General features: G+C 36.4%; 1 protein-coding gene across 4 annotated transcripts; it reads left to right on the forward strand.

Moving 5' to 3' along the window:
• Positions 1–3,791: 3,791 nt before the first annotated feature.
• Positions 3,792–55,897, forward strand: ZFYVE16 (zinc finger FYVE-type containing 16). Of its 4 annotated transcripts, none has more exons than XM_045496926.1 (19): positions 3,792–3,941; positions 8,018–8,146; positions 15,912–16,019; positions 17,297–19,542; positions 21,171–21,267; positions 24,096–24,257; positions 27,107–27,249; positions 29,325–29,700; positions 30,930–31,052; positions 31,749–31,904; positions 32,488–32,712; positions 35,967–36,049; positions 36,818–36,922; positions 37,738–37,885; positions 40,680–40,760; positions 47,745–47,907; positions 48,747–48,852; positions 49,747–49,914; positions 53,095–55,897. In XM_045496926.1, exons 3-19 carry the CDS (start codon positions 15,950–15,952, stop codon positions 53,254–53,256), a joined length of 4,614 nt encoding a protein of 1,537 aa, XP_045352882.1. In that variant the 5' UTR covers positions 3,792–3,941; positions 8,018–8,146; positions 15,912–15,949; the 3' UTR covers positions 53,257–55,897. The 4 variants fall into 4 exon arrangements, with proteins under 4 accessions (XP_045352882.1, XP_045352862.1, XP_045352853.1 ...); XM_045496916.1 differs by lacking the exon at positions 3,792–3,941 and adding an exon at positions 4,194–4,342; XM_045496906.1 differs by lacking the exon at positions 8,018–8,146.
• Positions 55,898–66,727: the final 10,830 nt, after the last annotated feature.

The raw sequence follows: 66,727 nt of genomic DNA on the forward strand, positions 1-66,727 counted from the left end.
TTTTCGCAAAGAGCAATTTTTTTGTAGAAATACATATTGAAATATTTATGGATGAAATGATATGACATATTATATATGCTTCAAAATAATATGCATGGGTAAAGGTATACATGAAACAAGTTTGTCCACATTGAAGTTAGATGGTGGTATTGGATATGAGGGAATTCATTGCATTATTATTTCTACTTTGTAAAGTACTCATCTTTTAAATACACAGGCAGAAAAATTTAGAGATGAAAAAATATGATAAATGAGTTTGCCTCCAAATTATCCAGCTGTGGGGGGAAGGGTAGGGTGGGTGAATGTACATCTTACGAAATAAGATGTGACCATGAGTTGTTGATACTGAAGCTGAGAGGGTTATTGTACTATTCTACTTTTACATGTGATTGACATTTTCCATAATAAAAAAAATTAAAAGCAAAAAAAATTTCACTGTTACTCTGAGAAGAAATAGAGGTAAGTATTCATTTACAATGAAATGTATTTACCTGGCGTATCATAATAATTACGAGTACTGAGTAATTCAGGTGTGAAGGAAAAACACTTTAGGAAGCAATGCTGCCACAGATAGGCTCACTGAGGCACGCAGTATATCATTCAGAATAGCCACCTCCAAATGTGAGGCTTAAGCAAAGTTTATTTACCATGTCAGGCTAAGCTATGCTGCAGTAACAAATCACCCCCAAAATCTCAGTGGTGTATAACTACAAAGTCTATTTCTTATTCTAGAAGTGTTCTGTTCACTGGAATCTCTCAAGCACTCAGACTGATAGAGTAGCCACAGTATCAAGTCTTGCCTGTTGCTGTGCCCGAGGGACAGCAGGCTCTGGAATATCTTACATTGGTGAGTAAAAAAAAATCCAGTGTGCAAAGACACGGGTTACTTCTCATAGTTCACTTGTCTGAACCAGTCACACGGCCCTATTCAACCACAAGGGGGCCCGGAAGTACATTGCCATCGTATGGCCAGAAGAGAGAATTGGAATTATTTGGCAAAGAATTCTGACTTCCTTGCTAAGAGCACCTGCTCGTTGTGTTGAAGCTGTATCATATGAGCCCTCCAAATAACTGTACCTTGTTGCCACCCCTAAGACAGTCTCCAGACAGAAGTGCTTATCCATCCTTTTGGGTTATTTCACTGTTAATGACCATAGTCATGGAATATACTGTATGCAGTATGCAATGTATTGATTGCATAAGGACTGTAAAGTAACTGGTTGACTCAATTATGAATTTAGCAATACTTCTTAAAAGTGTTCTATTTTCCTTTTGGATTATTAAAGCAATACATTCTCATTGTAAAACACTTAGAAAACATAAAAAACTAGAAAGAGGGAAATCACCCATAATTTCACCTTCCAAAGATAATCACAGTTAATATTTTAGTGGATTTCCTTCCAAACTTTTTCTGTGCATTTTAAAAATTAGTTCTCATGGTCACCAAAACTATAGCCATTTCTTCATTAGTGGCATTGCTTCAGGTAGCTGATCTAAGTGGCCCTAAAGTAGATACTTCAAAACAAAATTAGCTCTTTTCCTTGTAACATGGGTGTTCTAACATGGTTAAATAGCATTAAATACTAATGATTAACAGTTCCATGTCACTTTCTGTGTTTGGGAGCAATGAAATCCTAGTTCTAAAATTGCTTGTTAGTATAACACCAGCCCTGAAACAAATGAATAATTGTAATTGTTATCTTCATTTGCTTCTGGTATTTTCTCCACCCAGACTACTAATGAAAAGGGAACAGCTTTGCAAGTTCATGTTACTGTGGAATTTAAGCCTCTTAAGATAATCAAGATTCTGACAACCTTCAAAATAATGAAAACTGTTTATGGTCCAAGTAAGAACTAGTTGAAGTCTAAAGAATAAGTTGGCCACATATGTTACAATTGGGACGATTTCCTCAAGTCATAACTATTTAGTAATAAATTGGGATCTTTAGAGGTTAAATAATACATGGGAGTTTTTCAATAATTATTACTCAAACTTTGCAAAGTCTCTTTTTCATTAATATTTTATTTGACCTTGCATTCAATGTGCAGATTTCTTCTTCATTTCTATCAGCAAAGGAAATCATAGGAAATTTAATTGACAGGCTCCACGAACATCTTGTTATTTTATGATATTGCAGCAACCTCTCAACTATTAATGTTTGTAAGTAAAAGAATGACATAGTGGATTGTGAACTTCTTAGGGCAAATTTCATGAATTCCCCATCGTTGTAATCCTTACAACTCCAAACCAAGTATAACGAACCACACAGAGGAAATGCCCATAAACAAATAAATGTGATACAAAGTACAATTGCATTTGTATGAGAAAGGAATTCCGGTTTGGGGAGCTTTTTCACTTTCCTTATTGTTATTTCATATAAATGTTTGTATTCTGGAGTATCTCCTTATAATTTCCAGAAAGAAGATTATTAATTTAGGTCATGCGAAAATTTCTTGTTATGATTTGACAAATAACTTTCCAAAATCTTTGTCCTAATTTAGATCCCCAACAGGATGAGTATTCATTTCACACTACCCTCACCAATGGAGTTAATTCGCATTTTAAACAAATTGGCTAATTAGATCCACTGGAAATAATATCTCATTTGTCTTCATTTCATTATTAATGAGTTTGAATATTAGTAAAACATGTACTAGGCACTTATGAATTTATTTTGTGAATTGACCATTCATGTATACAGTTTTCCTATTTATCTGTAAGGTCTTAGTGTTTCTATTTCTATTTTTTGTCCTCACACTATATAGATATAGATATAGATATAGATATAGATATAGATATAGATATATAGATATAGATATATAGATATGTTATACTATATGAATATTTCTATATAAATATTTCTATCCCAAACACTTGTATCCACGAGTCTCTGCTATTAGATGGTGGTTCCATAGGGCAATGACCCTTTTATCTGTAAACAACATTTAACGCATAGTAGAGAAATATGCATACAGTACTTTGTAGAACTATTTAGGATTAAGTGAGATAATGTAAGCAAAGCATTTAATGCAACGTTTGTCACATGGTTGATGCTCAATAAATTATCAAAATTATCAAGTATCAAAAAAAGTTTTACTGTTGGACTAAAACAACACAATTTCATTTCAGGTTTAGTAAAATCAGACAAAGAAAATAGAGATTTAGTACTTTTGAAAGAGCACAACCTATTGTTTGTTGCAAACTGCAGATTTAGAATTTGAACCGATTCTCAAATCTTTCACCATAAATCACATCTGATTGAAATACCCCTAACGTACTACATACAACTCTTGAAATTTTTGAAAGACCAGTATGAATTACCGGTAAAACTTTTTGGCAACAGATGGGATTCTTCTCCCCATACCCATGATCGCCTTTTCCCTTACTTAAATTTATAGGAAACTTGTGGTAAAAATAGTAAAGCTCAACAAGCACAAACATACATCACATGAGGAGCATTTATTTCTCCAGTTGGTTAGCTTTTGTTCTTAGACGCGGGGAGGCAGCTGTTCTCGTGGTCACTGTTAGAAAAGCAGAACTAAAGCAATGAGAGGGAAGGCCAGCAGCCTTGGGAGCAGGCAGTCAGCTGGAGGGCTTGAAGCTGGGGGATAGGTGGGAGCTTTTCTGTTGCCGCCGAGAGAAAAACGGGAGTGAGTAAAAAGGCTTTCTGGGAGGACAGCGGAGCGGGGAGCAGGACTGGTTCGCTGCCTGGCAGGCGGGCGTGTCCAGTACAGGCCGGTGCGCCGCGTCGGCTCCGCGGAGGCTGTAAGGTGGGGGCGGGGGAAGCTGAGTATAGGTCAACCAAGGACAAAGGAAGCCGGACACTGACGCAGGTGGCCTCCCGATTCCGGTTCCTAGGCGTCTAGGGGGAAACTCAGTCCCCGTCTAATGCGGGTCTTCAAGCTGCCTCATCACCGCACAACCTTCTCAGGCACTTCCGGTAAGAATCCCGGCACCCTCAGCTCAGACCCCGCAGAGCCTCGCGCAGGCGCCTCGGGACTTGGCGGAGGCCGCCGACTCGGAGGGAGGGAGGGAGGGAGGGAGTGTGTGTGTGTGTGTGTGTGCGCGGACTCGGAGGAAGGGAGGGTGTGCGTGCGTGTGTGCGTGCGTGCGTGCGTGTGTGTGTGTGTGTGTGTGCGCGTGCGGACGGAAAACCTGTTCTGCGCCTGCGCTGTCTGCTCCTCCCCGCCCACCCCCCCTCCCCCTCCCAAACAGGTCCAGGGGAAAACAAACCCTGAGCCGACGTAGCTCACCCCCGGGACTCCCGGCCGGGGTCGCTCTTCACTCCTCTGCGCCTCGTCGCATCGAGTCCTCAGAGAGCTCCTCAGGGTTGTGGGGGAGGTAAGAGCCCCCCAGTAACTGGCCTCTTGGCCCTCCCCTCACCCCTGCTGCACTCGCGGAGGGGGCGGGGTGGCCGCTGGATCGGCCGACCTGAGTGCCGGGTCTGGCCCTCCTTTTCCTCCAAGGGCCGAGTCTAGGCCCCCGACTTGTTCTCTTTCCGAGCTCCTTGAGTTGGCCAGGGAATCACGACCCTCAAACCTCGTGTCCCTTCGGTAGAGCCTGGCCGGCTGGACCAGGCAGGGAGGGCAATCTCGGCGGCTTTTTGCCGGGTCCCACCCACCGGGGCCGTCCGGAGTACTCGGGGCTGCGGTGGGAGCGGCCTGGGGGGCCGCGGCGGGGGCTGGGAGAAGTGCCCCTGGGGCTGCCTGGCCCACCTTCGGAGGGGCTGTGCCTGCTAGAGGGGACTGTCGTTCCCGCGGAGAGGTGTCCTGTGCGCTGGGAGGACTCCAGCAGAAGAATCTGTCATCGCCGCCTGTGCTCTTTCGCAAACCCCATTCTCGCACCGATGCATTTTCTCATCATTTTAGATCTGAAGGATGCGGTAGTGTTCCTTTCCTCTACCTTTTCTTTGGTACCTTTGAAAAATCCTAAAAGATGGCCTAACTTTGAAACTATTAACTTACTTGTTCTACCGTGATTACAAATTATTCCAGACTGAGTGTTCTTACTAGCTTGACTCGTGTGGAAACCATCCCATATATTTGATAAATTCATCTTTTCCATTTAACAAAATAAGGCAATTTGTTGGTTGAATTAGGTTCCATAATTTATTAGAACTTGTTCCTTCTGAATTGGCAAGAGTGCAATGGTTTGATCCAGTAAAACTGTAATTTTTCACCCACTTTCTCCCCTTTTTTTCTCCCATGGATGTTAAACTGCACACTTAGTGTCACAAAAAATCTTAAATATAATAAAGATTAAGAAAAAATAAGCCATAATTCAGCCATTTAAAGTGAATCAACCGCAGTTAATATTTTGACTTTTAATCTCCCAGGGTTTTTTCTCATGGCATTTTCTTAATTAAGATGATGAGATGTTATATACAGTTGGATTGCCTGCTTTTTTTTTGCTTAAAAATTTTTAAGTATTTCCTCCAGTTTTTAAAAAGCTTCATGAGTATCTTTATGATGTTTGATTACACAAGTAATACATGAGTGAACTATCTTTTGGAATATGGCAGTTAAAGCTCAGTTCCCATTTAATTATCACCCAAATTGTAATGTTAGGTAATATGATGGTATCACAGTTTTTTTTAACCCAGTGGGTTTCAGGATCCCTTTACAAACTTAAAGGTGACTGAGGACTAAAAGATTTTTTGTTCTTTAATGCAGTATTTTGCTATTTTAGAAACTAAAATTCAGAAAATATTTAAAAATTGTGCATTAAAAACCCTTTATATATTGAATTAAAGAGTATTTTTGAAAAATATATTTTTCTTAAAAAATGTAGTGGGAAGGGTGGCATTGTTTTGTATTTTTGTAGATCACTAATGTCTGGCTTTATAGAAGACAGCTGGATTCTCAGATTTGCTTGTCTCTTCACTCTTATGTGCTATCTTGTACACTAAAGCATATTAAGAAAGTCCAGACTTGCATAGATAGGTGTTTGGAAAAGGAAGGACCTCACAGATCCCCTGAAAAATTCTAGAGTCTTCCAGGGGTCCTTAGACCAGTTTGAGAAAGGTGATTTGACTGTTCTTATGTTGATGAGCTGTTAGGTTCTTTGAAATTTTGCACTATTACAAACATTGCAGCATTCAAATTTCTTTGTGATGTGTTCCTGCACACAAGTGCTAATGTTTTTCTAGAAGTAGAATTACTTTTGATGCCTGCATAATTTTCTAATGTTGGTGTTTAGATGGTTTCAATTAATGATTTGGTAGAATATCTTTGCATATTTTCAGTTGCTTTGGATTATTTTAAATTTTTAAAAAGAATTGTTACATCAAATGTTAGGAAACTTTTTGAGGCTATTGATACATATTATCACATTGTTTTTCTGAGAGGGTATTCTGGTTTACTTCTTGTCATCCATATTGGAGATGCTTGTTTTGTCACACCCTTACCAACACTTTTATCATTATTATTATTTTAATAAGTTTTTTAAGTTTATTTTTTTTAGAGAGAGAGAGAGGGTGTGAGCAAGCATGGTGGAAGGGCAGAGAGAGAGAGAGAGAGAGAGAAAGGGAGAGGAAGAATCCCAAGCAAGCTCTGCACCATTAGCACAGAGCCTGACACAGGGCTGAGACTCACGAACTGCAAGAGCATGACCTAAGCTGAAATCAAGAGTGAGATGCTTAACCAACGGAACCACCCAGGCACCCCTGATCCCTTATATTATTAAAAGAAATTATGAGACTCTGGATCTTGGGGTCATGAGTTGGAGCCTCATGTTGGGTGTAGAGATCACTAAGAAAAACTTGTGTTCTGATTTAGTAGGCAACAAATGATATATGTTATAATTCAGATTATTTTGATAGTACAGATTGTGCTTTGAATATTTTTTCATAATCTTACTAGTTCATACTATTTGCCCATTTATAATCCAGTGTCAATGTGTTGTTTTCTAAAGGGTTTTTTAAAAAGTTTGTTTATTTATTTTGAGAGAGAGAGCTGGGGAGGAGCAGAAAGAGAGGGAGAGAGAATCCCAAGCAGGCTCTGCACTGTCAGTGTGAGCCTGACCAGGGACTTGAACCCATGAACCTTGATATCATGATCTGAGCCAAAATCAAGAGTTGATACTCAACTGATAGAGCCACCACATGCCCCCAAAAAGATTTTTAGAAATATATTTATTTATTTTTTCAGAGAGCACAAGTGGGGGAGGGGCAGAGAGCAAGGGACAGAGGATCTGAAGCAGGCTCTGCTCTGACAGGCTGATAGCAACAAGCCCTATGTGGGGCTCCCAACTCACAAACGGTGTGTGAGATAATGACCTGAGCTGAAGTTGGACCCTCAACTGACTGAACCACCCAGGTGCCCCGCGCCCTACCAGATTTTTATTATCTTTTTCTTTTTTAATTTTTAAAAATGTTTATTTAGTTTTGAGAGAGAGAGCATGAACAGGGAAGGGGCAGAGAGAGAGGAAGACACAGAAACCGAAGCAGGCTCCAGGGCACAGAGCCGGATGCAGGGCTTGACCTCATGAACTGCAAGATCATGACCTGAGCTAAAGTTGGATACTTAACTAACTGAACTACCCAGGCACCCCTTTATTATCTATTTTGTATTGTAAGGATATGCACTATAAGTTTCTAGGAAAGGAAGAAAATTATCTTTTTTGTTATTTACAAAAGTAGTACATTTTTGTAAACAAAAAGTAAAATACAGATATGTATTATGCATTATCTATGGAATTACATAATGTAGATGTGAAAGGCATGCATTATCACAGATACCATTATTACCAGTTTGGTATTTGCCTCTCTGTTTTTTTCCTGTGCCTTTGCTAATACTTTTTTTTTTTTTAACAACTTACTTGTAAAATTGGGTTTGTACTGTACATGACATTTTGCTATTTGATTTTTAGTCATTTAGTACTCTATACTGGATATTTTCCTATCAAAGTGCATATAACGCTGGGCAAAGTTTTATCCAGAGTGGCTTTAGAAACACTAATTGTGATCTGTAGTTATCTGATGTCAGGCTCCTGTCCTCTTCTATATTCTCTTCCTAGGTGATCTCATCCATTAACAGTTATGTGCTGCCAGTTCCCAAATCTTTTATCTATCTCAGACTTCTCTCCTGCATTCCAGATCCTTATATTCAACTGCCTATTGGACATCTCCCCCAGGATGTTCTCAAGGTACTTCAAACAACAGTCCAAACGTGAACTTATTTTTTCACTTAGTCCTGCTCTTCTTTGTATTGCCTGTCATAGTCAGTGATACCACTGTCTGCTCAGTCACCCATGATGGAAACCTGGCAGTAATCCTAGCTTTCTCCCTTGTTTCACTCTCCAGAATTTCCCATTCTTTAGTCACTTTTCTATTGATCCCTTTTCCATCTGCTCCGCATTATGTCAGTTCAGGCCCTCACCATGTCTCATCTTAACCATTTAGGAGTCTCCTTACTATTGGTTTTGTTGGTTTTCTGGTTAATTTTCCATGTTGTTGCCAATTTTTTTTAAATCATGAAGAGATTTTTAAAAACCATTTTTGTAAAGGAAATATTGTAAATATTTTATTGTAAATCTGGGAGTATATAAATGGTCAGGTAAGTAAAGATATTACCTAAAACAGGGGCGCCTGGGTGGCTCAGTCGGTTAAGCGTCCGACTTCGGCTCAGGTCATGATCTCACGGTCCGTGAGTTTGAGCCCCGCGTCGGGCTCTATGCTGACAGCTCAGAGCCTGGAGCCTGCTTCTGATTCTGTGTTTCCCTCTGTCTCTGACCCTCCCCCATTCATGCTCTGTCTCTATCTGTCTCAAAAATAAATAAACATTAAAAAAAATAAAAAAAAAAAAGATATTACCTAAAACAGGTTGCTATATGTACACACAAATAAACTTCTTTAGAATAGGGAGTATATCTTATATTCCATTTGTGTCCTTTTACTGTACATCATAGATTTTTGGCACAGTAAGTACATCTTAGTTGATTGAAATGGGAATTATGTGCAGCTTCAAATGTCATGTTAAAAGGTTTCATTTACGTGGGGCGCCTGGGTGGCTCAGTCAGTTAAGCGGATGACTTCGGCTCAGGTCATGATCTCGCGGTCTGTGAGCTCGAGCCCTGCGTCGGGCTCTGTGCTGACAGCTCAGAGTCTGGAGCCTGTTTCGGATTCTGTGTCTCCCTCTCTCTGACCCTCCCCCATTCATGTTCTGTCTCTCTCTGTCTCAAAAATAAATAAACGTTAAAAAAAAAAGGTTTCATGTACAGTATTTGCATTATATCTTTTATAAATTATTGGATTCTATTATTATTTAATTATCTTTCCTTTTTTGCACCTTTGTAGGCACCTCAAATGACATAATGCTTAGTAGTACACTGGTATACATAGAGATACTCTGTAAACATTTAATGAATTCCATAATTTTTTAGAAAAATGCTGGTTTTTTTCCTAATGAGAGACTATTTCTAGGCCTTCTAGTTCCTGTGCTTTAGTTTTTTAATATTTCTATATTCAGAATTCCTTCACTACTTAAAAAAATTTTTTTTAATGTTTATTTACTTTTGAGAGAGAGAGAGAGAGAGAGAGAGACTGAGGTGTGAGTGGGGGAGGGGCAGAGAGAGGGAGACCCAGAATCTGAAGCAGGCTTCAGGCCCTGAACTGTCAGCACAGAGCCCAGTGAGGGGTTTGAACTCATGGACTGAGATCATGACCTGAGCTGAAGTCGGATGCTCAACTGACTGAGCCAACCAGGCACCGCGCCCTCCCCCCCCCCCCGCCAAATTTTTTTTTAATGTTTATTTTTGAGGGGGAGAGAGAGACAAAGCGTGAGTGGGAGGCAGGGGCAGAGAGAGAGACAGAGAATCTGAAACAGACTCCAGGCTATGATCTCTCAGCACAGAGCCTGATGTGGGGCTCGAACTCACAAACGGTGAGATCATGACCTGAGCTGAAGTCCGATGCTTAACCAACTGAGCCACCCAAGCGCTCCTTAAATTTTTTTTTTTAATGTTTGTTTATTTTTGAGAGAGAGAGAGACAGTGCATGAGTGGGGAGGGGCAGAGAGAGGGAGACACAGAATCTGAAGCAGACTCCAGGCTCCGAGCTGTCAGCCCAGAGCCCAACATGGGGCTCGAACCCACGCACCATGAGATCATGACCTGAGCTGAAGTTAGACACTTAACTGACTGAGCCACCAAGGCACCTGATCACCTGACCTTCTAAATAATTTTTTAAAAATTTTGAAATACTGAGGTTTATTCTTTGTGTCATAAAGTTCTGTAGTACGTTCCTGTGTAAGGTGTAAGGTCCATATCTAGGTTTGTATTTCTGGCATGGGATGTCCCATTTTTGGGATGTCCAGTTTTCTCAGCACCACTTGTTGAAAAGACTAGCCTTTCTCCTTTGAACTGCCTTTGCGCCTTTGTCAAAGATAATTTGACTGTATTTATTTGTGTGGGTCTATTTCCAGGATCTCTATTCTTTTTATTTTTTATTTTTTTATTGTTGTTTTTAATGTTTATTTATTTTTGAGACAGATGGAAACAAAGCGTGAGCAGGGGAGGGGCAGAGAGAGAGGGAGACACAGAATCTGAAACAGGCTCCAGGCTCTGGGCTGTCAGCACAGAACCCCATGTGGGGCTCAAGCCCATGAACCATGAGATCATGACCTAAGCTGAAGTCAGATGCTCAACCGACTGAGCCACTCAGGAGCCCCACAGGCTCTCTATTCTTTTGCACTGGTTTATGTGTCTTTTTTTTTTTTTTTTTTTTTGCCAGTACTACATTGCTTTAATTATTATAGCTTTATGAGTCTTAAAATTACAATGAGTTGTCCAAATTTGTTCTTCTTTTTCAGCGTTATGTTGGCTATTCTAGGTCTTCTTCCTTTCTGTATACACTTTAGAATTCTGAGTTTCCTAAGCCCTACAAAAAGGCTTGCTGGGATCTTGATTGGGATTGCATTGAATCCAGAGATCAAGTTGAGAGGAACTGACATCTTAACAATATGGAGTGTACCTATCCTTGAACGTGGAATATATCTTCATTTAATTAGGTCTTCTTTGATTTTTTTCATTCGTATTTTGTAGTTTTCCACATATGGGTCCAGTATGTATTTTGTTAAATTTATACCTAAGTATTTACTCTTTTGATGTGCTATTGTAAATGGTATTTTTTAAAATTCCAAATTCCAGTTGTTCCTTGCTCATGTATAAGAATGCATTTGATTTTTGTATATTAACCCTGTATCCAACATCCTTGCTATATTCACTACTCTATTTTGGGGGGGCCAGTTTTTGGGGATTTTCTACATTGAAAATCATGTCATTGCAAATAAAGACAGTTGTAGTTCTTCCTTTCCAAATGGTGTATCTTTTATTTCCTTTCTTACTGCAGTTTCAGTACTGTGTTGAATAGGAGTTGTGAAAGAAGATATCCTTTCCTTGATCCCAATCTTTGATTGGAAAGCATCCAGTTTCTCATCATAATGTATATAATATTAGCTGTAGGCATTTTGTAGCTATTCTTCATCAAATTGAAGAAGTTTCTCTCTGCTCATAACTTGCTGAGGGTTTTTATCATAAGTAAGTGTTGAGTTTTGCAAATGCTTTTTTTTTGCATCCATCGATATGATTATATGATAATTCTTTAATCTGTTACTGTGATATTTTCAGAGGTTGAACCAGCCTTGCATACCTGGGTAAATTTCACTTGGTTGTTGTGTTAATTTTTTTTATACATTGTTGGATTCTACTTGCTAATATTTTGTTGAGGATTTTTATGTCTGTGTTCATGCGCAATATTGGTGTGTAGTTTTCTTCTTGTAATGTCTGTATTTGGTTTTGGTATTAGATTAATACTGGTCTAATCAGATGAATTAGGAAGGATTCCCTCTGCTTCCTTTTTTCTGAAAGAGATTGTGGAGAATTGGTATTATTTCTTCCTTAAATATTTGGTAAAATTCACCAATGAAGCCATCTGGATCTGGTGACTTGTGGAAGGTTACTAATTATTGATTCAGTTTCATTAATAGATACAGGGCTGTTTGGATTATCTGTTTCTCTTTGTGTGAGGTTTGGTAGCTTGTGTCTTCCAAGGAAATGGTTTATTTCATCTAAATTATCAAGTTTGGAGGCATAGAGTTATTCATATTTCCTCATTTTCCTTTAAGTTCATATTATCAGTAATTTTGTTCCCTCTTTCATTTCTGATATGGTAATTTGTGTTTTTCTTTTTTTTTCTTTTTTCTTTTTTTAATTTGAGACAGAGAGAGCATGTGTGAGCAGGGGAGAGGGGCAGAGGGAGAGAGAGAGAATTTTAAGCTGGCTCCATGCTCATCATGAAGCCTGATGTAGGGCTCTATCCCATGACCCTGCGACCATGACCTGAGCCAAAATCAAGAGTCGGATGCTCAAGCTACTGAGGCACCCAGGTGCTTCACTCTTTTCTTGATTAGCCTAATTTATCAGTTTTACTGATTTTTTTTTCAAAGAAAGGAGTTTTTGGTTTCACTGATTTTTTTTTTTTTCCTATTTCTCTGTTGCTTTCCTGCTTTTAATCTCATTGTTTTCTGTTTTAATCTTTGTTATCTTTGTTTCTACTTGTTTTGCTCTTCTTACTCTCCTTTTTCTAGTTTCCCAAGGTAGAAGCTTAGATGATTGATTTTTAGTTTTTTTTTTAAACATATGCACTTAAGTTATAAATGCCTCTCTATGCACTGCTTTAATTGCATCCAACAAGCTTCACTTGAATCTTTAAGATTTTTGCCATCAATTTTCATGATCGCTCCCTGCCCCCCCCACATATGTTCCTTATTTATGGCTTCCTGTTCCTGTGTCATATATGCATTGCTGTTTTTCTGAGAATATTAGTTTCTTTGAAGTTTTCTTCTGTTCCCTGCGTTTTTCTCTTATTCCAAGTTCCTTTTGTTTGTTTTGGTGTGTATGTTTTTGTGTCCTATTGTATATGTATGAGATAGCCACAATTTAAAAATGGAAAACGGGTTGACTGGGTGGCCCAGTTGGTTAAGCATCCGACTTCGGCCCAGGTGATGATCTCGTGGCTCATGCATTTGAGCCCCGTGTCAGGCTCTCTGCTGACAACTCGGAGCCTGGGGTGTGTTTTGGATTCTGCTCCTCCCTTGCTCCCTCCCTCTCTCTCTCTTTCTCTGAAAAATAAAATAAAATATTAAAAAAATTTAAAAATGGAAATAAAAGAAGTAATGTGCTGTGTTAAATTAGGATGACATGCCATTATTATTGAAAATTGTTCTGAAGTTTACCTGTTTCCAGAATAATTATTGTTCTTTTTAAAAATTTTTTTTAATGTTTTTATTTATTTTTGAGACAGAGACAGAGCATGAGCAGGGGAGGGGCAGAGAGAGAGGGAGACACAGAATCCGAAGCAGGCTCCAGGCTCTGAGCTGTCAGCACAGAGCCTGACGCAGGGCTCAAACCCATGGACTATGAGATCATGACCTGAGCTGAAGTCGGATGCTTAACCGACTGATCCACCCAGGCGCCCCTAATTATTGTTCTTTTTTTTTTTTTAACGTTTATTTATTTTTGAGACAGAGAGAGACAGAGCATGAACAGGGGAGGGGCAGAGAGAGAGGGAGACACAGAATCTGAAACAGGCTCCAGGCTCTGAGCTGTCAGCACAGAGCCCGATGCGGGGCTCGAACTCACGGACTGTGAGATCATGACCTGAGCCGAAGTTGGACGCTTAACTGACCAAGCCACCCAGGCGCCCCTAATTATTGTTCTTTTAAGGTGACCTTTTCTGAAGGGTCCTCTACCTTTGGAGTATAAAAGTTTAACTATAGAGTGGCCACCTGTGCATTTCTCTTTATTGAAATTGCTTGGTATAGGGGTTACCTGCATCTGTTGAGTTGTGTTTTTCATCAATTCTAGAAAAATTCCTACCATTATCTTTTTAAGCATCCTTGTTTCATGCTGTCTATCTTCCTTAGAGGTCTCCATTCTTATGATAGATGACTTCTGCCATCCATGTCTCTTACCCTGTCATATGTCCCTCTTGTCTTTCTGGGCTGTCTTTTAGGTTGTTTTTTCAGGTAGGTTTTCTAGTTCATTTTTCTCTTAAGCTGTGTCTAAGCTTTTTAACTCATTTTTAAAGTGTCCTTATTTTTTTCTGGACCTCAAGTGTTCATTTCATGGCACTATCATAAATGGTTCTTGTAAAAAACTGTCTCATTTTTGTCTTTTATCCCTCATTTCCCACTCTTATTCTTCACCCCAGGGAACTGTTCAGATGTGCTTCATAATGTATATCTTTTTGTTATGTATTATTGCAAAATTTATATTGTTGATTATGTTTTACAAAAGTAGCAGTATGGAACAGATTGGAAATTTTTTTTAGAAAAGGTCATTTACCAAAGACAGTGTGAGGAACGTTGCGGTAGAGTGTTCCACCTTCTGGATTAAGTTGATTGCTTTGTTTTGATATCATCTAACTTGTCTCTCTATGCTTGGATTTCCTGTAAATACGTAGTTAGTTCTAAAAGCTTGATTAGGTTGAGGTTCAGTTTTTTTGGGTAAGAATACATTATATGGGATACTGTATCTTCCACATGAGGCACATAATGTTTGGTTCTTCCACATTTATTTATTTTTTTAATGTTTATTTATTTTTGAGAAACAGAGAGTGCGAGCAGGGGAGGGGCAGAGAGAGGGAGACACAGAATCTGAAACAGGCTCCAGGCTCTGAGCTGTCAGCATAGAGTCCAACGCGGGGCTCGAATTCACGAACTGTGAGATCATGACCTGAGCTGAAGTCAGACGCTTAACCGACTGAGCCACCCAGGCACTCCCTTCCATATTTATTGATAGTGAAATTGATCACTGGAAGTCAGATGTGTTTGCCTGTTCCCACCATTATAAAGTTCTCCTCCAATCTTTCGTCTAACACTTAAATTAACATCCATTGATAGCCATTGCCTAGTCTATTATTTGCATTAAGGATTGCCAAGAGATGATTTAAAAAATTTTGATATACATCTGCATTTATTACCTGAGATTGTTACCTAAAGAACTTTCCCTCAGCAACTACTTAAAGTACATTTTGTTAATAAAGGGAAGGATAAGTTATTGGCTCTTTTCCCTTAATGTATCACCTTTCAGAGCAATGGGTTTATGCCCTGGCAACCCTCTAATGAGTGGTGGTATTTGTTTTTGTTTTTAGTATCATTAAGATCTCTTTGTTTTTTATCTATTTGACTTGTGTTCAGTCCTTTGCAGGCTTAGTTAATTTGATGTTTGGTTGTCCTATTTAAGACAGTAGGAACCCCTTCAACTAGGCTCCTGTGTCGTTTTGATTTTATCCCATTAGTCACTGATAGATTTCTTTAAGGTGTCTCCAGACTTATATGGAGAAGTTTTTGACATAGATCAGAGGTTTATCTGCTTTATTCATAAAGCTAACTTTTAGTTTTTTTTATATTTCTCTTAATATGTTCATTTTCTATTTCTTTAACTCCTGTTCTTAGCTTATTAATCTTCAGTCTTTCTCCTATTCTAACATAAGGATCTAAAGCTGTATTTGAAGTACTGCTTTTGCTGAATCCCATAAGTTTTTATATGCAGTATTTTTATTTGTAAGTGGTATATTTTATATTACCATATCATATATATTTATTTGATATAAAGTTCTTATAACTATTTTTAGCATTCACTTATGAATTCTTTGATTATGTACCTTAAGTAACTCATGTCACTTAGATAAGTGTTTTAAAATTTACAATAGTGTATGTATGTTATGTTGTTAGAGTTGGTTTTCTTGTCATTTTGTATATAGAGAGGCAATTGCTTCAACTAAATTGTAGATTCCTCAAAGGAATTTATTTGTGTCTATTTCTCGACTATGTTTCTTGGTATGCAGTAGATGGCATAATATTTATATGTTAGAGAATTAAATGAACTCTCATGACTTTTTATTTTCTAGGCATAGAGAATTAAATTCTGAATAAGTCTTTAAGTAGGATGGACAGTTATTTTAAAGCAGCAGTCAGTGACTTGGACAGACTCCTAGATGATTTTGAACAGAATCCAGGTGTGTTGGTTTTTAATTTTTGTTACTAATGGAATTTTTAAATGTCTGTGCATCAGTTATCTAAGATATAGAGTACTGTTAGCAAATTTGGTTTTAGTTCTGGTCACAAGGTTATATGCTGTAAGGAGTTCATGTTTTATTATAACATGTTAGTTTATTCTTATACAGAATAGAACCAATAGCCAGAAATAGAAGTAAGGAAGCTAGTTTTCTCTATAGATACAAATTTAACTAAAAGACCTTTAAAATCAACATATGAGCCAGCTGAAAGCAACTTGAAAACTTTACATGAATTGGTATTTCATTACTATGAGAGATAGTGTTTTAGTCACTTTATTATTTTTTTATAATGATATTTTATAAAGACCAACCCCATTTTTTTGAGTTTATTTGTTTGAGAGAGAGAGCACAAGTAGGGGAGGGACAGAGAGAGAGAGAGAGAAGGAACCCAGAGCAGGCTTTGCACTGTCAGTGTGGAGGCCGATGCAGGGCTTGAACACAAGAACCTTGAGATCATGACCTGAGCTGAGGTCAGACACTTAACTCACTGGGCCACTCAGGCACCCCTGTTTTACTCATTTTAGAATGAAGACTAGGAAACTGGAGAGAGAACCAAGAAGTTAAATTGTTTTTCAGCTCTTCTTCAGTCTGGTTTTTATAGTGCAGCTGAGTTATTTTGGTTTGTGTGTGTGTGTGTGTGTGTGTGTGTGTGTGTGTGTGTGTGTTTAAAGTTTACTTATTTCTTTTGAGAGAGAGCGCGCAAGTGTAGAGGGATGAGTCGGGGAGGGGCAGAGAGAAAGGAAGACACAGAATTCGAAGCAGGCTCCAGGTTCCGAGCCGTCAGCACAGAGCCTGATGTAGGGCTTGAACTCATGAACTGTGAGATCATGACCTAAACTGAAGTCCAATGCTTAACTGACTGAGCCACTCAGTCGCCCCTATTTCAAATGCAACTTTTATCACATTGTGACATTTGCATTGAATAGTAAAAACTCCCAAGTAGTTTAAATAAAAATAATGGGGGGTGGAACGCCTGGCTGGCTCAATCAGAGCGTGTGACTCTTAATCTCAGGGTTTGAGCCCCACATTGGGTACAGAGACTACTCAAAAATAAAAAAATCTTAAAAAAATTTTTTGGAGGTTGTTACCCCTTGTAAGAAAGTAGTCTACCTCTGGTCTAAATAAAAGTTCAGTTTAGAAGTCTTAGAAAATGTAACATCTTTGTGATAATTTTAATTTGGCTCTCCTGAATAACATTGTATCTCTCTTTTAATTAGATGAACAAGATTATCTCCGAGATGTGCAAAATGTATATGATTCTAACCACTGTTCAGTTTCTTCAGAGTTGGCTTCCTCGCTACTACCAAAGGATCAACAATGCATTAATTGTTGTGCCTCATCAGAAACATGCTATGAAACAAATCAGATTTCTCTGAACAAAACACTTGAGGGACTAACTTCTATACAAAATGAAAAAAATGTAACAGGACTTGATCTGCTTTCTTCTGTGGACGGTGGCACTTCAGATGAAATCCAGCCTCTGTATATGGGACGATGTAGTAAACCTGTCTGTGATCTGATAAGTGACATGGGTAACTTAGTTCATGTAACAAATAGTGAAGAAGATATTAAACAATTATTGCCAGATGATTTTAAGTCTAGTGCAGATTCTTTGATTGGATTGGATTTATCTTCAGTGTCAGAATCTCTTCATGCCTCTTCAACAGACCGTGATAATAATACTGTCAGAGAAGAACAGAATGATGTCCACTCTGAATTACAAAATAGAGAAATTAGTGGAGCTGAAGAATTGGGTATGAAAGTAGATACAACACCTTCAGATTCATGTAATTACAGCGGAAAAGAGAATTTAAAGGATAAAAAGATCTCTAATCAGTTAGAACCAGTTGTTGATGGTTTTAACATGCCATCTGCTTTGACTCAACAAAGTTCTAAAATGTTTGATACCAAAGACAACCTACAACACAAGAACCAGCCATGTGAATTACTAAAAGCTGATAGCTGTTTGGTGGAAGATGAAGTAGATGTGGCAGTCATAGCTGCCACAGAATGTTTAAAAGAAGGAGACTGCACAAGTGCTGTGCCCTGCAGTGTTCCAAAAAACGAAGATTTATACTTACATGACTCAAATTCAAAAGATGAAATTTTCAAATTACCTGACTTTTCCTTTCAGGAAGATAGGACTGCTGTATTTGTAAAACAATCTGCAAAAGAAGACTCAAGAAATATAGATCTTAAAGATAATCAAGATACAATCCAAGATTCCTCTCCAGCTTTACAGGTTTCAGATGAAGAGATCTATTCCTCATTGACCTGTCTTCCAGTACCTGGGTCTTTGTGTGGATCATTAATTGAAAGTAAAGCAGATGGTGATTGTTTATCACAGAATGAACATAAAGATAACATACAAGACACAGTGACAGTCCATGAAGAAATACAGAAGAGTGTTATTCTGGGTGGGGAACCGTTGAAGGAGACTGATCATTTGAAACAGGAAAAATGTGAAAACGTAATTGAAAAGGTGGGAGATAGAAAGGAAGAGTCCAACCAGATGGTAATCAGAGTTGAATCTTTGGATTACCCTGGTAACACAAATTCTTCTACAGCCACAGAATCTCAATTGGAGCTTTCTGGTGCTGATGCCCCAGAGTTTCCTGATGGTTGTGAAGGTCTCCCTTTTTTAAGCACTGATATCAATGGGCAAGACTTAGATTACTTTAATATTGATGAAGGTATGAAAAGTGGAACACTAATTAGTGATGCTGAACTTGATGCCTTTCTAACTGAACAGTATCTTCAGACTAGTAACATAAAAGCCTTTGAAGAAAATGTGAATGACTCAAAATCTGAAATGAATCAGATAGATGTGAAAGGCCTAGATGATGGAAATGTCAGTAATACATATTTCAATGCTGAAACAGGAGCTACTGGGGAAAGTCTTGGTATTAATATGATTTGTGAAACAGTTGATAAACAAAATACAACAGAAAATGGTGGCCTTTCTTTAGGGGAAAAAAGTACAATTGCAAATGAACAAGGGTTATCTAACAATAAATCTGAGATTATGAATGAATTATCAGTCTCTGATATTAATAGTCAGTCTGTTCATGTTGGAGGGGCTAGACCTAAGCAATTGTTTAGCATTCCACCAAGACCAGGGAGTTCAAAGGAACCAGGTAAACCAGATGTTCCAAATATCCCTGAAAGTGAACCCAGCACAACAAATACGATTGTTCCAACCACTTGTACTACTGATTCTACAGCTGATCCTCAGGTTAGCTTCAACTCTAATTATATTGATATAGAAAGTAATTTTGAAGGTGGATCCACTATTATAAATGTGAGTGAAGAATCTCTACCTGTAAACACTTGCAAAGAAGGCCTGGTTTTGGGCCTAAAACAACCTACTTGGGTTCCTGATTCAGAAGCTCCAAACTGTATGAACTGCCAGGTCAAATTTACTTTTACGAAAAGGCGACACCACTGCCGAGCATGTGGGAAAGTAAGTTATAAAAATCTTTGTTTTTTATTCTTTTGAAACATTTATTTTTTTTTAACATTTATTTATCTTGAGACAGTGTGTGTGCATGTGTATGAGCGAGCGGGTGGAGGGGCAGAGAGAGAGAGAAAATCCCAACCAGGTTCTGTGCTGACAGCACAGAGCCCGACTTGGGGCTCAATCCCACAAACTGGGAGATCATGACCTGAGCTAAAACCAAGAATCGGACACATAATGGACTGAGGTGCTCCTATTCTTTTGAGACATTTAAAATGAAATTTAATGTTACAAAACGGATTGATAGATGATTTAAAGTTTTAGTTTAAAATCATTATTTTTCACCTATGTGGAAATAAATAAAACACTTTCATTTTATAGATTGCTTGAGAATGAATAAATGTCACATTGTCACGAGTATTACATACTGGGAAATAAGGAATACTAATTACTAGTTTTTATGAAATCTAAAGAATATGTGTCTTTATCTCTCTAACATTTACACTTGAGATGTCCCAAATTCACTATATCCCCCTGGGTCCTTGAAGTCTTAATTTCAAGACCATTTTGCAGTTAGTGTTAGAGAGTCTATCTAGGGAAACACTGGGAGAAAGAAAAACAAATTGGTTGCCACAAGGTTCAGAATGCTGAAGCTGGCGTTGTTTGCATTCTGACTGCATTGACTATAAACTCTAAGGGTTTCCTATAGAAATAACATTTAATTCTTTCAAATTTTTTATTTGTATTCATTTATTTTCATTTTATTTATTTTAAAGAGAAAGAGAGTGAGTAGGGGAGAGGGGCAGAGGGAGAGAGAGAGAGAGAGAGAGAGAGAGAGAACCCCAAACAGCTCCATGCTCAGCACAGACCCCAGTGTGACCTGAGCTGAAATCAAAAGTTGGATGCTCAACCGACTAAGCCACCCAGGCACCCCAACATTGCATTTTTTATTCAGCATTGATTTTCAGTATTGGGTTGGTCTCAGATCACCCCTCTTTTCTTTTAGAAAAATAATGACATTCTACCTTTAAAAGTTGTAAATAAAGGACCACAGAAAACTTTTTAAATTGTAAAGTTACTCATTAAAGAAAATTTTTGTTCCTTTCCAATGAACAGAATTGACTTAAAGGAATTCCCCTTGTGAGAGATACAATTTTATTTTTATTTTTTTATTATTTAAAAAAAATTTTTTTAAGTTTTATTTATTTTTGAGAGAGAGTGAGAGAACATGAGCCGGGGAGGAGCAGAGAGAGAGAGAGAGAGAGAGAGAGAGAGAGAGAGAGAGAGAGAATCCAAAGCAGACTCTAGGCTCTGAGCTGTCAGCCCAGAGCCTGATGTGGGGCTCAAACTCATGAACCACAAGATCATGACATGAGCTGAATTCGATGCTTAACCAACTGAGCCACCTAGCCACTCCAGAGATATGATTTTAAGTTGCAGAAACCTCATTGAAGTAAAACAAATAAAAAATAATTATTTTAATAACTATCTATGATTATGGTGATTAGAAAAATTATTTATATCATCAAAAAATGGTGTTTGGTTAAGTAGATTTTGGGCCTCCTCTCTCCCTGCCTCCTGTAGGTATAAACATGCTTGACACAAAACCAAATTCGATATTTTATTCTTTATAGGTCTTTTGTGGTGTCTGTTGTAATAGGAAGTGTAAACTGCAATATCTAGAAAAGGAAGCAAGAGTATGTGTAGTCTGCTTTGAGTCTATAAGTAAAGGTGAGTATTAACTTGACATATTTTCTTCCAGTAATTGAATATATCTTAAAAACAATTGGATTGTGACAAAGAAAAACTTCTTTATTTTCTTAAGGCGAGGACCTAGTGTTGACTTATCTGGCTTAGGTGGGCCATCCCACGGCTTGGTTTCTCTTCTTTTTGTTCTACTCTCACAATTAATACTACCAATCCGGAAAGGAAGCAGTTTCTGGAGTGGCAGTTCATTAACTTTTAACAGGTACCAAGTCCCTAAATGCTGCATTTCATCTGCCTATTTGTTTTGTCAACATCATTGTCATCCTTATCATCTTAATCTAAACTTTTATAGAATAGTTACTGTTGAATAGTATTTAGTGTTACCCACTAATAGCATAAGGCAAGATAATTGTTCCCACCCTTTAGAAAATTATAATCTAAGATGGGAATAAAAAATAAGGTAGTAATATTTATGATTTTATATATAAATTCATAGAACTGTCACAGTATTAGCACATTTTTGTCTCATATTTTTTTCCCTTCTCAATTTTAGAATTTTGTTTGTATGAATTTCCCATTGTTTCTGGCTCCCTAGCTTAGCTACCATTATCAGCAATAGTCTTGGTAGTCTTATTTGTGTTCTCACAGTGTGTGTGTGTGTGTGTGTGTGTGTGTGTGTTGTATTGTGTTTTTTCCCTCAAACACACATTTGCTCTTTTGAGTACTTCTTGGCATTTTGAAAGATTTGTTGACAGTTTAATTCCCAGCAAATATGACTTGGGACTTTTCAATACCAGGCCTGTGCTTTTAGCTCAGGTACTGCTTCCCCTGTTAGCCAGGAGAATAAATACCTGATAATAATTTGTTTTTCTCTTTTGAATGAAGATAAAATTTTTCATCAGTTTTCCAAAAAGCTCTGATGGGAGTCTATTAGCCTGAGGTAAGCTACTTTACTCCCTGTTGTTGCCCCTTGCTCTGGAAGATAACAGAGTGTGAACTTTTTATATTTCCATATTACCAACATTGTTTATGAAGAGGTTAGTTTAAGACTTTATAGTTGTTTGGTTTTTTCCCCATGCTGTTTCAGGAGCCCCAGAAGACTGCTGGTGCTGGTGGCCAGACAGCCTGCTAGAATTCAGGAATAGAATTCAGGCTCCCACATAATTTTCTCTCCCTACTTGAAAAAAAATAAAATAGCCACTAATATTTGAAACATTATTTGAGTTGACATGTCAGAGTTTTAGGTGAACATTCAAACATTTTGACTGTAAGTTACCAGGAGAAAAGATGCAGTCATTAAAGAGACTCAGTAGGATTTTGGGATCATGCTTTGGTTTCTCAAAGAAAATATCTTGGAATGAATTTGGTTACTTAGTTATCTGTTTTATTTATTCTGTATGGTACCTTCTAGAATATATTCTCACAGTTCTATTTAACATTATACACCACAAGAAAACAAACACAAGTTATTTTAATATCAACTTTAGGGTTGAAGATGGTAGAAATGACCATTTAAAATAATGTTATTAAATAAGATGAGAAAGATGGCTCAAAAGGGTTGTTAGATTCCATAAAGGATTAAGAAGAAAAGATAGTTTAAATAGAGATTATGGATAATGAGGAAGCTGTGCTGAGACTGTATAAGTTTCAAGGAAAGCTCTCATGTGAGTGCCATTAGGTAGATTTGGGGCAAGTTGGACATTACTCAAAACTCAGAGTAAGATGTTTGGATTTTATTTGGTGAGGGGAAGCTGATTCATGACAGTACTGTCATTCAGTGGCCTTTGAGGAAGATGACTGTAGCAGTGGCAACATATCTAGCAGATTGGTTTGGAGAAATGCTGAAGGGAGAGCTCTCAGTGCCTGTTCTATGTTATTTGGATAAAAAATCATTCACCAACATTCAAGCAATATTTTGCATTTTGGAGCTCTAGCTGTGAAAGAATATATTTCCTGTTCTCATGGAACTTATGACCTCATGGAGCTTAGGAATGTGGGGAGAGATGGATAGTTAGGAAAGAGAATATCAGATGGCGATAATATCCTAAATGAAAATAAAAGATCATAAGAGGGATGGATAGTACTGGATTGGTAACAATGAAAATAAAAGATTATAAGAGGGATGGATAGTACCGGATTGGTAACAAGAAGTAGTGTTTTTTAATGTTGGGCAGAATAAGGCTTTATGATATGACATGAGAGCAGAGACTTAAAGTGAGAGAATAAAGCTGAGAATAAAGTGAGTATTTGTGGAAGAACATTCCAGGCAGAGAGAATAAGAGCCAAGACTCTAAGCTAGGAGAGTGCTTATTTGACTTGTTGAAGAACAAGGAGGCCTGGTGGCTGGATCCTAATGAGCAAGTGGGATCATAGTGAGAGATGAGGTCAGAGAGCTAAGTGGGAAGACAGAGGAGGTAGGGATGTAGACTGTGTAGGGTCTTGTGAGCCACTTTAACAACTGGGATTTTCACTCCAGTTGGGAACCAATTAAAGTATTTTAAACAGGAATGATGTGATAGGATTTATGTCTTAAAAGAATCACACTGAACTGTGTCAAAAACAGACTGTAGGGGTACAAGGACAAAAACCAAGACAGTCATATTAAATAGCAGTTATTTCCTTTAGTAGATATCAAACATATGCTAAATAGAATATTGAGACAATTGGTAACTTATAGTGAAGTAGGGTGCTGCCAGCTGGAGTAAGGTCATTGTCTTTGCCAAGTGCCACTTCTTTTTCTTGCTTAGCCATTGAGTTCTTTCTCCTCACAACTTGAAAAAATAGATAATTTATCATAATTTACTTTGAAGTTCAAAAATATTTTAATATTTTAATATTTTTCCCCTTTATAGCTCAGGCATTCGAAAGGATGATGAGTCCAACTGGTTCTAATCTTAAATCTAATCATTCTGATGAATGTGCCAACATCCAGCCTCTTCAGGAGAGTCAAACATCCAGTATACCTTCACCTACAACTTTACCGATCTCAGCACTTAAACAACCAAGTGTTGAAGGTAATTAGAAGAAAATGCTGTGTCTTAGACTAAAGATAATTTTTAATGGAATTTTTCTAGTTTGATAGAGTCTAGCGAGGACTAGACTAGATATCAGAAGAAATTTAGTACAGGGAACTGGTAGGTATATGTGTTAGAAGGCTGGAAGAGCAAAAATGGCATGCTCAAGTGACTCAGAGATTGCTAACTGCAGGAAACAGCCACTACCCATAGGGTTGGGGTAATGAACGGTGAAAGGCAGTATTCTAGAACTCAGTGCAGGAGTACCAGGAGGTGTTTGGTTCTCAGAACTGGGATTCAGGGCTTGGGGTACTATGTGGCTGGTATTGTGATTTCTGGGGGAGCACCAAGTGGCAAATCCTGGAACCATCAAGGGCTCTCATACAGTTGGTGTTCAGTTGAGCAAAGGAGTGATCCAGGCTTGATATTAGGAGTACTGAAAATTGCATGCATCCACGTGTATCTGGTGGTACTGCTGCTGTAAGGATCCTGGAAGGAATTGGAAACAGAATTCCTTCTCTTCCCACCTTCCAGTCTCCCACCAACACTATTGGCAGAACATGGTCAGAGCCAACCAGCAAGGGGGTCTGGGAGTTGCACTTTCCAGACTTTAGCCTGGCATCAAAGAGCACCTTATATAGAAGGGTGGGCTTGGGTTTGAGAGACAAGTAAGTAACTGGCACATCTCCCTTTCTTCAAAAATCTGTTTTTAAATGTATATTTTACTACAATAAAAATGTTTTTAAAACCTATTTAAAAATCTTTGGGTTCTCTGGTCTTTTTTTTTACAGCTGTTGTAGTTTAGGGTCTTCAGTAAAGCCTGTGTACATTTTTTAAAAATGTTTATGAGAGAGAGAGAGAGAGAGAGAGAGAGAGAATGAGTGGGGTAGGGGCAGAGAGAGAGGGAGACACAGAATCCGAAGCACCTCCAGGCTCTGAGCTGTCAGCACAGAGCCCAAAGCAGGGCTCAGACTCATGAACTGTGAGATCATGACCTGAGCCGAAGTTGGACGCTCAACGACTGAGCCACCCAGGTGACCCAGTCTGTGTACATTTTTAAACATAAACTATTAGCCTCTAACTTGCTAGAAGATAAGTGTAAATGTCAGTTAAAGGCAGATTCAGATACTTCTGATAATTATTTTGGATTTCAGTTTATCTTTTTAATATTAAGTATACTTTTTTTAAAAAAATCTTTAAATGTCTATTTATTTTGGAGAGAGAGAGAGAGACAGACAGACAGACAGAGCGTGAGGAGGGGAGGGACAGAGAGAGAGAGGGAGATACAGAATCTGAAGCAGGCGCCAGGCTCTGAGCTGTCAGCACAGAGCCCAATGCAGGGCTTGAACTCACTATGACATCATGACCTGAGCCGTTGGATGCTTAGTTGGAGGTTTGGATGCTTAACCGACTGAGCCATCCAGGCGCCCCTCAGTTTATCTCTTAATACAGCTGTTTTCCATTTGTCATTATAATTTAAATAAGATTCAGAATATATGGTTGTATGTTATAGCTCTAAAATGAATAAATATACTTTAAAAATATTTACATATTCTAGGGGCGCCTGGGTGGCTCAGTCGGTTAAGTGTCTGACTTTGGCTCAGGTCATGATCCCATGGTTCATGAGTTCGAGCCCCGCATCGGGGAGCCTGGAGCCTGCTTCAGATTCTGTGTCTCCCTCTCTCTCTGCCCCTCCGCCGCTCACACTCTTGTCTCTCTCTCTCTCTCTCTCTGTCTCTCTCACAAATAAATAAACATTAAAAAAATTTTTTTTTAAATATTTACATATTGTCTTATCTTGACATCCTAAATTATTAAATTATAAAAGTATTGCAGATACATGAAAGATACCGTATTTAAATTTTTTTTAACATTTATTTATTTCTGAGACAGAGACAGAGTGCAAGTGGGGAAAGGGCAAAGAGAGAGAGAGACAGAATCTGAAGCAGGCTTCAGGTTTTGAGCTGTCAGCACAGAGCCTGGTGTGAGGCTCAAACTCACAAATCCTGAGATCATGACCTGAGCCGAAGTCAGATGCTTAACTGACTGAGCCCCCAGGCGCCCCGAAAGATACCTTATTTAGAATGTCTATCCATAATGCAAAAGTTATATGTGATGCCAGTTTTCTCAGTGTTATCTGTATTATGTTCTAGAAGGTAGATGTCAATCTTTTGATTTTTATATTCTAAAACCATCTGGCAGCTTTTTTCATAACCTCCATCTGTGGATGCTTTGTAATAAAAGAGAACATATATTTATGCTGATAGCTAATTATTTTCTCCAAATTTGGGAGGGGAATATTAATAAAATCCAATATCCACATTATAAGAACAAAAATTATTATGCTTCTTTTGTTAAGTAAATTAAAAATAAGAAATGACCTCTGATGCACAAGTGATCTTGTTGCCTTTTTTAGACTTTTTATACTTCTTTCTGTTTTTCCATGTTTTTCTTTGCTTATCTACCATCCTCCAGTCTACTCCATTTTTCCACCTTGTGCTGTGGTCTTTAAATTTTATTCAGTTTTCGCTCACTCCTCAGAAACGTATGCTTAGTAATACAGGCTTTAAATCTGCCCCCAGTGTCCTAAAGATATAACCTCTCCTGTCCACTTATTCTGAGTATGTAATTCCCAGTGTTACTCCTTCCTTTTTTATGAATTAGGAAAAGACTTCCATTCTGGGTAGATGAATCATAAAAGGTCCTTTCTCTAGGCCTTTGCAATCCTGAGAAGGCAGGTCTTGCCAATGGGTAGCAAGAAGCTTTTGAAATCACTTCCCAACCGATTTAGTATTAAATCATTGTAATATTACCAAATTCAAGTACTTTACTTTATAAACTGATCCTAGGATTATGCTCCAAAGAACAGAAGAGAGTATGGTTCGCAGATGGTATACTGCCCAATGGTGAAGTTGCAGATACAACAAAATTATCATCTGGAAGTAAAAGATGTCCTGAAGATGTTAGTCCTCTCTTGCCTGATATGCCCTTGGTAAGGAATCTAAAGAATGACTTGTTGATTTAATAAGATTTTATTTTAAGTATATTCTGTAGCATGATTATTATAGTACTTATTTTTTTAATACTGTGAGCTTCCTAAAGTGAGAAATATATGATGTAGTGAATATATTTTAGATTTTACCTTTTTTAAAAACATTTATTTTGAGAGAGAGAAAGAGAACATGCATGTGAGAGGGAAGGGCAGAGAGATAGGGAGAGAGAGAACCCTCAGCAAGTTCCACCCTGTCAGGGCAGAGCCCAACATGGGGCTCAGTCTCACAAGCTGTGAGATCATGACCTGAGCAGAAATCAAGAGCCAGATGCTTAACTGACTGAGCCACCCAGGCACCCCAGATTTTACCTTTTTTAATGTCAGTTTAAGGTAATGATTCTCAGACTTTTTGCTCTCAGGATGCCTTTATGCTCTTAAAACTTACTTAGACCTTCAAAGAGCTACTATAGGTTATGTGGGTTATACCTAGTGATAATTCCTGTATTAAAATTGTGAAAAATATAAAAGTTAATTTAAAAATAAATTTGTCATATTAATAGAAGTAGTATTTTTATAGACATTTCAAAATAAAAGTTGAGTGAGAGTAATGACACTTTCATATTTTTGCAAAATTCTTTGATGTCTGTCTTAATACAAGATTCTCACATCTGCTTCCATATTCACTCTGTTGTGTTATGTTGCTTTTGGTTAAATTATATGAAGAAAATCCTAGGACCTCACTGACTCCCTGAAAGGATCTTGAGGATCTCAGAGATCTCTGACTCACATTTTAAAAAAAGTTTTTCCTAATCTTTATTTATTTTTGAGAGCTAGAGAGACAGAGTGCAAGCAGGGGAGGAACAGAGAGAGGGTGGGGGACACAGAATCCAAAGCAGGCTCCAGGCTCTGAGTTGTCAGCAAAGAGCCTGACGTGGGGCTCGAACCCACAAACCATGAGATCATGACCTGAGCTGATGTCGGACGCTTAACTGACTGAGCCACCCAGGCGCCCCCCTGACTTACGTTTTAAGAACCACTGGTGTAACAAAATAGAACTGAGATTTAGTAATTTAATTTAGACTAATATGTGTTTAGTGATTTTCATACATTCAATAAAGTACCTGATAGTGGTATTTATGTTTGCATTTAAACAAATATGCTAGGTGTTAAATAAAAGATAAGTAAGACGGAATCCCAGCCCACTAAGAACTCTTATTGTAAAGTAGCAAAATATTAATAGAAGTGAGTATTAATACATGAAATTGGAATGCTTTTTCTCAGTAAACAAATTTATTGAGCATCTACTCTGTGCCAGTTACCTGATTTATCCTGGGTATAGACAAGATTGTTATGTATCCTACTCTGTTTAAATTCACATAGCATATAAACCTATGCTTTTTTGTCGGGGTTCATGAGCTAGAATTTACAAATAGCCATAATTACCCAAAGTATGTTTCTTAGCTAACACCTACCCTCAATTGATATTTTAACAAAATAAAAGTTCTAAACAGGCTAGTAAGTTTTACTTGAGTTCAAACTGGTTCTCATTTAATAATGACTCAGCTTTGGCCAGTTCAAAAAGAAAGGGGCTTTACTGAAGCCAGCTTGAAATGTTGTTTATTGGTGGTTACTATTGAGGAATATACCTACCACTCTGCTTCCTAACCACTCCCCTCCCTGCTTTACCTGCTGATCTCTCCCTTGGTCCCCTCCCCACACCCAAGGCTTTTTGGCTATTGTCAGGAGAGTTTAGTTGAACTAAATTTGCTTAGTGTGTGATATGGTACAGGATCCTGAAGTTCTTCTTGCCTCCTTTTTCTAGTCTATAAAATTAAAGTCATTAACACCTACTGAGTATATGATATAGTAAAGTTAAGTCTTACTCTTCAGAATTTAAAGAAGCAAAATGGTACTGTTTCTTGGCAAATTTGGCTTCTGAAGAATTTCCGAGCCCATTTTGGTTTTATTTATTCTTGTTAAAAAGGTGTCTTTGGTTATAGCGATTAACATTTCACAGTTGAACAGAGAATATGAACTGATGTGTTTTGGTTTTTTTTTAATTCCATATTTTACAGACAGTAAACACAGTGGATCATGCCCATTCTACTGCAGTGGAGAAAGCAAACAATGAGATAGGAGAGATTACAAGTGACATAATTCGGAGTCCTATTTCTCAGGTTCCATCTGTGGAAAAACTGCCTATAAACACAGGAACTGAGGGGTTACCTACTTCTTGTTCTTTTACACTAAATGATGATGTTTTTGCAGAAATTGAGGGACCACCTACTCCTACTGATGTCTTAGTTCACAGCAATTTACCTGTTGCTAGTACTTCGGATTATAGGTTACTGTGTGATATTGACAAGAATGTTTGCAATAAGATTAGTCTTCTACCTAATGATGAGGACAGTTTGCCCCCTCTTATGGTTGCATCTGGAGAAAAGGGATCAGGTAGGATAGCAGTTATTTAAATTTTAAAAGAGGGTTTTTTTGAAAGAATGTACTGGTGAATTTTGTGATGTATGAAATGTACTTTTTAGGCTTAGACAGTTTGGTTGAAATATGTACTGAAATATGGCTTGGTATCTTAAGTTTACAAAAAGTCTTGTTATGTGAAAACAAATTCTAAAAAGATCTGAACTTTTGAGTTGAATGGATATGATTCATTTATGACATCTTGAGTCCCTAATTTAGAATAAGGCAAAAGTTTAGTTCAACAGGGAAACTCATTGATTTTTAGTCCTGAAAATATTTCCATTGTGTTAGGATTTTGTTAATTTTTCCCCTGCCCCCCTCCCCCCATATCATTTTTCTTTAAAGGAGCATAGCACCCAAAGAAGAGAGTATTGGATTGGACAACAAACTAGAAACTTTAGTTCCTCATTTGCTACTTAATACATCTATGACTTGAAGCATGTTATTTAATCTCTATGGGCTTCAGTTTCCTGTGTAAAAGAAGAGAACCTGTACGATCTCTAAGGTCTTTTTCAAGCTGGAGTTTCTGTGGCTAGCTCCCAACTCAGAGTAGTTCCCTAGGATACATCCTTGTCACCCCAGGCATTATGCTGCATCCTGCAACATGAAATGATTATGTTCTGTGCATCATAATATAGGGGAATAAAGCTTAGGATCTCTGTTCTGTCAGTAGGAGCTATTTCATGAACCTGCCTGTAGTGGCAGAAATACCTTAAGTCCTATACTTTGCTTGTTTTCCTGTTGATGATATCAAGATGTTTTTTGACACTTGGTCACTGACATAGGGCATATGGCAGCAAGCAGTATGTACAATTTGAGAGTTATAAAGTTGTACTTTCAAGAGTTGTAAATTTCAGAATTTATAAATAGAGTGGCTGGCAGTCTGGAATCCACTTTACAAAAATGTGTGTTTTAAAATTGCATAAATATGCTGTGTAATCAATGTATTTGCATATATACTACATATATAATATACTGTGTCAGGGCTTATATGTATTATAGCATTAATATCTTTATGTAAATAGAAAAGAATGAGTACATAATAGTTGTCCAGGGCATTGACTGATTTTTATGAAATGGGTTTGCTTTTGTTACTAAGTTTGATCAAGCTATTGAAGGATTTCTAAATGTGTTTTTTTGTTTTTATTGCAAGCATATTTAACAGGAAGTTATATTCTAACGAATATGTTACTTTCATGATTTAGTGCCTGTAATAGAAGAACACCCATCTCATGAGCAAATCATTTTGCTTCTTGAAAGCAAAAGTTTTCGTCCTGTTACATTTGTCTTAAATGCTAATCTACTCGTGAATGTCAAGTTAATATTTTGTAAGTAATGATTAATCTTTCTTTGCCTAATTGGTATGCAGAATTTCTGATGTTAATTAATTGAATTTTGACTGGCAACTATAAAAAGTAAGCATTGGGTATTGAATTTTTAGCCACAAAGGAATATAGATTTTTTAGATTTATATTCAGTGGAACTTGAAATGAAAGCTTAAAGATTTCTACTATTGTCTTTCAGTCAGTCCTAGGTTAAGCTTATGGGCTCCTAGCTGAGCTATATTTTGATATTAATGATATAATTGACTGTGTTTCATATAGCTTTTAGATGAATTGAAATTTGGTAATTAAATAAGAATCTTGATTTAGTAGCAATAAAGACAGTTTTAAAGTAAGTGACATGTGACCTAATTAAAAGTAAGGAAGTAAATAATCCTCAGTACTTAACAATGCATCTCTCAGCTTTTCATTCTCTGAAACAAACTTGCTTGATTCTTACCCACTATATTTCAGCATATTAGTGCATCTTTTATTTTAGTGTTATTTATTAATTGACTCTATAAGATAATCTTTCATCCTTTCTTTTACATTAATCTTATATAATTTAAAGTGTTTTTTTGTGAGGAGAACTTTGGGAAAATAAGGAATTTGAAAAGTTGTGCTTCATGCAAAGGACAACTACATTAGTTTCTGTGGTTAAAAGAAGTTGACATTTATAGTTGTATGCTTTTATCACTTAAGATTCCTCAGACAAATATTGGTACTTCTCAACCAATGGATTGCATGGCTTGGGACAGGCAGAAATCATTATTCTATTATTATGTTTGCCAAATGAAGATGCTATTCCGACCGACATCTTCAAACTATTTATCACCATCTATAAGGATGCTCTAAAAGGTATAGCATTTTATTTTGAACTGTTCAGACCAGGGGATGGATAAATTAATTAAAGGCATTTATGCTTTTGGCTATGCTAACTGTGCTAAAGATTTATTTTGTGAAGAGATTGCTTATGTCTTAAAAGATTTTCAGTCATTTTCAGTCATTTTCAATTTTCATCATTTTCAGTCACCTTAAATCTAGCATTTTATGTAATTAGTGTCTTTAAACAGTTTTTTTTAATTTTAAAAATGGAAATATATTTGCTTTCTTCATTTTTTTATATATGTCTATATTGTTTTCTTACTATCTGTGTAGGATCGGGGGAGATAAGAATTTTCACTTGGTCATGCAGTGCAGAGAAAAATTTTAAACCACCTGTGGTTAGAAACATTTTCAAAATTTTGTTCACAATTTTCAGTCTCCAGGAATAACTGAGCTTTGTACACATAAGTTACTCAATTGATGATGCTTCAAGAGTGGAAATAAGAAAAAAAAATCTACATTGCTTTTATTTAAGAAAGTTTATACTGCAACATTCAAACTTAGAATGCCTCTCAGAATAATTTAAAAATCTTCTTATTAATGATTTTATTTCTAGGAAAATACATAGAAAACTTGGACAGTATTACTTTTACTGAGAGTTTTCTCAGTAGCAAGGATCATGGAGGATTTCTGTTTATTACACCTACTTTTCAGAAACTTGATGATCTCCTATTACCAAGTAATCCTTTTCTTTGTGGAATTCTTATTCAGAAGCTAGAGATTCCCTGGGCAAAGGTTTTTCCTATGCGTTTAATGTTGAGACTGGGTGCAGAATATAAAGGTAAGTTTTAGAATAATAAGTTAAATCACATAGGTTCATATGTACTAAATGTAAACTAAGAATTTCAGTGATATCATTAAAATCAATTTTTTAATGGATTTAAGGGGACTACTTTTGTTTTGATATATTTTTAAAATTCCAAAACAGCCTTTCTCTACTACCAAATGAACTGTCTAGACAACCTTGGTATATCATGAAGTTTTAGATGTTGATAGCTATATTAACTTACCTTAAAAAAATTTGTTTTTAAATTTTAGAACAAAACATAGAAAACATTGAAAAGTTTTCTTAAAAGCATATACCTTAGGGAGTACATTTTGTTATGTTTCCTACATTTTAATAAGGTACATGATTTCCCCTCTAAATTTGTGTACATCATAAAACCAAACATGAAAGATTATGAAATAATGGTCTGGGTTTATGTATATGGTTATTTCTAAGTTGAAATAATTTCTGGTGTTAAACTTTTTGAATTCCCACCCTTCATCCCTGACTTTTTTCAAGAAATTATTTATTGCATGTAAAGTGTATCTAATGAAATTTTAGGTATTTGATTCTAATTTAATTAAAATAGGTATTTTCTTGGAGGAAAATTAAATGTAGGGGGTTTATAAAATTTATAAAATATTTCAAGATGGGCAAATTCAGTGAGATATAAATCTCCCTCTTTGGCAAATTTATTATGCTGTTTGATTTTAGGGGGAGGTCTTTACCATTTAGGATTTAAACATGTGATGCTATTATGTAAAAAGTAACTAAATTTTATTTCAGGTTTTTTATTGTATAAACTACAGAGCTTAAGAAATTTAATTCTGTGTCAGTTATTTCATACATTCAGCCTGATATTTTGTCTCTGATATAAATATTTGAATGCTATTTTTATGAGAAGTTAGGTCAATATATAACCTTAAGTCGTTATGGAACATGTAATATATAACTTTGGCCAGTGTTTTGGTTAGTATCACTTATAGATACTAAATCTGTTTTTCTCATGCTCAAAGAAGCAAAATCATGGAGCAACTTGTGGGACTTACCAAAAGATCACAGGGGTTGGAGCCCTAAAGCTTTGATAGCTGTTTAGTGATGATGAGGATAAAAATCATGAGTTATACAGGTTTTTCCTGCTACCTGAAAGTAGAACATTCCTATAAAACCTTTTTATTTTTTATTTATTTTTTATTTTTTTTTTTCAACGTTTATTTATTTTTGGGACAGAGAGAGACAGAGCATGAACGGGGGAGGGGCAGAGAGAGAGGGAGACACAGAATCGGAAACAGGCTCCAGGCTCTGAGCCATCAGCCCAGAGCCTGATGCGGGGCTCGAACTCACGGACCGCAAGATCGTGACCTGGCTGAAGTCGGACGCTTAACCGACTGCGCCACCCAGGCGCCCCTATAAAACCTTTTTAAAGCCAAAATGGCATAAAGGAAAGAAGGTATCACCATTTCATAAGCACAAAAATCTGTTTCATAGTGAAAACAGGAAGTCACATAGGTCTTTTGTAAAAGCAAAGTGGTATTAAAGCAAACTTGGATGAGGGAGAAACCTGTACATACATAGAAGTTAATTAGTTTTAGCTGTTTTCTGAGTTCTTTATGTATTGCTGGATTTTAACTTGGAAGTACTGTGTGTGTGTGTGTGTGTGTGTGTGTGTGTGTGTGTTAGAGAAAATGGTGTATGGAAAATTTAATGACAAAAGTTAGAGTTCCAGGATTAAAGGATAGAAATAATGGTCTGAAAGCAGTAATTATTAGAAATAGTAGTAGAAAGTGGGGATTATCTACACATTTGCATTGAGACCGTTGTTTGGATTATCATTCAGTGTTGGATTAGATGATTTATGAGATCCCTTTGTAACTCTGACAGAACGTTGTCTTTCTAAATAAGCCATAACCTTTGAAAATACTGTTTCAAATAAAAATACTTCAAGTTGTAGGGGCGCCTGGGTGGCTCAGTTGGTTGAGCGTCTGACTTCAGCTCAGGTCATGATCTCACAGTTCAGGGGTTCGAGCCCTGCATCAGGGTCTGTGCTGACCGCTTGCTCAGAGCCTGGAGCCTGCTTCAGATTCTGTGTCTCCTACTTTCTCTGCCTCTTCCCCGTTCACGCTTTGTCTCACTCTGTTTCTCAAAAATAAATAAATGTAAAATAAATTAAAAAAAATTACTTCCAAGTTGTAAAGGATGCTCCCTCATTCATAAAAGATGGAATGAAAAGTCATCATTTATCTTAATCAGATCACTTATCATTTTAATGTCTTTTACCACTAACGTCTGTGTCTTTTTCCATTCTGCACCCTCTGCCCTCTAAATAACATAGCTGTTCTTTTAAAAACTAAAAAATATGTTTGTAATAGCAAAGATGTGAGTTGCTCTGACTTAAATTTTAAAAATAGATAATGTCAGGTAATATGTGTTTTCTTAGAATATTAAGAAAGAATATTTGTATGACAGGTATGAGAGAGGTTTGTTTAAGAACTAGGCTGAGAACTGAAAGTTAAAATGTTTTCTGCTTTTTATTATTATAGAAATGTCTTGCCTTCCTTTTCTTCCAGAAGCGTGCTGCACTGCTAACCAAATACCTTTTCCTTTTGGTGAATAATATTTATAGTGCCTTAAAGAAAGAGAAAAGTAGTTAGGTGATAGACTCCCCCTTTCTTCTGTTTCTCTGCATTGATTTTTTTGACTCTGTGTACCCCTTTTATCATGCTGACCCAAGAACTATAAAAGTTTACTACCATCTATAAATTAGCAAAATTGAATATTAATTTTAAATGTCTTAAAAATCCTGAGTTATTCATTTCTGTTTAAATTGTCAGAACTTTATAGGGGTATATCAGATCACTAATTTTCCAGCCATTATCGTTTTGTGAAATCAACATGTATAATGAAAAGATTAAATACTTTGGAATGAAGCAAGCCTAATTTCAAATCTGTTTCACTGGTGATTAACTTAGTCACCACAAACAATTTTATTAATTTCTGTGTCTCTCCTTTCCCATTTGTAAAGTATGGGTAGACATATTTGCCTCACTGGGTTGTTTTAGGGCTTAAATAAGATAATGTATATAAAGTTTGCAGTTCAGTGTAGCCTCCAGTAAATACACACTATGGGTTAATGTATCTCTCACTTTCCCCAGAGAACTGATTGGGTGGTATCTATCCATAATCTTTGAAAAATGAGAATTAGAAGTAATAAATTCAAGACTTTTTTGGGGTTTTATTGATGGTAACCAGTTTTCCTTTCTTACGTATAGTATATCCTGCTCCTCTAACAAGTATCAGAGGCCGAAAACCTCTTTTTGGAGAAATAGGACATACTATTATGAACTTACTTGTTGTGAGTAATCAAACAATTAAGTGTTCTTACATTGTTAACTTTAATATTTTATTTAGCATATTTTATATGTTTGTATTTTCCTCTATTAATTTGGCATATTTGGTATAATGAGAGTTTGTTTATAATATATCTTTATTTAGATAAATGGGCTCTGTTTCTAATGGATTGCTTTTTAGAATACCATCTCTTAATTTATGTGTACCTGATTCTGATTGCCTTTTGATTCATTCTGCTGCATTGCTAACACATTTAGGTGATGTGAGATCTACACAGTTATTGAAGTGTTAGTAAAAGTAATTAGTAACAATGTTAGTAAAGTCAGTCATTTTGGTGATTTTGAGCAAATTGTGACCTGAGTTTCCTCATTTGTAATAGGAAGGATTGGATTAGATAATCTTAGGTTCCCTTCTACCTTTACTTTAAATAATTGTTTTATTTGTAACCATAAAAAAGTATTTGAGTGGACTTATTTTTAATTTATACATGTTTACTTTGAAGACTTATTTTGGAAGATTTGTAATTAGAAAGAGGACATCACCCCTAAATACTACAGAATTTTTCCTGAGAATGATATTCTTTATTACTATTGTGGAGTAGCTGGGAGAATTAGTTGGTTTTTCAAGTTGGTACTACTTTCTGTATGGCATTTTGATAGTTATATATCACAAGTCTTAAAATGATGGACATTCTTAAAAAAGTACTTAATGAATGGGTAAAATGCTCATGGATAGTTTAAGGTTTATGGAAATGTCATTATTTTATATGTAGGACCTTCGAAATTACCAGTATACCTTGCATAACATAGACCAGCTATTGATTCATATGGAAATGGGGAAGAGCTGCATAAAAATACCTCGGAAAAAATACAATGATGTAAGTTTAATTTCTTCATGCAGATTTTGAAGATAATTATTGAACATTAGATTTATTTAAAGGTGTGTTAAATTTGTTTTGAATCAGACTGTCTAATACATAATGGCAAAAAATAATATTTTTGAAATTAAAAAAAATTTTTTTAACATGTATTTATTTTTGAGAAACAGAGAGAGGCAGAGTATGAGCAGGGGAGGGGCAGAGAGGGAGACACAGAATTCAAAGCAGGCTGCAGGCTCCGAGCTGCCAGCACACAGCCTGCTGTGGGGCCCGAACTCACAAATCGCGAGATCATGACCTGAGCTGAAGTCGGACGCTCAACCAACTGAGCACCCAGGCACCGCAGTATTTTTGAAATTTTAGATTTGTTTCCTAATAAGGGATTTGTTTTTTCTTTACTGTTTTTTTTTTAATGTTTATTTTGAGACAGAGAAAGAGAGTGCACACAAGCAGGGGAGGGGTACAGAGAGAGGGAGAGAGAGAATCCCAAGCAGGGTGCACGCTTTCAGGGCAGAGCCCAATTTGGGGCTCAGTGTCACAGACAGTAAGATCATGACCTGAGCCAAAATCAAGAGTCAGAGGCTTAACTGACTAAGCCACCCGGGTGCCCCTTTACTGTTTTATCTGTTAATTGAGGTGATTTTATGTTAAAACATTGGTTTCTATCACATTCTCAGGGAGTTGTCTAGACCAAAGCTTGATAATAAAGAAGAAGCTTAGAAGCTGGTCGGAAATGTGGCCCTTTGAATGATTGTAACTAATAAGGACATAGCATGTTAATAGTGTTTCTAAATGGTGGTGTTTTTTTTCCCCAGGTGATGAAAGTTATAAATTCTTCTAATGAGCATGTCATTAGCATTGGAGCTAGTTTTAGTACTGAAGCAGATTCTCACCTAGTCTGTATACAGAATGATGGCATTTATCAAACACAGGCCAACAGTGCCACTGGCCATCCTAGAAAAGGTAAGTGTTCGTTCCTAGTATTTATCTATAAAAGGACCTCAATAAATGGAATTCCATCCAAAGGGGAAACATATATTTTACTTATTTGCTGAATTGATGGTGATAATACAGTCTGCTTTAAAATTTTAGCTACACAGGGGCATCTGGGTGGCTCAGTTGGTTGAGTGTCTGAGTTCAGCTCAGGTCATGATCTAGCGGTTGACGAGTTCGAGCCCCACCTTGGGTTCTGTGCTGACAGCTCAGAGTCTGGAGCCTGCTTCGGAATCTGTGTCTCCCTCTGCCCCTGCCCTGCTCACACTCTCTCTCTGTCTCAAAAATAAAAAAAACATAAAATAAAATAAAAAATAAAATTTTAGCTACACAGATTAAAAATTGCTTCTAATTTGTGTTTTTTTCTTGGGCTACATTAGGTCTAAAGACTTAAACATTATATTTATTTTGATATCTTCAGGTTTAATTTATCCCATGTGGTATGAATCTTATTTTCAGTAATTTCTCTCTGGAATGAGGTGTTTGTCACCTTTGTTTGCGCTTTGCTTCAACTCTTCTTAGGGGAGTACAGGGTGGATAAAGAATGAAGAATGATTTATAATTTTTTTCAATGTTTATTTATTTTTGAGAGAGAGACACACAGAGCGTGAGTTGGGGAGGGGCAGAGAGAGAGGGAGACACAGAATCCAAAGCAGGCACCAGGCTCTGAACTGTCAGCACAGAGCCTGATGCAGGGCTCGAACCCACGAACCATGAGGTCATGACCTGAACCGAAGTCGGAAGGTTAACTGACCACACCACCCAGGCGCCCCAAGAATGATTTATAAAACTATAAGTGGCTGGGGATATAAAAATGGTAAAGGTGGTAGAGTAGCTTATGTGAGTGTCATTACTCTCACTTCTGGCTGAATGGCCTCAATGACTACTGTGATTGCCAAATCCTTGCAATAGAGGGCCTAATAAATTGAAAGTTAAGTGAAAGTGAGTATTTCATAAAAGTAATACATTTTTATAAAATACATATTTTTTAAAAAGTATTTTTAAAAAAGGGGGCACCAGGTGGCTCATCAGGTAACTGTGTGACTCTTGATTTTGGCTCAGGTCATGATCTCCCAGTTTGTAAGGTAGAGCCCTGTGTTGGACTCTACACTGACACTGCAGAGCCTGCTTTGGATTCTCTCTCTCACCCTCTCTCTCTGCCCCTCCCTTGCTCTCTCGCTGTCTCTCAAAATAAGTAAATAAACTTAAAAAAAATTTTAAGTATTTTAAATAAAAAATAAACAGTTTTTAAAAGTCTGATATTCTAGCTGCTAATAAATTTTTTGCCTCTGATTATAAAGATAATATATATTTACAGTAAGTTTAGAGAATATGTTTTAAAAAATAGTAAAAGAGAAAATAGTGCCAAGGTATGGCCATTGTTGACATTAACATATTTCCTTCTTATATTAGTAGATATCTATTAAGTAGAAGATTTTACTGGATATTTATATTTTTAATTTAACATGTCATTAACACTTTTGTTATTGAAACTCAACAACTATTTAATATTTGTTTGAATAGGTATATATTTTATAAAATTTTAAAGGTATAAATATCTACAGTGTAAAACCTCCTTTCTTTCCTTGACCGTGAAGCTCATCTCTTTTCCTCCCCACAGGCAACCAAACCAATGTTATCAATTTTTTGTACTCCTTTCAGAAAAATTTTTGCTTGCATGTATATTTAAGCAAATATACACACATCATCCTTACACTTAAAAATTTTTTTTTAATTTATTATTTAGTTTTGAGAGACAGAGAGAGACAGAGCGCAAGTGGGGAAGGGGCAGAGAGAGGGAGACAAAGAATCTGAAGCAGGCTCCAGGCTCTGAGCTGTCAGCACAGAGCCCGACGCAGGGCTCAAACTCACAAACTGTGAGATAGTGACCTGAGCTGAAGGCGGACGCTTAACCAACTGAGCCACCCAGGCTCCCCACTTCCACTTTTTTAAACAAGTCATAACATGTATTCCATTCTGCACCTTGCTTTTTCTTTTAGCACATCTTGGAGATGATTCTGTGTTAGTATAAAAAGAACTTTTGTATTCTACGTAACTTTACACTTTTTATGTGTTCATCATTCATTTATTTGTTCCTTATTAATGGACATAGTGAGTACCAATTCTTGGTTATTTATAAAAATGTACTATGAATAACCTTGTATATGTATATATTCCTGGTAGTGGAATTGCAATTTTAATAGGTATTTATCAAGTTGTCTTCCATAGAGGTTGCTCTGATTTATGGTCTTACCATTAGTGGATGTTTGATTTCCCATTCTCTGACATAGACACAAACATTTTAAGTAGTACAGTAGCCGTCAATTATTAGATACAAACATTACCTAACCTTTATGCAGTATTTTTTATCTTAATTTGGTCCAGTTTTTTTTTATTAGCTTTCTAATATAAGTGGTATGGTATGGGCGTGGCATTTATCGAGTACTTAAATATGCCATGCTCCACATTATACATTTAACAAATATATAGTATTTCAAAAAAAGGTAACATTAGGGGCACCTACCTATTTGGCTTAGTTGGTTGAATGTCAGACTCTTGATTTCGCTCAGGTCATGAACTCAGGGTTGTGGGATTGAGCCCTTTGGTGGGCTCTGTGTTGAATGTGGAGCCTGCTTGGGATTCTGTCTCTCTCTCCATCTGTCTCACTGTGTCCCTGGCCCCGCTCACACTCCTGCTCTCTCTCTAAAAAAAAAAAAAAAAAAAAAAAAAAAAAGCAATATTAAGACTTTTTTTTTTTTATCAGTGACAGGTGCAAGTTTTGTGGTATTCAATGGAGCTCTCAAAACATCTTCAGGATTTCTTGCTAAGTCCAGCATAGTTGAAGGTATGAATTTCATTTTTAAGATTGTTTTAACGTAAGATGTTTTCCATTTCCTTTTAAAATGTATTTGACACAAAAGAACATATGTAAGTTAGAAAGCACACTACCACAAATTATATGAAATCATTACCCAACTCAAGAACCAGAATATGGCCAATATTTGGGTCTACCTTAAGCATAACAACTCTGCCATAGGCTGCACGTCTGAGCCTAACGGTCAGTCTGAGGTGAGAACTTAGGGTGTTTCCTTAGCATGCACATACCCTGATCATGCACACAGTATTGTACATGTGTGTGGCATTCTAAATTCCCAGAAATATGTTAGAGCTTTTCAAAACCTTATGGCCATCGCATTCTCCAGCTTTTCCTTTTAAGTGTTTGGTTGGCCTGTTGTTTGCCTCTTCCGTTCATCTGCTGCACAGGTGGCTCCACTGTTAATCATTGGCCTCTAATTGTTTTTGACAAATGCTCCCTGAGAAAGGCCTTTTTGTACTGGGCAAAATATCCAAGTCAAAATTATCAATTCTCTGGTAATGAGACTTTGAAGGAGCTCTAACCTCCTTTTGCCCTTTCCTGTGGCTACCAGGCTTTTGGTTTTTACCATGATTGTAGGCTATTGGTTTTTAAGGCTTCCACTCAGCTAGAGAGGAGAGGATGGGAATAGGAAAGTTAAAATGACAGAAAGCCCAAAGCTTGCTGTTTTTATGAAGATCCAGCCATTTTTCTTGAATAAATATTCCCCAGATTGCTGCAAGACTTTAGTTAATTTCCAGAGTTCTGAAAAAGCTTCTTGTGACATTTTATTAGTGCCCTTGTTCTTTTTATGGAGGAGAGTATTTTGGGAGATTCTTAAGTCTGCTTTTTCACTAATGTCCTCCCTGCTATCTCAAACATAGGTTTATAGGAAATTCTCCTATCTTTGGTGCCATGCACATACTTTATTCTTTTTTTTAGTAGTGCCTTGGCCACTTTAAGCCTTTCAGTTTTCCACATTAAATTTAGGACCAACTTGTCAGGTCCTAATGGTCCATTGGAATTTTTATTGGAATTGCATTAAATCAATTAGTTTAATTTTGAGAAAAACTGACTTATTTTCCATTCTCAGTGTTCCTATCCATAAAAATGGGCTATCCTTAATTTAGGTAATGTTCAATGTCTTTTAGTGAAATTTTATAGGGGCACCTGGGTGGCTCAGTCAGAAGACCATGCAACTCTTGATCTCAGGGTTGGGGGTTTGAGCCCCATATTGGGTGTAGAGATTATTTAAAAATAAAGTCTTTTAAAAAATTAAAAACTTAAATTTTATAGTTTTTGTATAAGTCTTGCATGTCTTCTTTTGATTTATTTCTATAACAGATTTTATTGCTGATGTAAATGTATCTTTTTAAAGTTTTTGTTTTGATGTATAGAAATTCATTTATTTCTGTATTTTTATCTTATAACCAGTAACACTGCTGAATTCTCATTGTTTACAATAATTTACCTATAGATCTTTTTAGAGTTTTCTGTATAGCTCAGTATATCATATTTTAATAATGGTAATTTTGCTTATTTCTTTACAGTCCATCTGGCTTTTATTTTTCTTGATTATTGGCTAGGTCTACCAGTTGAAGCAGTGAATGTAAATGCTCTTGTCTAGATCCATGTTTGTCAAATAATACCTTTTAAAAATAAGTGAGCTTTTATGATTCAATTTTGTGTGCCATCTCTGTCATTCTGATAATGGATGTGAGGTATCCAATTATATTTTTTCTTATTTCTTATCACATATCTTCAGGCTTTTTAAATGTTTTGGGGTTTTTTGTTTGTTTCATCATGATAAGTGTACTGCTTAATCCCTGTCACCTATTACACCCATCCACCTCCTCTGTGGTAACTATCAGTTTGTTCTCTACACTTAAGAGTCTGTTTCTTGGTTTATCTCTTTTTTTTCTTTCCTTATTTGTTTTGTTTCTTTAATTCCACATATGAGTGAAATCATGTCATATTTGTCTTTCTCTGATTGACTTACTTTGCGTAGCATTATACTCTCTACCTCTATCCACATTGTTGCAGAGGGCAAGATTTCATTTTTTTTATGGCTGAGTAATATCCTGTGTGTGTGTGTGTGTGTGTGTGTGTGTGTGTGTGTATCACATCTTCTTTATCTGTTTATCTGTCAGTGGACACTTGGGCTGCTTCCATAGTTTGGCTATTGTAAATAATGCTGCTTTAAACAAAGGGGTGCATGTATCCCTTGAATTAGTGTTTTTTATTTATTTTTTGGGTAAATATCCATTAGTGAGATTATTGGATTATAGGGTAGTTCTATTTTTAATTTTTTGAGGAACCACCCTGCTACCTTCCACAGTGGCTGCACCACTTTGCCTTACTACCAGCAGTACACAAGGATTCCTTTTTCTCCACATCTTCACCAACCCCTCTTGTTACTTGTGTTGTGGATTTTAGCCATTCTCACAGGTATGAGTGATATCTCCTTGTGGTTTTGATTTGCATTTGCCTGATGATGAGTGATGTTGAGCATCTTTTCATGTGTCTATTGGCCATCTGGATGTCTTCTTCAGAGAAATGTCTGCCCATGTCTTCTGCCCATTTTTAAATTGGAATATTTGTTTTTTGGGGTGTTGAGCTGTATATGTTCTTTATATATTTTGGATACTAACCCTTTATCAGATATATCATTTGCAAATACATTCGGCCATTCAGGATCTTGCCTTTTAATTTTGTTGTGTTTACTGTGCAGAAACTTTTTGTTTTGATGTAGTCTCAATAGTTTATTTTTACTTAGATTTCTCTTCACTCAGGAGACATATCTAGAAAAATGTTGCTGTTGCCTATGTCAGAGAAATTACTGTCTGTGCTCTCTTCAAGGATTTTTATGGTTTCAGGTCTCACATTTAGGTCTTTAATCTGTTTTGAGTTTATTTTTTTGTATGGTATAAGAAAGTGGTCCAGTTTCATTCCTTTTTTTTTTCTTTAAGACAGAGCATGTGCATGCATGAGCAGGGAAGGGGGAGGGGGAGAGGGAGAGGGAGGGAGAGAATCATAAAGCAGGCTCCATGCATAGCATGAAGCCCAAAGTGGGGCTTGATTATGCAACCGTAGATCATGACCTGAGCCAAAATCAAGAGTTGGATGCTTAACCAGCTGAGTCACCCGGGCACCGCCCCAGTTTCATTCTTTTGCATGTAGCTGTCCAGTTTCCCCAGTATCATTTATTGAAGAGACTGTCATTTTCATTATTTATTCATCCCTCCTTTGTCAAGGATTAACTGACCATATAATTGTGGGCTTATTTCTGGGTTTTCTCTTCTATTCCACTGATCTATGTGTATATTTTTATGCTAGTACCATTCTGTTTTAATTACTACTGCTTTGTAATATAATTTGAAGTCTGAAATTGTGATACCTCCAGTTTTGTTTGTCTTCTTCAAAATTGCTTTGGCTACTCAGGGTCATTTCTGGTTCCATACAAATTATAGAATTGTTTGTTCTAGTTATGTGAAAAATGCTGTAGGTATCTTGATAGGGATTACATGAAATCTGTAGATTGCTTTGGGTAGTATAGACCTTTAAACAATGTTTGTTCTTCCACCCCATGGGCATGGAATGTCTTTCCATTTCTTTGTATCATCTTGAATTTCTTTTGTCAGTGTTTTATAGTTTTGAGAGTACAGATCTTTCACTTCTTTGGTTAAGTTTATTCCTAGATATTTTATTGTTCTTGGTGCAATTGCCTTGTTTTCCTTTTTTTAAATTTTTTTTGTTTATTTTTGAGAGAGAGCGAGCGAGCAGTAGCGGGGGAGGGGCAGAGAGGGAGACAGAATCCAAAAGCAGGCTTCAGTCCCTGAGCGGTCAGCACAGAGCCTGACACAGGGCTTGAACTCACAAGCCGTGAGATCATGACCTGAGCTGAAGTCAGACACTTAATTGACTGAGCCACCCAGGTGCCCCTGTTTTTGGTGCAGTTGTAAATGGGATTGTTTCCTTAATTTTACTCTGTGTTTATTAGTGTATAGGAACACGACCAATTTCTGTACATTGGTTTTGTATCCTGAGGCTTCACTGAAGTTACTTATCAGTTCTAGTTAAGTTTTTGGTGGAGTCTTTTAAGATTTAAAAAAAAAATTTTTAATGTATATTTATTTTTGAGAGAGGGAGAGAGACAGAGCATGAGTAGGGGAGGGGCAGCAGGAGAGGGAGACACAGAATCTGAAGCAGGCTCCAGGCTCTGAGCTGTCAGCACAGAGTCCGACATGGGACTTGAATTCAGGAACGAGATCATGACCTGAGGCAAAGTTGGACACTTAACCGACTGAGCCACCCAGGCTCCCCTAAGATTTTTAATATATAGTATTATGTCATCTGCAAATAGTGAGAGTTTTACTTCTTCCTTACCAGTTTGGATGCCTTTAATTTCTTCATGTTCTTTAATTGCTGTGGCTAGGACTTCCATTACTATGTTGAATTAAAGTGGGAAGAATGAACATCCTTGTCTTATTCCTGACCTTAGGGGTAAAGCTCTCAGTTTTTCACAATGGAGTATGATACTGGCCTTTATTTCATATAAGGCCTTTATTAAGTTGAGGGATGTTCCCTCTAGATTTCCTTTAGAGAGGGTTTTTATCATAAATAGATGTTGTACTTTGCTGAGTGCTTTTTCTGAATCTATTGAAATTATTGTAGGCTTTTTCATGTTTTACTTTTTTGTGGTGGGTTTTGATTTTGCTCCATTTTTCAGGGCAGCATTTTGTCCTATGACCTCAGTCCTCTGACCTAAGAGTTGTTCATTTTCAGTTTGTTCAGTATTTTTCTTCTTGTAAGAATGGGAGTGACAACTTCAAGCTCTTTATATGTTGGAGTAGACACTAGATGTCAGTATCATTTTTTGTAATACCAGTTGGCTGGCTTTTGTTGATCTGAAACTGTATTTATTTCTTATTTTTGAAGGATATTTTTGTTAGATTTAGAATTCTTTGAAAGTTTTAATCTTCTTTAAAGATGTCATCTTGTCTATTGGCCTCCATTGCTTCTAATGAAAAGTCAGCATAATTTTTTACATTTGTTTCCCCATATTTAATGTGCCCTTTTCTCCAGATGTTTTCAAGATATCCTTTTTATCTTTGGTTTTCACCAGTTTTACTGTGATGTGCCTTTATGTGGTTTTCTTTATATTTTTCCTGCTTGGCATTTATGGAGCTTGAATATGGGTCAATATTTGTCATCAAATCTTGGGAATTTCCTACCTTTTTTTTTTTAATATTCCTATCTTTTTCTCCTGGGAGATATCTATATATTTTTATATGTATATATGTATATGTATATTTATATCTATATCTCTTTTATACCATCCCTTGGGTCCTTGATGTTCTGTTTATTTTTCTTTAATCATTTTTCTCTGGGTTCTTTGGATTGGATAATTTTCATTGACCTTTCTTCATGTTCTCTGAGTCTTTTTTTTTTTTTTTTTTTGCCATCTTCAGTCTACTATTCAGCTTATCCATTGAGGTTTCAGTTTCAAGTTACACTTGTCAGTTCTAGAATTTCCCTTTGGTTTTTTTTAGTCTCTTTTTCTGTTAATATTTTTTTTAATGTTTATTCATTTAGCCCATATTTGCTTTTCATTCTTTGAAAGTTTTGCTTTAGGTCTTTAAATATATTTTAGAATAGATGTTTTCAAGTGTGTGTTTAATACAGCATCTTGGCTATCTATCTATCTCATGGTTGGTTTCAGTTGTTTAGAGGCTCACATTTTCTTGTAGTTCTCTCTGGTAATTTTTGATTATATACTTGTCACTGTTAATATGCTTAGAGACTTTAGATTCTATTAACTTTTTCTGAAGAAGGTTTATATTTAAGCAGGCATTTTCCTGGCAAATCATGTTGAGTTTGTGTAGTCTGTATTTTTCACTTTGTTAACAGATGGATCTGTGGAACTCCTAAGGTGTTTACAATCTGGCAGGACTCTTCTCCAAATCTGTTTTGCCTACAGATTTTGTAAGGGCTTTGGTTTTTGTTTGTTTGTTTTTGTTTTGCCACAGTGCAAGTTAATGAGATGTTAATAAGGTCTCTCTACTTTGGTTGGTCCAGAGTGTCAGTATCTCCCAGCATTGCTTGGTTTCTAGTATCTCTGTTACGTTCCAAGCCTAATAGCTATTCTCTGTTAGGCTTCATCTAATCTAACTTGAATACTGTGTCCGCAATTCTTGTCCAAGGACTCAAAGGGATCCTTACACACAGTCATCTGGTGTCTCCCCCTTCAGTGCTTGACCCCAAACTGATTCCAGGCTTCCCCAAACTTATCTCTGACTTCTCAGCCCAGTAATGGCCATTGTAGGTTTAATGGGTCACCATGCAGAAATTGTCTTGAAGCCTAGAACCTGGGCAATTGTGGGTGTACCTGTTGAGTTTTCCTCTAGGAATCACAGTATTGCACTTCATGTTGTTCACTACCTGAAAATAATTACCTCATATATTTTGTCTAGTTTTATGACTGGTTATGATAGGGCAGTTTGGCATCAGTAATTTCATCATAGTAATGAAAATTCTTTCCACTGTTTGTTTTTTTTTTTTTTAAAAGAGGGGGGCGCTTGTGTGGCTCAGTTGGTTAAGCTTTGACTCTTAATTTTGGCTCAGGTCATGATCTCTTGGTTCATGAGACTGAGCCCCACGTCAAGGTATGTGCTAATAGCACGGAGCCTGCTTGGGATTCTCTCACTCTCCCTTTCTCTCTGCCCTTCCCCCACTTACACTCACTCTTTTTCTCTCTCAAAATAAATAAACATTACAAAAAGTTTAAAAAAGAATCCTTAACTTTGAAATACTTTTATTTCTTAGTAGAGAATCATTAAAATCATTTAACAGATGATACAAAACTTGTATCTTGTGCAGAACATATTTTGATAGCAAATTTTATGGATTAGATATATAAATTGATATTTAATAAAAGGAATGAAACAACTCATGAATGAAACAACTCATTTTTAGATGGCTTAATGGTACAAATAACACCAGAGACCATGGATGGCTTGCGACTAGCTCTACGAGAACAGAAAGACTTTAAAATTACGTGTGGGAAAGTTGATGCTGTAGACCTCAGAGAATATGTGGATATCTGCTGGGTAGATTCTGAAGAGAAAGGAAACAAAGGGTAGGAATTTTTTGTTACTAAAATATAATTGATTTGATGGAAGGGGAAGGATAAAAATGCCCTGCTAACAAAATTAAGCATTTTATGAGTCAATATAGAATTATACCATTAATTTAAATGCCTATACTCTACTGAGTGGTCTTTTTTTTCAAACATGTGCTTAACCAGCCTCATGTGTATTTTCTTGACTAGGATGCTATAAATTATTAAAGAGTGGTCACTTTGGGAGAGGGACAGTGATAAAATGTGCACTTTGTAGCAATGTGACCTTGATACCAAGGTTGAAAAAGGCAACATATTTTTTCTGTTGTTTGGTACCTATTTTTGTGAAGTAAGTAAAGGATACCCTTTGAGTGTTTATTCTTTTTTATGTTGATTCACCATAAATACAATAACTGAATTTAATAATATATACATTAGAGACCGTATAGAATATTACTGCCACTCCTTCCTTTTAGTTATCCATTTTCTTGCTATTTTGGAGATTGGCTAAAGGGTCTATAGTAAAGAAGGAAAAAGAGGGCTAATGCTGAAGGATTCCAAAACCAAGTTATTGAAATTCCTCAGACAGCTTTTCTTTTAGGAGACTAGGGCATTTTAAACCTCAGGTCTGTATTGGGCATATGAAAGAGTAGATATAATTTGCTACACAATCAAGAAATCTTGGTAAATGTTCTAATTATTTGTAAATATTATTTAAATATTTGTATGTAATGAGCTATCTTACTGCTATAAATTTATAGTTTTCATATATTTTCTCCTTATTCAAATCTAATGACTCATTTCATAGAAAGCATTTTGTACTAATAATACTACCATATTATGTTTTATTCTGTTAGTGTTATTAGTTCGGTGGATGGAATATCATTACAAGGATTTCCAAGTGAAAAAATAAAACTGGAAGCAGATTTTGAAACTGATGAGAAGACTGTAAAGTGTACTGAGGTAACTGAGAAAGAAGATTCCTTCCCTTTATATGTTGTGTTTGGATATGGTTTTTTTTTTTTAACTTGGGAGATTTCTCATTGCAGCTTATTAACACTTTTTATATTACATGTTGAAACACACACATATTTTCATCCCAGACTGCCTTCTATATACCAGATTTGGATTTCCATAAGATTATTTCAGGCTTTGTATGGTACTGCCTGTACTCCCTGCCGGCTCATAGTTAAGTTTTGGCAGCATTGCTATCTTTGTATAGTAATATGTTATTTGACTGTATTATTTTCATTTTTCTCTTATTTTATAAAAAATAAAATATTTTATAAATATCAGTTTATAATCAGCATTCACAATGGAAAATTATTTTTGCATGTTCCAACTTTAAACTAAGAGGATATGGAATTATAGATTCTCAACCCCTTAGTCTATGTCCATATTCTCCCTCACTCTATCTCCTGGGTCAGGCAATCAGTGTTACTCGTTTCTTAGGTATTCTCTGTGATTTTACAGAGAAACTATAGAGGACATAGAAACTATAGAATATTATTTCTTTGTATGATTTTTAACTTCATTAAGATCCTTACAGGAAGGTGATCTTATAGGGTGGACTCATTGGTACCCTTCTCTAAACTGAATTAACAGGGTTTTTGTTGCCACAGGTTAATTTTAGGTTAAAATAGCTAAGTCTTGCCATATTCCAGAATCTTTGGTTTTAAGCTCTTGCTACTTACTACTTACTAATGTGTGTATATATAGATAATGCTTTTAACGTGTGAATTCCATGGCACTAACACTGGAATTTTATTAATAAAGTTGAATTGAAAGTAGCAGTTGTATTTTTCAAGCTACTTTTAATCTTAATCATGACTTGTTTCCTAATTAAATACATTTCAGGTGTTCTACTTTCTAAAGGACCAGGATTTATCTATTTCAGCAACTCATTATCAGTTTGCAAAAGAAATAGCCATGGCTTGTAGTGCTGCACTGTGTCCTCACCTGAAAACTCTGAAGAGTAATGGGATGAATAAAATTGGTCTCAGAGTTTCCACTGATACTGATATGGTGAGGCATTTTTTGGTAATGTATTTTTGAAATGAATGTATCATATATTAAATAATCAAAAGTTTTTTCTTTAACCTTTTATTTGGGACAAATGAAGAGAACTAAAATTTGTTGAACATCAATGTGTACTACACATTGCATGTACATTATCATCTTTAACTCTCTACAACAGTGGTCAGCAAACTTTTATGTAGAAGGTGAGACAGTAAATATCTTAGGCATTGTGGGCTGACGGCTTTTACAACTAACTATTCAGTCCTGCCATTATAGTGCAAAAGCAGCCATAGACCGTATATAAACTAATGAGTTCACTGTGTTCCAATGAAAGTTTGTTTACAAAATAACTGGTGGGCCACGTTGGCCCACGGGCCATAGTTTGCTGACCTCTGCACCATAGCAGTCCTACTTGATAAGTAGGTTTTTAATTTTTTAAATTCTGACTTTGTTCACATGATTTAAAATTACAGAAGTCTAAAAATGTTAAAAAAAGGAAAACCTTAGTCTTTTCTTTCCTATGTTTTTCTCTAATGTGTCTTTCCTTCCTGTGAGTCTCCTTTACTACTCACACAAAATTCTTCATTTCTGACACTTCTGGTCACCAGATATGTAGAGAAACTACACCCACCAGCAAGTGGTTCTCAGCCTCCAGCAGGATATCCAGAAATTCAACTCAATTTTGACACTATATACCCAGAGAGAGAGCATCAGATCCCATAGGTTAAGGGTTCATTCCTACAAGACTGTTCCCCCACACCCCTTCAGATGCTAATCATAAGCCCAGGTTGTCCGCTCTGTTTCTGAACAACCAGCTATAGATCAGAAATTCTAACAACCTCCTCCTTGGTTTTAATTAATTTCCTAGAGTGGCTCACAGAATTCAGGGAAACACTTACGTTTACCAGTTTATTAAAGGATATACACAGATGAAGACATAGGGTGAGGTCTGGGAGGTTCTCAAGCATAGGCACGTCTGTCCCAGTGAAGTTGGGGTATGTCACCCTCCTAGTGTGGCTGTATTAGCCAGCCTAAAGCTCTCTAAACTCCCCACTAGTGGGATTTTATGGAGGCTTTCTTATGTTGGTAGGATCAAATAGTAATGCCATTTTTAGCCCCTCTCCCCTCTCTGGACAGTTAAGGGTAGAGCTGAAAATCTAAAGCTTCTAATTATGGCTTGGTCTTTCTGGTGACCAGTCCCCATTCAGGAACCCACCCAGAGTCACTTCATTAGAGTAAAAGATACTCCTAGTGCTCTTATCACTTAGGAATGTATAAGGGTTTTAGGAGCCCTGTGTCACGGACAGTGTGAAATACAAATATGAGAACAAGAGACACTTAACAGTGTTCTTATCAATTAAGAAATTACAAGGGTAGAGGTGCCTGAGTGGCATAGTCGGTTAAGTGTCCAACTCTTGATCTTGGAGCAGGTCATGATTTCATGGTGGGATGGAGTCCTGCCTTGGGCTCTGCATTGACAGCATGGAGCCTTCTTGGGATTCTCTCTCACCCTCTCTCTCTTTCACTCCCCAGCTTGAGCTCTAGCTCTCAAAACAAACAAATTAAAAAAAAAATGTGTGAATATATATATACACATATATATATGTATATATATATATATATATACACACATATATACATATACATATATATGTATATATATATATACATATATATATATGTATATATATACATATATATATATATATATATATATATATATATATATATACACACATATATATGTATATAATTACTAGGGTGTCAGGAGCCCTATACCAGAAACCAGGGGCAGAGAATGATATATATATTCTGTTGTCTCACAACAGAATAGGACCATCTTTTCAAACATTTCCAGAGAGCAATATTCATGTCGTAGTCCATGTAATGGGTAGCCCCTAGAGATATTAACTCCAGGTTATAATGTAAATGGTTCCCAGTAGAGTTGTATAAGATAATAGCCCTGGAAATATCTCCTTCCCACTCTTGACTCCCAACCCCTATAGTCTATCTCCATATTCTTCTTCATCCTCCATTCCTGGTCATGCAATCAGTGTTAACCATTTCTATGTAGTCTTTATGAATTTTTGCATGTACAAGCAAATAAGTATACAAATCCTTTTTATTCCTCCTTTTACTCTTATTTTTTAACCTTGCTCTTTCAATCTATGTTTTAGAGATATTTCATATGACTACATATTCTTTTTAACAGTTGCATAGTAGTCATTTCTTATATAAATGTACCATAATTTTATTTAACTAGTTTTTATGTACTGATTGACATTTAGGTTATCCACAATATTTTGCTTCTGCATAAGTGTGAGTATATAACATTCTTAGAGTAGAATTGCCAGGTGTAAGTTTGTACTCAATAGATATTACCATATTGTCTCAAACAGAGGTTACTACCACAATTTGTGTGAGAGAGTTCTTCCCCCAAATCTTTATCAAAGCAGTATGTAATCAAATTTTTGACTTTTACCAATTTTATAGGTAAAAAATGATAGTCCAGTATTATTTTAATGTGCATTTCTGTGTCCAACATCCAGTATAATCAGTTTTAAAGCAAGTTCTTCTAGAATGGTTAATCTAAACATGAATGAGTTCATATACTGAGGGTTTGCTTTTCTTCAGTCAGGATGTGTTATACTCATAGTTCTTTTGGAAAGAACTTCTACTTTGATCTTACTATTAAAAATTCCTTTTTCAAGTAAGCATCTGGTAATTATTTGTTTCAGTAGCCCAATTATTTTTTTTAGTCAAATGTATTAAAATGTAATTTTCACCAGCAACATTAAATTCAAATATTAAATATTTTTGCAACAACAAATTCAAAATAATTTTAAGTAGATTTTTTTTAATACCTTAGGTTTTTATTTATAAGTCATGTTGGTAATTATTTAAAACCTTAGTTCTCTAGTGTGTTTACATGTGCATTGAGAAGAAACCTAAAGTATGAAGTAGTGGTATTTAAACAATTTTCATGATGTCTATGGGAAAGACACTTACAACTTATGTAGCAGATAAAAGAATATATAGATGTGAAACATTAGTTTATGAAGTATTTATCAAGTATTTTCTTAACATGCTTAAACTGATATTTTATAATAGTTTATATTCATCTGCTGAGTTAAGCAAGATTGCTTACTTTCTAGGGTTGACTTATCAAGATTTTTTTTTTTCCAGGTTGAATTTCAGGCAGGATCTGATGGCCGACTTCTTCCTCAGCATTATTTAAATGATCTCGATAGTGCTCTAATCCCTGTACTCCATGGTGGGACCTCCAGCTCTACTAGTTTACCATTAGAAATAGAATTAGTATTTTTCATTATAGAAAATCTTTTTTAGTGAAAGATATGAGTAATATTATATATTGCAAACTAATTTGTTAAAACTAAATCCACTAAAACTGAAATGCCACAGACACTAAAAGTAAAGATTTGCTGTTTGAAACATGTAAGTTTTGCTTTTTAGGTAGGAAATGATCTTTTTAAATCATTAGCACAATATTTAAATCTCTAAAAATTTAAGAGACCCACAGTTTTTGAAGCTCTGACTTAATACAAGTTCTATAAAGACAAAGATTTTTTCTGTCTTTAATAAATTTGTAGCATTTACTGTGTTATTTAAATGCAAAGCCAAAGTATCTGCACTTATGTATACCTCTTTATGCCAAGAATGATTTTAATGAAGGCTCTTTTCAGATGTAACCTTATGAGGGAAATAGCTGTTACATATGCCAGTTACATTGCTGGCTTCTAGAGTCTGTTAAAAATGAATTTCAATGGCACAGTTTCCAGATCTTAGTCTTATAATTCTTTGAATAAGGCAGATAACGTATTTGTATAATTGGAGTGGAGACCTACCTCCATGATTAGATAAACTCTGATTATTTGGATCAAAATCAGAATTTTGCCTTTTTTCTTCTCAAATTTATATATATATATATATATATATATATATATATATATATATATATATGGTTTTCTTTATTAAATGGGTATTCTTAAAATAATTGTGGGTGCTTCAGAATTTTGTGCTTATATATTTAAATACATTGTTTTTATAGCAAAAACGTGATTCAGTATATGTTTTATAAGTCTTTAATAATTTATAAATAGGTAATATTTTTGTATTGCAGTGCATTATGTTTTCTCCTTTCCTTCCAAAATATACCCCACTGTATTTACCACTTCTAAGAGTGATGGACAACAGGCCATATGACCCTTGAAGTAGTCATTATGTAGCAATAAATGAAGCCTGAAACAGGTTTTTTTTAACTTCTCCTTTAAACCTTAGAACTTTCTTGGCAAGTCTGCATATTTTCAGTGACACCAATGTACTAAATATACATTTTAATGAACTAATTACTTTTGCATATTTTATATTCTCTATATGGTAGTTATTTTTTATAACAGGATATTAACCTAAGTTAAATTCTGTGTGTTTGAAACTGTTACAGAACTTTCCTCTTCAAACAGCAAAATTGTAAGAAGTACTTTGTGTTAAAAAAAAAAAAAAGTTAAGGGGATATTTTAGTTAGTCCTATAATTTACATTATATAGAATATAATCATAATTTTCATGTTTCTTTTTTATTCTTATGTGGTATATGTTTTTGTATCGAAACACTCATTGTATATTTCAAGAAAAAAGAAAACTATACTAAATAACCCTGATGTAAGAAAAAAGACTTATGAAGCATCTCAACACTAAATAACCCTGATGTAAGAAAATACTTATGAAGACCAAGTCAGGGTTATAACTCAGGATCTGAGTCTCAGGCTAGGAGAGACTGAGAATTTTACTCCATTGGTCATATGGTTCCTACTGAATCACATCTGTAGTACTAGCCAAAGACATCCTATGAAGGAGATTATCAGTCTCCTGGAAGTAGCTACTTCATAAGCAATGTAAAATGTTGCAGCTATTAAATAAAAAGGCAACACAAAGTAACCTGTGAAATTTATTGAAATGGTATAGGATAAAAACAATTGCATATCAAACTCAGTTTATGTTTTCTGTGTATACTGTGTGTTTATTTCGCAGTATAAGTAGTTGCACAGTCTATGAGTACTGAAATTACTTTAAAATAACAGTTTGGTGCAGGGTGCTTCCCATGATATAGGATAGGATAGGATTTGGATTTGTTTTCATAAAGTCTCTACATTTAATAAAAATTGGAATAATGTGCCTTTGGAGGCACATTTTGAAGTGTTCTTTGTAGCTGTACAATATGTTTCTGAATGCCATTGTTACTTATTTGGTCATGTTCTTCACATTGGTACTTAATTTTGAAATTTTAATTTTTTTAAAGGTGAAGAAATAGAATGGTTCTGTGTATTCAGTCTGCACTGATCTGTTTTTGGTCTTACGCCTTTTATTATTGCTCTTTTTCTCTGAATTTTGAAATATGAAGTAAAATCTAGCCCACTTGTTCTATGCAGCCACCAAACAAACTTTGTGTCTATATACTTGCTATGTGCAGAGCACTTTATTAGGCTTCACTGGTTGACAGATGAATAAAATATTTCTGTCCCTAATGGAACTGAATATGTGAAGCAGATAATTAACAAAGTAAAAGTAATTGCTATAATAGAGATATGAATCTTGACTACATGGTTGGAAAACAACCCAGGAGGATGGCTATACCAATAAGGAGAAGATGTTAGAGAGAGATAAGGAGATAAGGAGAACTTGTTAGATAATGGGCATTAAACTCGGCCAGGTAAGAGATAAAAATCTGAAAAGTAGGTAATATATAGAAAGACTGGACCTTCTCTTGTATGAATATCTCACCTTCTGATTTAATCATAAAAGCAGTAGCCTGACTATGGTATCTCAACTGCCTAAATTTATAATAGCCTAGATTCAAATATTGTTTTATAAGAACAGAACTTTTCTTTTTTTAGTAGCAAGTATAACTTTGATAACTTGACTCCTATTTTAAAAGAAAATATCCTGAAATAAACCAGAAACCTACAAAACCATCTTAGGTTTTAATTTTTTTCTTTGTGATTAAAAAAATATATTTCAGGGGTGCCTGTGTGGCTCAGTTGGTTGAATGTCCAACTTCTGATTTTGGCTCAGGTCATGATCTCATGGATTGTGAGTTCAAGCCTTACATCAGGCAGTGCAGAGCCTGCTTGGGATTCTCTCTCTCTTTCCCCTTCGCTGCCCCTCCCCCACTCATTCTCCCCCCCCCCCCCCATAAACATTAAAAAATTTAAAAAGTTTCATAGATATTTATATATTATATATATATTTACACAGACACACATACATGATTCAAAAATCAGAATAATACACAAAACTTATCATTGTAGAGTCATCTGGGTGGTTCAGTCAGTTAAGCGTTCAATTTCAGCTCAGGTCATGATCTTGGAATTCATGGGTTTGAGCCCCATGCTGGGCTGTGTGCTGACAGCTCAGAGCCTGCACCCTGCTTCGGATCCTGTGTCTCCCTCTCTCTCTGCCTCCCCCCCCCCCCCCCCCCCTTGCTCTCTGTCTCTGTGTCTCTCTCTATCCGTTAAAAAGAAAAATAAACATTAAAAAGAAACTTATCAATGTAAAATTTACCTTCCACGTGTCTACCTTGTTCTTCTTACCCTCCAATCTCAACAAGTAATCATTTTTATTTCTTTTTTTTTAATTTTTTTAATGTTTTATTTATTTTTGAGAGAGAGCATGAGTGGGGGAGGGGCAGAGAGAGGGGGAGACACAGAATCCGAAGCAGGCTCCAGGCTCCGAGCTGTCAGCACAGAGCCTGATGCAGAGCTTGAACCCATGAACTGTGAGATCATGACCTGAGCCGAAGTCGGACGCTTAACCAACTGAGCCACCCAGGAGTCCCATTTCATATGTATCTTCCCACAGTTTGGGTGTAGTAGCAGCAAATACAAATAGATACATGTATTTTTTTCCTCTTTTCATTTTTTATACAAAAAAAATGTACCATGGTGTTCATCCTGAAGAACACATTCACTTCCTCAATTACTTTGAGTTATGAGGTTCATATTTAGAATGTTAAAGGTTTTGTTCCTTCTCAAACCACTATTGATAAAAGCTTATTAATTGCAGAAAGACAAAATCCTGTTACTGGAATTATGACCATATGTTTCAGTGGGAGGACTATTTTTCTCATAACAATTTTTTTATTACTAAAACACTTGGAAGGTTATTTTTTATTTGAGCTATATTTAAAATTTTTATTTTTTTTTAAGACACCAAGCCTTGCCATCTAAACTTATCTTTTGCTATATAATCAACATTTTCTTTTCACATCAGATTTTTGTAGTTTCAAATCTTTTATTCTTTCTTTTGTATTAAGCTTGGAACAATTTAATATTTAACACTTTTTAGGAAATACTTTGTGCATCTGCACTGATAAAATTACAACCATATTTTTCATGCTTTATACAAATGAAGAAGTAGGTCTAACTCAAGTGCTTTATTATGAACCTCTGAATATAATAAAGGTTTTCTTTTTCTTTTGGTAAAATACAGTGCTTCCCAGCCTCCAATATTAACCCCCAGTGATCCCTACCTCCTGATATTCATACCCTTGTGTAGTCCTTCCCACATAACATTGTTGGTCTTTGCAACCAATAGAATATGGCAGAAGGGTTGGGATGTTATTTCTAAGACTGTTGTGAAAAACTATCCCTTCTATCTTTGGTGCATTTCTTCCCACTCTTCCTTTCCTCCTTTTTTTTTTTTTTCTATCCTTTCTTCTTTGCTCTGTGCCTCCCTTCCTGTCTGTTAGATCACTCATTCTTGAGGAAGCCAGGTGCCAGGCATGGGCAGCACCATGGGGAGGCCCATTTGACAAAGAACTGAAGCCAACAGCCAAATGAGTGGAAGTGGATCCTACAACCCCAGTCAAGCCTTCAAATTGCAGTCACGGCCAAAAGGTTGTGACCTCACGATAACCACCAAAATAAGCCATTCTCTGATTCCTGAACCTCAGAAACTGTAAGATTATAAATTTTTCTGGTGCTAAATTTTCTGGTGATTTGTTATATGCAGCAAGTACTATTAGATAACTAATATAATATTTTTAAGCAGCTATACACAAAAATTGCTAAAAGTGATTAACTGTTGATAGAATAAAGCATATTTCCTAGCAACATTTATGGATTACATGCCACAAGTAGGATGTGCTATGTGCAGAGAATACCAATAGAATAGGGTTTGGCCATATAGGAACACAGATGGAGTTGTGGGAAACTTCCTGTTTCTGGGAATTGCATGCTGGGATACTTAGATCCATTCTTCTGCTGAAAACCTAAGGTGATTAAAATACAAAACTCTTCTTAAAGCATCAAGAGATTAGACAGGAATGTTCAAGAGGAAAGAGAAAAAGAGAAGTTGGCATGTGGTCCTATTTGAGACAAACTTACGGGGTGAGGGGGGGTAAATATCAAAGTTCAAGAGCCACACAAGGTTGTGCATCTAATCAGAATCATGAACCTAATGGGAATTTCCCCACAAGGCTGAGACACATCAACCCCAAAGGGTTTTAGCCTTGGGATGAGGATGAACCAGAAGTACAAAGTATTATAAAACTGTAGCCAAATTTAGAATTGCCTACATCATCCAAACTCTTAAGCATTTAACTTGCTTTAAGGTGTTCCACTCTGCAGAAGGAATAAAAATGTAAATCTTCTCCATAGCAAAGTAACTTCATTGCAGGCCTCAAATTACTTTTCAAGTATAATATTTACTAACACACAGTTAAATAAGTAGTCATGTAAGGAAATGACTCCAGAGCCAAGAACTAGTAGAAATAATGAAAAACTCCTTTAGGTATTAGATTCCTGATTTCTGTGTTTAAAAAATAGGTGTGAGGTACCTGTAGGGAATGGGACACCATAAAAAGTGATGGAGCTAATTTGGGAAAACACTGAATACACATGTTGCAAGAATATATAAAAACTCTAAGGCTCTAATTAAGTAGGTTTAATGGTAGGATAGAATACAGCCACTGGGGAAAATTTATAAATAAGGATATAAATCAGGAAAAATTCTCCAGAGGTGCAGCCTGGAAAGACAACAAGTTGGAAAGATGGAAAGAAACATATACAGCAGGTAGTGAGAAGTCATAATATATGCTGAACTAGCTTCAGGAGACAGGAGAATAGGACACAACAAATACTTAAAAACATTTTTTTTTAGGGGCACCTGGGTGGCTAAGTGGGTTAAGTGGCCGACTTCAGCTCAGGTCATGATCTCGCGGTCTGTGAGTTAGAGCCCTGCATCAGGCTCAGTGCTGACCACTTGGAGCCTGGAGCCTGCTTCAGATTCTGTCTCCCTCTCTCTAGCCCTCCCCCATTTGCGCTCTGTCTCTCTCTTTCAAAAATGAATAAATGTTAAAAAAAAAGTGTTTTTTTTTTTCAACGTTTATTTATTTTTGGGACAGAGAGAGACAGAGCATGAACGGGGGAGGGGCAGAGAGAGAGGGAGACACAGAATCGGAAACAGGCTGCAGGCTCTGAGCCATCAGCCCAGAGCCCGGCGCGGGGCTCAAACTCACGGACCGCGAGATCGTGACCTGGCTGAAGTCGGACGCTTAACCGACTGCGCCACCCAGGCGCCCCGAGACAGACTTTTAAATTTACTTGCCTTATTCCTGGAGAGCTACAGAAAAGCAGCATGCGCGCACATGCGCGCACGCGCACACACACACACACGCACGCCCCCTCCTCACCATGTGTAAACCCTGTGAGGGAACCTTACCCTACACCAAGCTAGAGACAGCAAAACAGCATCACCCCTCTCTACCCACTGGTGCAGTGGTGGCAGACAATCAGACTGCTGGGTGGAATACTGGGAATGGTTAAGGGAGGCCGAAAGCCCTGACCTTCTACCAGAAGACCAAGGAGGAGGATCTTGGAACCAGAGAATGTGGGTAAAGATCATAGGAAGTGAACCTCCAAATTTGTGTATAAAATCCTGGGACCAGTCCCAAGCTGTGCATGTGTGAAACTGACCAGAAGCAGCTGAGCAAGGGTTTTAAACACTGAACTACAATGCATATCACTATAACGATTAACTCAGAGATAATGTGGCATAAAGCAAATATCACAATAAAGCAAGTCAATATTGAATTTTTTGACTTCCCAGTGCACATAAAAGTTATGTTCATACTATACTGTTTTCTATTAAGCTGTGATAGCATTATGTCTAAAAAACAACTTACATACCTTAATTTTAAAATTCTTTATTGCTAAAAAATGTTAAGCATCATTTGAGCTTTCAGCACATCATAATCTTTTTGCTGGTGGAGGGTCTTTATCAACTAAGTTTATGTAATAGTCTAAATCTTTGGTGTCATTTCAGTAATCTTCACAGCATCTTCAACGGGAGTAGATATCATCTCAAAGAACTACTTTCTTTGCTCATCCATAAGAAGCAAGTGCTCATCTGTTCAAGTTTTATCATGAGATGGTAGCAATTCAGTTACATCTCCAGCTCTACTTCTAATTCTAGTTATCTTGCTATCTGCATCACATCTGTAGTTATGTCCTGCACTGAAGCCCTGAACCCCTCAAAATCATCCATGAGGGCTGGAATTAACTTCTCCCAAACTGGGTAATGTTGATACTTTGACCTCTTCCCATGAGTCACAAATGTTCATAACAGCATCTACACTGGTGAATCCTTTCGAGAAGGTTTTCAGATGACTGCCCAGATCCATCACAGGAATCAATACACAGCTCTAGCCTTACAAAATATTTTTTTCTTTTTCTTTTTCTTTGAGAAAGAGTGTGTGTGTGGGGGGGGGGGGGGGGGGAGCAGGGATGAGGGGCAGAGGGAGAGACAGAATCTTAAGCAGGCTCCACGTTCAGCACAGAGTCCAATGCAGGGGTCAATCCCACGACCTTGGGATCATGACCTGAGCCAAAATCAAGAGTCACATGCTCAACTGACTCAGCCACCCAGGTGCCCCACAAAATGTATTTCTTAAATAAGGCCTAAAAATAGAAATGACTCCTTAATCAATGGGCTGCAGAATGGATACAGTGCTAGCAGGCATGAAAGTAACATTAATCTCATTGTACGTCTCCATTAGAGCTCTTGGGTGGCCAGGGGAATTGTCAATGAGCTGTCATATTTTGAAAGAAATCTTTTTTTTGAGCAGTAGGTCTCAACAGTGGGCTTAAAATATTCAGTAAACCGGGGCGCCTGGGTGGCTTAGTCGGTTAAGCGTCCGACTTCGGCTCAGGTCATGATCTCATGGTCCTTGAGTTCGAGCCCTGCATCGGGCTCTGTACTGACAGCTCAGATCCTGGAGGCTGCTTCGGATTCTGTGTCTTCCTGTCTCTCTGACCCTCCCCCATTCATGCTCTGTCTCTGTCTCAAAAATAAATAATAAAAAAATTAAAGAAATTAAAAAAAAATATTCAGTAGACCATAGTGAGCAAATGTTGTTGGAAAAATGGCACTGATAGACTTGTTTGACACAGGGTTGCCACAAACCTTCAATTTGTGAAAAACACAATTATCTGTGAAGTGCAATATAATGAGGTATGCCTGGATGCAGGTTTCAGACTGGCCACTGGGTGGAGCACGATCAGGGCAGATTAGAACCGCACTATAATGGTATTGAAAACTAAATTATCATTGGAACCACAACCCACATACAGCTGTCCAGGATATGTAGCCTGAACTAACAGGATGGGCTACAAGCTAAAACAAACCAAACAAAAACAAAAACATTCTTCTGAAGACTGGAACAGGACTGAGAGTTTCATAATATTCAATATATGTAGAAAATAATCCAAATAACATGTAAAACATTAGGGAGATCTAAACAACTCTAAAGGGAAAAGACAACAATAGCCAATTCTGGGGTTAGTCAAATGTTGGAATTATCAGAAAAAGACAACATGTTATTTTAATCATGTTCCACAAAGCAAGGGCAAACACTATTGAAATGAATGGAAAGGTAGAAGTCTTCACCAAAGAAAGAGAAGCTATAAAAAGAACCAAAGTGAAATTTTATAAGTGAAAAATACAAATAACAAAAAATTTACTAGGGGGTTTTAATAGAATAGAGACAACCAAGGGAAGCATCAGCAAATTTAAAGATACATCAGTAGAAATTATCCAGCCTAAATGACAAAGGGAAAAAAAGGCTTTGAGACTTATGAGAAAATATCAAAAGGCCTAATATTCATGTTATAGGAGTTGCAAAAGAAGAAGAGAAAAGACTGGAAGAAAAAAACATTTGAAGAAATAATGGCTGGGGTGCCTGGGTGGCTCAGTCAGTTAAGTGTCTGACTCTTGGTTTCAGCTCAGGTCATGATCTCATGGTTCATGAGTTTGAGTCCAGCATCAGGCTCTGTGCTGAAAGTGTGGAGCCTGCTTGGGATTCTCTCTCCCTCTCTCTCTGCCCCTCCACACCTCTCAAAAATAAATAAACATTTAAAAAAAAAAAGGATGACTGAAAATTTCCAAAATGTGGTGAAAGACATAAATTTATAAACATTTACCTAAAATTATATTTACAGCAGTTCTACTGGCATAGAAAATGCTAAAAAGTTAAAAACCATACCCAGGCACATCATAACCAAACTGATGAAGTAAACATAAAGATCTTGGAAAGAGCCAGAGGAAAAGGACACTGCACATTTTTTGGAGAACAAAGATTTGAATTATGTTGTATTTCTTACCAGAAACCAGAGAAAGTGGAACATCACTTGTAGAGTGCTTTAAAAAAACAAAGCAAAAACAATTATTAACCCAGAATCCTTCAACTAGTAAATATATCCTTCAGGAATCAAAGTGAAATAAAGACATTTTCAGAAAGAGAAAAATGTAAGATAATTCACTACCAGAACTTCTGTAAAAGAAATGGTAATGAAAATTTATAGGGAAGGGAAATGATAGAAAAGGGAACCCTGGAATGCCATGAAAGAAGGAAAAACAACAGAAATGGTAATATTTAATAAATAGAAAGGACTATTTCTTCACCTTTTAAGTTTGCTAAAATATGTATTACGGCTGAAATAAAAAATATATAACACTGTCTGACAGGATGTTCACCATATATAGATCTAATACATAAGAGAAATACATCCTAATGGGAGGATAGTAAAGGGACCTATATGGTAGTAAGGTTTCTATATCTTACTTGAAGTGACAAAAATTCAAAGTAGATTGCAAAAAGTTTGGGATGCAATAATCTCTAGAGTAATCACTAAACAATATATGCATGGAGATTTACTTTTTAAAAGTCAATATATAAATTAAAATGAAATTGTGTAAAATAAAAAATTCAAAAGTGGGACACTTGGATGGCTCAGTCGGTTAAGCATCTGACTCTTGATTTCAACTCAGGTCATGATCTCATGGTTCGTGAGTAGGAGCCCCACACTGGGATCCATGCTGACAATGTGGAGCCTGCTTGGGATCCTCTCTCTGAGCATCTCCCACTCATGCTTGTGTGAGCACTGTCTCTTTCTCAAAATATCAAAATATGGGGACAAAGAGAAACTGAACACATTCTGTCAAAATAAGTGTGGTTCCAGAAGCTCTCACTGGGGCTATAGCAGTCAGTCATAGAGAAAGAGAGACACCGAAGCTTTTGCATTCCCAAATCACTGGGAATAAAAGGTAATGTTCTGAATTGTAAGTGGTTTTAAAAGCTTAGTTCCCATCCTTTGCAATTTAAGTTGAAAACAACTGTAACTATAAAGTAAAAGGAGGACTTTGTGGACAAGTCAAACTAAGAGCCTGATATTCAGGATAAATTCTAGAAACAAAGTAGAAGTACTCAAAGTTTAGTCTCACAATAGTTGACTTAAAGACTAAGAGTCACAGTTAAAATAAATCTGGATATATCCTATCATTATGAATCCACTTTTCTAAAAGTTTCAGTTTTATTATCCCCGATTAATATGCTCACTGTTCTATTATTAAATGGTGGCAACTGTGTAAAAATTAAAACAGATTATTCTGTCTTGAAAGTTCTGTACCACATTGACCTTAACCTTCTCTATAATAGTAAAATTTGGTAGATTCTTATTCAGAATCTCTATACTGTAAGTATATAGTATTTTTCTAATTGTTTTAGGTCATGAAGAAACTAAACTCCCTCCCCAAGGAAAAAACACACATAAACATAAAATTCTGCATAGAATTTAAGGAGATACCATATTTACTAAAACAAAACAAAACAAAACAAAACAAAAAAAACAACCCTGACTTCTAAGAGAAATTTGGAAAACAAACTAAAATTAAAGTCTTACCGAAAATAAGATACTACTCTAAGCCACAATTCCTGCCTCATCTCACACTTTAAAACAAATCTCCTCAGGATATGCACATACCCCATCAAAAGCTATTTTCTTTAAAAACAACACTTTGGCAGCCTTCAGACTCAAAATTATTAATGTTGCCAGGAGGATGAGCTTGGGTAAAAAAGTAAAAATTTGTAAGTTATTGAAGTATCTGTCTTATAAATTTTTTTAAAGATTTATTTATTTTTGAGACAGAGAGAGACAGAGTATGAACGGAGGAGGATCCGAGAGAGAGGGAGACACAGAATCCGAAACAGGCTCCAGGCTCTGAGCTGTCAGCACAGAGCCCGACGCGGGGCTCGAACCCACTGACAGCAAGATCATGACCTGAGCCAAAGTCAGACACCCAACCAACTGAGCCACCCAGGTGCCCCGAAGTATCTGTCTTATAAAAGAAGTCCTTCTCACAGGCAGAAGAGCTTTTGGAGACCACTGCCAGGGTGATCATGAGAATCTTTAACACTCCTCTGTGACAATCTGCAGTTGTCTGTGTCAATTTGACTTGCAAATGATGCCAATCATTTGTATACTTATGTATATATATATGTATATTTGTGTATATATATATATGTATATATACACACAAACACACACATTTACACACACACACAAGTGCTGAGTGGGAAATAACCAAATTCTAAGGCCAGCTACACTCTTACCCAAGAGTGAGTTATGTATACTGAATCAAAGGTCATGCTCCCCTGATGGCGTCATCTTATTCCGCTCCTCTACTATGTACAACGTCACCACTTCTACCCAGACTGGGTTACTCAGAACTAACAATACACTATGTATTCCTATTTATTTTTATCATCAAAAGCATCTCTAAACTCTCAGATCAATGCCCATTTGTTACTTTCTAATCTCTTAAGTTTCTATGTATCTGCTATCCTTTCCTCAATGTATCATATACCCTTAACTCGTGAAACCTTTCCTTTGTGCCAAAAAAAGCAATTAGATACATATTTGGTATAAAAATTCCCATTCAAAAGTAGAGAAAATAGTATGATGATGCTCCAGGTACCGATCCTATAACTCAGATTCAACAATTTTCAAGATTTTCCACTTTTGCTTCATCTATCCCTTTATTTCCTTGTGGGAGTGTCTTCAACCAAATCTTAGACATCATCATTTCATGCTAAATACTTAAGTATGCAGCTCTACAAAATGGACAGTGAACAGTAATTTTAATTGAGTCAGTAATTACAAAATATATGAAAATATTGACCTAATACCGTGACCAATAGGTGATAAAAACTTTTGAACTGCAACTGACACCATCAAGAAAGTGAAAAAAGCACCTACAAAATGGGAGAAAATATTTGCAAATCATATATGTTAAGGGGCTTGTAGTCAGACTTTATAAGAAATTTTTATAATTCAACAAAAAACCCCCACAAACAACCCTATTAAAAATGAGCAAATGATTTGAATAAACATTTCTCCAAAGAAAATATATAGTCAATAAGCACTTGAAAATATGGTCAACATTATTAATCACTAGGGAAATGCAAGTCAAGACTAAAATGAGACAATACTTCATTTTCCACTTGGATGGCTGCCATTAAAAAAATCAACAGATAGCAAATATTGTTGAGAATGTAGATAAATTGGAACCCTCATACATTGCTGGAGGGAATGTAAAATGGAGTAGCTGCTTTGAAAAACTGGCAGTTCCTCAAAAAGTTAAACATAGAGTTACCGTATAAACCAGTAATTCTACTCCAAGAGAAATACCTTCTACATACTTCCACACAGAATCTATATATGAATGCTTACAGCAGCTTAGTCATTAGTAGCCAGAAAGCAGAAACAACACAAATGTCCATTAACTGATGAATGGACAAGTGTGAAATATACAAACAGTGCAATTTTTCTAGGTCATGAAGAATAAAGTACTGATGCATGCTACAATGTGGACGAAGCTTGCAAACATATGCTAAATGAAAGAAGCCAGTCCCAAAGACCATTACCTTGTAGGATTCCATTTATATGAAGTGGCCAGCATAGGCAAATCCATAGAAACAAAAATAAGATTTATGGTTGCAAAGGGTTGGAGGAAATGGAAAGCAGCTGCTTTGGGGTGATCAAAATGTTGATTGTGGTGTAGTTGCAAAATTCTATGAATACGCTGACTTGAAGACTTTATTTATTTATTTATTAAAAAAAATTTTTTTTTTTCAACGTTTATTTATTTTTGGAACAGAGAGAGACAGAGCATGAACGGGGGAGGGGCAGAGAGAGAGGGAGACACAGAATCCGAAACAGGCTCCAGGCTCTGAGCCATCAGCCCAGAGCCCGACGCGGGGCTCGAACTCACGGACCGCGAGATCGTGACCTGGCTGAAGTCGGACGCTTAACCGACTGCGCCACCCAGGCGCCCCTTGAAGACTTTAAATGTATAACTTTTTTTTTTTTTTTTTTATCATTAGGGAAATGCAAATCAAATACGAGTCAACCAATTATATATCTCAAAGATCTTTTTTTTTAAGGACCACTGAAATCATTGAAATT

This window comes from Leopardus geoffroyi, chromosome A1 (genome assembly GCF_018350155.1).
Source record: "Leopardus geoffroyi isolate Oge1 chromosome A1, O.geoffroyi_Oge1_pat1.0, whole genome shotgun sequence".
NCBI classification, from domain to species: Eukaryota; Metazoa; Chordata; class Mammalia; order Carnivora; family Felidae; genus Leopardus; species Leopardus geoffroyi.

Excerpts from the sequence above, each read along its gene's own strand:
- ZFYVE16 (XM_045496926.1), top strand. The coding sequence starts at position 15,950 with ATGGACAGTTATTTTAAAGCAGCAGTCAGTGACTTGGACAGACTCCTA. Across the intron at positions 31,053-31,748 it reads GAATGTCAAGTTAATATTTT|ATTCCTCAGACAAATATTGG; the intron begins GTAAGTAATGAT and ends TTATCACTTAAG. Across the intron at positions 36,923-37,737 it reads CTCGGAAAAAATACAATGAT|GTGATGAAAGTTATAAATTC; the intron begins GTAAGTTTAATT and ends TTTTTTCCCCAG.